This window comes from Sphaerodactylus townsendi, linkage group LG03 (assembly GCF_021028975.2).
Source record: "Sphaerodactylus townsendi isolate TG3544 linkage group LG03, MPM_Stown_v2.3, whole genome shotgun sequence".
NCBI lineage: Eukaryota > Metazoa > Chordata > Lepidosauria > Squamata > Sphaerodactylidae > Sphaerodactylus > Sphaerodactylus townsendi.
In genome coordinates, this window is record NC_059427.1 from 112,643,627 (window position 1) to 112,715,515 (window position 71,889).

The 71,889-nt window shown below is 50.1% G+C and overlaps 1 long non-coding RNA gene across 1 annotated transcript; it reads left to right on the forward strand.

Moving 5' to 3' along the window:
* The first annotated feature begins 17,424 nt into the window (after positions 1 to 17,424).
* On the forward strand, positions 17,425 to 49,231 carry LOC125428471. Its single transcript, XR_007243844.1, has 3 exons — positions 17,425 to 17,740; positions 42,074 to 42,446; positions 45,087 to 49,231. It is a non-coding gene; the product is annotated as an uncharacterized LOC125428471 (long non-coding RNA).
* Positions 49,232 to 71,889: the final 22,658 nt, after the last annotated feature.

Sequence of the window (71,889 nt, forward strand, 5' to 3'; positions counted from 1 at the left end):
CAACAAGAGGATCAGAAGTGGGAGATAGGGAGGAGTCTTTCAAAAAGAATATGCAATATTAACTGGTAACAGTATCTGAAGGAAGCAGGAGTTGTTCCGCCAGAAATTTGGGGATGGAATGAAAACAGCCAGCACTAAGTAGGGGAGGGAGGTGTCTTCAATCTTCAGGGCAACTGACAGATCTTAATATCAATGCATTGGAAACAAAACAACATGTCCCAGAAAACCTGAAAGGAAAGTGATAGCTTATATTTGTCACTACAATCATCATTTTAGCACCCTAGCCAAGTACCTCAAACCATAAACCTGTGGCCAAATATAAATTTTTAAAGTTTGAAAACTGTGACCAAAGATAAATTCAAAAAGTTTCAAGTCATATCTTTACTATGTAATTCCTGGGGTCATGGTGCCATTAAAGGGACAATCTGATTCAACAGAAATTATTTCTAAGCAAATCCCATGGAAGACAATGGGAGTTAAATTAGTTGAACTTGTTTCACAGATTTCAATGGTATGTAGTCACAACTAATCTTAATGGGATTACGGTCTATACCTCCAATATATATCAGCCTTTAAAATGCTCTTAATATATTCCCTAGTTCACAATTTGGGACTAAAAACCTATTGTTGCTGTTCAGAGCAAAAGGAACCCTGTCAACCAGAAAACACAGAAAATTTTGTTGGTGTTGGTGCTGAGTATCTGTTGGATTTATTTAATATTTTTCTACTTTCCTGTTTCTCTCCTTGTTCTTGAAAAGGGGTCAAGATTGTTCCATCTGTTACTATAAGCCATGGTGTCTAAAAGGAACTTCTTCATCCAGAAGCAGTAAACTTTTGAATATCAGTGCCAGGAGGCAACATCAGGGAAATGGTTCAGTCTCTTTCTTGTTGGACCTTCAGGACAACTAGTTGGCCTCTCTTTGAAACAGAATTCTAGATAAGATGGAGCATGGATATGATCCAGTCAGAATCTTCTTATGTTCTTAGAAGGGCACCCTTGAGATTCATCGACCTCACTCATTACACAGTATTAATTCAGAGAGGATTCACCTACCCATTTTGCTCCAAACAACATTGGCCTGAAGAGCATTTGCAAAATGACCTGAACTAATTTTATGCTATGTAAAGTGAACTGGTTTCTTCGTTTTTAACATGCCTATTATCCACATAAAAGGCTCCACAGCCATAGCAAATATGTGTTCTCTGAGCTGCACCTCAGTCATTTTATTCTGTCTGTATTCATTATCTGAGTTTGCAACATGCAGAAGACTTGCAGGATGCGTATCAATACCATAGGCCGTTTCCGCACGGCCCATAAACGATGGCCTGGGGGCAGTAAAAACGCCGCCCCCAGGCCGCCGTTCGCACAGGCGCCGCTGCTGCAACGCAGCAGCGGCGACCTGACTCCGCTTCCCTTCCCCCAGGGCGGCATCAGGCTGCCCTAAACAACAACCCTTTAAAGGGTTGTTGTTGGGGAGGAAGCGTCTTCCCGGCGGCGTGGTGCGAACCGCGCCGCCGGGAAGACGCTGTCTCCCTGGGGGGGGGGTGGGGGGGGGGGGGGGTGGGGGGGGGGGGGGCTGGGGGGGGGGGGGGGTGGGGGGGGGGGGGGGTGGGGGGGGGGGGGGGTGGGGGGGGGGGGGGGTGGGGGGGGGGGGGGGTGGGGGGGGGGGGGGGTGGGGGGGGGGGGGGGTGGGGGGGGGGGGGGGTGGGGGGGGGGGGGGGTGGGGGGGGGGGGGGGTGGGGGGGGGGGGGGGTGGGGGGGGGGGGGGGTGGGGGGGGGGGGGGGTGGGGGGGGGGGGGGGTGGGGGGGGGGGGGGGTGGGGGGGGGGGGGGGTGGGGGGGGGGGGGGGTGGGGGGGGGGGGGGGTGGGGGGGGGGGGGGGTGGGGGGGGGGGGGGGTGGGGGGGGGGGGGGGTGGGGGGGGGGGGGGGTGGGGGGGGGGGGGGGTGGGGGGGGGGGGGGGTGGGGGGGGGGGGGGGTGGGGGGGGGGGGGGGTGGGGGGGGGGGGGGGTGGGGGGGGGGGGGGGTGGGGGGGGGGGGGGGTGGGGGGGGGGGGGGGTGGGGGGGGGGGGGGGTGGGGGGGGGGGGGGGTGGGGGGGGGGGGGGGTGGGGGGGGGGGGGGGTGGGGGGGGGGGGGGGTGGGGGGGGGGGGGGGTGGGGGGGGGGGGGGGTGGGGGGGGGGGGGGGTGGGGGGGGGGGGGGGTGGGGGGGGGGGGGGGTGGGGGGGGGGGGGGGTGGGGGGGGGGGGGGGTGGGGGGGGGGGGGGGTGGGGGGGGGGGGGGGTGGGGGGGGGGGGGGGTGGGGGGGGGGGGGGGTGGGGGGGGGGGGGGGTGGGGGGGGGGGGGGGTGGGGGGGGGGGGGGGTGGGGGGGGGGGGGGGTGGGGGGGGGGGGGGGTGGGGGGGGGGGGGGGTGGGGGGGGGGGGGGGTGGGGGGGGGGGGGGGTGGGGGGGGGGGGGGGTGGGGGGGGGGGGGGGTGGGGGGGGGGGGGGGTGGGGGGGGGGGGGGGTGGGGGGGGGGGGGGGTGGGGGGGGGGGGGGGTGGGGGGGGGGGGGGGTGGGGGGGGGGGGGGGTGGGGGGGGGGGGGGGTGGGGGGGGGGGGGGGTGGGGGGGGGGGGGGGTGGGGGGGGGGGGGGGTGGGGGGGGGGGGGGGTGGGGGGGGGGGGGGGTGGGGGGGGGGGGGGGTGGGGGGGGGGGGGGGTGGGGGGGGGGGGGGGTGGGGGGGGGGGGGGGTGGGGGGGGGGGGGGGTGGGGGGGGGGGGGGGTGGGGGGGGGGGGGGGTGGGGGGGGGGGGGGGTGGGGGGGGGGGGGGGTGGGGGGGGGGGGGGGTGGGGGGGGGGGGGGGTGGGGGGGGGGGGGGGTGGGGGGGGGGGGGGGTGGGGGGGGGGGGGGGTGGGGGGGGGGGGGGGTGGGGGGGGGGGGGGGTGGGGGGGGGGGGGGGTGGGGGGGGGGGGGGGTGGGGGGGGGGGGGGGTGGGGGGGGGGGGGGGTGGGGGGGGGGGGGGGTGGGGGGGGGGGGGGGTGGGGGGGGGGGGGGGTGGGGGGGGGGGGGGGTGGGGGGGGGGGGGGGTGGGGGGGGGGGGGGGTGGGGGGGGGGGGGGGTGGGGGGGGGGGGGGGTGGGGGGGGGGGGGGGTGGGGGGGGGGGGGGGTGGGGGGGGGGGGGGGTGGGGGGGGGGGGGGGTGGGGGGGGGGGGGGGTGGGGGGGGGGGGGGGTGGGGGGGGGGGGGGGTGGGGGGGGGGGGGGGTGGGGGGGGGGGGGGGTGGGGGGGGGGGGGGGTGGGGGGGGGGGGGGGTGGGGGGGGGGGGGGGTGGGGGGGGGGGGGGGTGGGGGGGGGGGGGGGTGGGGGGGGGGGGGGGTGGGGGGGGGGGGGGGTGGGGGGGGGGGGGGGTGGGGGGGGGGGGGGGTGGGGGGGGGGGGGGGTGGGGGGGGGGGGGGGTGGGGGGGGGGGGGGGTGGGGGGGGGGGGGGGTGGGGGGGGGGGGGGGTGGGGGGGGGGGGGGGTGGGGGGGGGGGGGGGTGGGGGGGGGGGGGGGTGGGGGGGGGGGGGGGTGGGGGGGGGGGGGGGTGGGGGGGGGGGGGGGTGGGGGGGGGGGGGGGTGGGGGGGGGGGGGGGTGGGGGGGGGGGGGGGTGGGGGGGGGGGGGGGTGGGGGGGGGGGGGGGTGGGGGGGGGGGGGGGTGGGGGGGGGGGGGGGTGGGGGGGGGGGGGGGTGGGGGGGGGGGGGGGTGGGGGGGGGGGGGGGTGGGGGGGGGGGGGGGTGGGGGGGGGGGGGGGTGGGGGGGGGGGGGGGTGGGGGGGGGGGGGGGTGGGGGGGGGGGGGGGTGGGGGGGGGGGGGGGTGGGGGGGGGGGGGGGTGGGGGGGGGGGGGGGTGGGGGGGGGGGGGGGTGGGGGGGGGGGGGGGTGGGGGGGGGGGGGGGTGGGGGGGGGGGGGGGTGGGGGGGGGGGGGGGTGGGGGGGGGGGGGGGTGGGGGGGGGGGGGGGTGGGGGGGGGGGGGGGTGGGGGGGGGGGGGGGTGGGGGGGGGGGGGGGTGGGGGGGGGGGGGGGTGGGGGGGGGGGGGGGTGGGGGGGGGGGGGGGTGGGGGGGGGGGGGGGTGGGGGGGGGGGGGGGTGGGGGGGGGGGGGGGTGGGGGGGGGGGGGGGTGGGGGGGGGGGGGGGTGGGGGGGGGGGGGGGTGGGGGGGGGGGGGGGTGGGGGGGGGGGGGGGTGGGGGGGGGGGGGGGTGGGGGGGGGGGGGGGTGGGGGGGGGGGGGGGTGGGGGGGGGGGGGGGTGGGGGGGGGGGGGGGTGGGGGGGGGGGGGGGTGGGGGGGGGGGGGGGTGGGGGGGGGGGGGGGTGGGGGGGGGGGGGGGTGGGGGGGGGGGGGGGTGGGGGGGGGGGGGGGTGGGGGGGGGGGGGGGTGGGGGGGGGGGGGGGTGGGGGGGGGGGGGGGTGGGGGGGGGGGGGGGTGGGGGGGGGGGGGGGTGGGGGGGGGGGGGGGTGGGGGGGGGGGGGGGTGGGGGGGGGGGGGGGTGGGGGGGGGGGGGGGTGGGGGGGGGGGGGGGTGGGGGGGGGGGGGGGTGGGGGGGGGGGGGGGTGGGGGGGGGGGGGGGTGGGGGGGGGGGGGGGTGGGGGGGGGGGGGGGTGGGGGGGGGGGGGGGTGGGGGGGGGGGGGGGTGGGGGGGGGGGGGGGTGGGGGGGGGGGGGGGTGGGGGGGGGGGGGGGTGGGGGGGGGGGGGGGTGGGGGGGGGGGGGGGTGGGGGGGGGGGGGGGTGGGGGGGGGGGGGGGTGGGGGGGGGGGGGGGTGGGGGGGGGGGGGGGTGGGGGGGGGGGGGGGTGGGGGGGGGGGGGGGTGGGGGGGGGGGGGGGTGGGGGGGGGGGGGGGTGGGGGGGGGGGGGGGTGGGGGGGGGGGGGGGTGGGGGGGGGGGGGGGTGGGGGGGGGGGGGGGTGGGGGGGGGGGGGGGTGGGGGGGGGGGGGGGTGGGGGGGGGGGGGGGTGGGGGGGGGGGGGGGTGGGGGGGGGGGGGGGTGGGGGGGGGGGGGGGTGGGGGGGGGGGGGGGTGGGGGGGGGGGGGGGTGGGGGGGGGGGGGGGTGGGGGGGGGGGGGGGTGGGGGGGGGGGGGGGTGGGGGGGGGGGGGGGTGGGGGGGGGGGGGGGTGGGGGGGGGGGGGGGTGGGGGGGGGGGGGGGTGGGGGGGGGGGGGGGTGGGGGGGGGGGGGGGTGGGGGGGGGGGGGGGTGGGGGGGGGGGGGGGTGGGGGGGGGGGGGGGTGGGGGGGGGGGGGGGTGGGGGGGGGGGGGGGTGGGGGGGGGGGGGGGTGGGGGGGGGGGGGGGTGGGGGGGGGGGGGGGTGGGGGGGGGGGGGGGTGGGGGGGGGGGGGGGTGGGGGGGGGGGGGGGTGGGGGGGGGGGGGGGTGGGGGGGGGGGGGGGTGGGGGGGGGGGGGGGTGGGGGGGGGGGGGGGTGGGGGGGGGGGGGGGTGGGGGGGGGGGGGGGTGGGGGGGGGGGGGGGTGGGGGGGGGGGGGGGTGGGGGGGGGGGGGGGTGGGGGGGGGGGGGGGTGGGGGGGGGGGGGGGTGGGGGGGGGGGGGGGTGGGGGGGGGGGGGGGTGGGGGGGGGGGGGGGTGGGGGGGGGGGGGGGTGGGGGGGGGGGGGGGTGGGGGGGGGGGGGGGTGGGGGGGGGGGGGGGTGGGGGGGGGGGGGGGTGGGGGGGGGGGGGGGTGGGGGGGGGGGGGGGTGGGGGGGGGGGGGGGTGGGGGGGGGGGGGGGTGGGGGGGGGGGGGGGTGGGGGGGGGGGGGGGTGGGGGGGGGGGGGGGTGGGGGGGGGGGGGGGTGGGGGGGGGGGGGGGTGGGGGGGGGGGGGGGTGGGGGGGGGGGGGGGTGGGGGGGGGGGGGGGTGGGGGGGGGGGGGGGTGGGGGGGGGGGGGGGTGGGGGGGGGGGGGGGTGGGGGGGGGGGGGGGTGGGGGGGGGGGGGGGTGGGGGGGGGGGGGGGTGGGGGGGGGGGGGGGTGGGGGGGGGGGGGGGTGGGGGGGGGGGGGGGTGGGGGGGGGGGGGGGTGGGGGGGGGGGGGGGTGGGGGGGGGGGGGGGTGGGGGGGGGGGGGGGTGGGGGGGGGGGGGGGTGGGGGGGGGGGGGGGTGGGGGGGGGGGGGGGTGGGGGGGGGGGGGGGTGGGGGGGGGGGGGGGTGGGGGGGGGGGGGGGTGGGGGGGGGGGGGGGTGGGGGGGGGGGGGGGTGGGGGGGGGGGGGGGTGGGGGGGGGGGGGGGTGGGGGGGGGGGGGGGTGGGGGGGGGGGGGGGTGGGGGGGGGGGGGGGTGGGGGGGGGGGGGGGTGGGGGGGGGGGGGGGTGGGGGGGGGGGGGGGTGGGGGGGGGGGGGGGTGGGGGGGGGGGGGGGTGGGGGGGGGGGGGGGTGGGGGGGGGGGGGGGTGGGGGGGGGGGGGGGTGGGGGGGGGGGGGGGTGGGGGGGGGGGGGGGTGGGGGGGGGGGGGGGTGGGGGGGGGGGGGGGTGGGGGGGGGGGGGGGTGGGGGGGGGGGGGGGTGGGGGGGGGGGGGGGTGGGGGGGGGGGGGGGTGGGGGGGGGGGGGGGTGGGGGGGGGGGGGGGTGGGGGGGGGGGGGGGTGGGGGGGGGGGGGGGTGGGGGGGGGGGGGGGTGGGGGGGGGGGGGGGTGGGGGGGGGGGGGGGTGGGGGGGGGGGGGGGTGGGGGGGGGGGGGGGTGGGGGGGGGGGGGGGTGGGGGGGGGGGGGGGTGGGGGGGGGGGGGGGTGGGGGGGGGGGGGGGTGGGGGGGGGGGGGGGTGGGGGGGGGGGGGGGTGGGGGGGGGGGGGGGTGGGGGGGGGGGGGGGTGGGGGGGGGGGGGGGTGGGGGGGGGGGGGGGTGGGGGGGGGGGGGGGTGGGGGGGGGGGGGGGTGGGGGGGGGGGGGGGTGGGGGGGGGGGGGGGTGGGGGGGGGGGGGGGTGGGGGGGGGGGGGGGTGGGGGGGGGGGGGGGTGGGGGGGGGGGGGGGTGGGGGGGGGGGGGGGTGGGGGGGGGGGGGGGTGGGGGGGGGGGGGGGTGGGGGGGGGGGGGGGTGGGGGGGGGGGGGGGTGGGGGGGGGGGGGGGTGGGGGGGGGGGGGGGTGGGGGGGGGGGGGGGTGGGGGGGGGGGGGGGTGGGGGGGGGGGGGGGTGGGGGGGGGGGGGGGTGGGGGGGGGGGGGGGTGGGGGGGGGGGGGGGTGGGGGGGGGGGGGGGTGGGGGGGGGGGGGGGTGGGGGGGGGGGGGGGTGGGGGGGGGGGGGGGTGGGGGGGGGGGGGGGTGGGGGGGGGGGGGGGTGGGGGGGGGGGGGGGTGGGGGGGGGGGGGGGTGGGGGGGGGGGGGGGTGGGGGGGGGGGGGGGTGGGGGGGGGGGGGGGTGGGGGGGGGGGGGGGTGGGGGGGGGGGGGGGTGGGGGGGGGGGGGGGTGGGGGGGGGGGGGGGTGGGGGGGGGGGGGGGTGGGGGGGGGGGGGGGTGGGGGGGGGGGGGGGTGGGGGGGGGGGGGGGTGGGGGGGGGGGGGGGTGGGGGGGGGGGGGGGTGGGGGGGGGGGGGGGTGGGGGGGGGGGGGGGTGGGGGGGGGGGGGGGTGGGGGGGGGGGGGGGTGGGGGGGGGGGGGGGTGGGGGGGGGGGGGGGTGGGGGGGGGGGGGGGTGGGGGGGGGGGGGGGTGGGGGGGGGGGGGGGTGGGGGGGGGGGGGGGTGGGGGGGGGGGGGGGTGGGGGGGGGGGGGGGTGGGGGGGGGGGGGGGTGGGGGGGGGGGGGGGTGGGGGGGGGGGGGGGTGGGGGGGGGGGGGGGTGGGGGGGGGGGGGGGTGGGGGGGGGGGGGGGTGGGGGGGGGGGGGGGTGGGGGGGGGGGGGGGTGGGGGGGGGGGGGGGTGGGGGGGGGGGGGGGTGGGGGGGGGGGGGGGTGGGGGGGGGGGGGGGTGGGGGGGGGGGGGGGTGGGGGGGGGGGGGGGTGGGGGGGGGGGGGGGTGGGGGGGGGGGGGGGTGGGGGGGGGGGGGGGTGGGGGGGGGGGGGGGTGGGGGGGGGGGGGGGTGGGGGGGGGGGGGGGTGGGGGGGGGGGGGGGTGGGGGGGGGGGGGGGTGGGGGGGGGGGGGGGTGGGGGGGGGGGGGGGTGGGGGGGGGGGGGGGTGGGGGGGGGGGGGGGTGGGGGGGGGGGGGGGTGGGGGGGGGGGGGGGTGGGGGGGGGGGGGGGTGGGGGGGGGGGGGGGTGGGGGGGGGGGGGGGTGGGGGGGGGGGGGGGTGGGGGGGGGGGGGGGTGGGGGGGGGGGGGGGTGGGGGGGGGGGGGGGTGGGGGGGGGGGGGGGTGGGGGGGGGGGGGGGTGGGGGGGGGGGGGGGTGGGGGGGGGGGGGGGTGGGGGGGGGGGGGGGTGGGGGGGGGGGGGGGTGGGGGGGGGGGGGGGTGGGGGGGGGGGGGGGTGGGGGGGGGGGGGGGTGGGGGGGGGGGGGGGTGGGGGGGGGGGGGGGTGGGGGGGGGGGGGGGTGGGGGGGGGGGGGGGTGGGGGGGGGGGGGGGTGGGGGGGGGGGGGGGTGGGGGGGGGGGGGGGTGGGGGGGGGGGGGGGTGGGGGGGGGGGGGGGTGGGGGGGGGGGGGGGTGGGGGGGGGGGGGGGTGGGGGGGGGGGGGGGTGGGGGGGGGGGGGGGTGGGGGGGGGGGGGGGTGGGGGGGGGGGGGGGTGGGGGGGGGGGGGGGTGGGGGGGGGGGGGGGTGGGGGGGGGGGGGGGTGGGGGGGGGGGGGGGTGGGGGGGGGGGGGGGTGGGGGGGGGGGGGGGTGGGGGGGGGGGGGGGTGGGGGGGGGGGGGGGTGGGGGGGGGGGGGGGTGGGGGGGGGGGGGGGTGGGGGGGGGGGGGGGTGGGGGGGGGGGGGGGTGGGGGGGGGGGGGGGTGGGGGGGGGGGGGGGTGGGGGGGGGGGGGGGTGGGGGGGGGGGGGGGTGGGGGGGGGGGGGGGTGGGGGGGGGGGGGGGTGGGGGGGGGGGGGGGTGGGGGGGGGGGGGGGTGGGGGGGGGGGGGGGTGGGGGGGGGGGGGGGTGGGGGGGGGGGGGGGTGGGGGGGGGGGGGGGTGGGGGGGGGGGGGGGTGGGGGGGGGGGGGGGTGGGGGGGGGGGGGGGTGGGGGGGGGGGGGGGTGGGGGGGGGGGGGGGTGGGGGGGGGGGGGGGTGGGGGGGGGGGGGGGTGGGGGGGGGGGGGGGTGGGGGGGGGGGGGGGTGGGGGGGGGGGGGGGTGGGGGGGGGGGGGGGTGGGGGGGGGGGGGGGTGGGGGGGGGGGGGGGTGGGGGGGGGGGGGGGTGGGGGGGGGGGGGGGTGGGGGGGGGGGGGGGTGGGGGGGGGGGGGGGTGGGGGGGGGGGGGGGTGGGGGGGGGGGGGGGTGGGGGGGGGGGGGGGTGGGGGGGGGGGGGGGTGGGGGGGGGGGGGGGTGGGGGGGGGGGGGGGTGGGGGGGGGGGGGGGTGGGGGGGGGGGGGGGTGGGGGGGGGGGGGGGTGGGGGGGGGGGGGGGTGGGGGGGGGGGGGGGTGGGGGGGGGGGGGGGTGGGGGGGGGGGGGGGTGGGGGGGGGGGGGGGTGGGGGGGGGGGGGGGTGGGGGGGGGGGGGGGTGGGGGGGGGGGGGGGTGGGGGGGGGGGGGGGTGGGGGGGGGGGGGGGTGGGGGGGGGGGGGGGTGGGGGGGGGGGGGGGTGGGGGGGGGGGGGGGTGGGGGGGGGGGGGGGTGGGGGGGGGGGGGGGTGGGGGGGGGGGGGGGTGGGGGGGGGGGGGGGTGGGGGGGGGGGGGGGTGGGGGGGGGGGGGGGTGGGGGGGGGGGGGGGTGGGGGGGGGGGGGGGTGGGGGGGGGGGGGGGTGGGGGGGGGGGGGGGTGGGGGGGGGGGGGGGTGGGGGGGGGGGGGGGTGGGGGGGGGGGGGGGTGGGGGGGGGGGGGGGTGGGGGGGGGGGGGGGTGGGGGGGGGGGGGGGTGGGGGGGGGGGGGGGTGGGGGGGGGGGGGGGTGGGGGGGGGGGGGGGTGGGGGGGGGGGGGGGTGGGGGGGGGGGGGGGTGGGGGGGGGGGGGGGTGGGGGGGGGGGGGGGTGGGGGGGGGGGGGGGTGGGGGGGGGGGGGGGTGGGGGGGGGGGGGGGTGGGGGGGGGGGGGGGTGGGGGGGGGGGGGGGTGGGGGGGGGGGGGGGTGGGGGGGGGGGGGGGTGGGGGGGGGGGGGGGTGGGGGGGGGGGGGGGTGGGGGGGGGGGGGGGTGGGGGGGGGGGGGGGTGGGGGGGGGGGGGGGTGGGGGGGGGGGGGGGTGGGGGGGGGGGGGGGTGGGGGGGGGGGGGGGTGGGGGGGGGGGGGGGTGGGGGGGGGGGGGGGTGGGGGGGGGGGGGGGTGGGGGGGGGGGGGGGTGGGGGGGGGGGGGGGTGGGGGGGGGGGGGGGTGGGGGGGGGGGGGGGTGGGGGGGGGGGGGGGTGGGGGGGGGGGGGGGTGGGGGGGGGGGGGGGTGGGGGGGGGGGGGGGTGGGGGGGGGGGGGGGTGGGGGGGGGGGGGGGTGGGGGGGGGGGGGGGTGGGGGGGGGGGGGGGTGGGGGGGGGGGGGGGTGGGGGGGGGGGGGGGTGGGGGGGGGGGGGGGTGGGGGGGGGGGGGGGTGGGGGGGGGGGGGGGTGGGGGGGGGGGGGGGTGGGGGGGGGGGGGGGTGGGGGGGGGGGGGGGTGGGGGGGGGGGGGGGTGGGGGGGGGGGGGGGTGGGGGGGGGGGGGGGTGGGGGGGGGGGGGGGTGGGGGGGGGGGGGGGTGGGGGGGGGGGGGGGTGGGGGGGGGGGGGGGTGGGGGGGGGGGGGGGTGGGGGGGGGGGGGGGTGGGGGGGGGGGGGGGTGGGGGGGGGGGGGGGTGGGGGGGGGGGGGGGTGGGGGGGGGGGGGGGTGGGGGGGGGGGGGGGTGGGGGGGGGGGGGGGTGGGGGGGGGGGGGGGTGGGGGGGGGGGGGGGTGGGGGGGGGGGGGGGTGGGGGGGGGGGGGGGTGGGGGGGGGGGGGGGTGGGGGGGGGGGGGGGTGGGGGGGGGGGGGGGTGGGGGGGGGGGGGGGTGGGGGGGGGGGGGGGTGGGGGGGGGGGGGGGTGGGGGGGGGGGGGGGTGGGGGGGGGGGGGGGTGGGGGGGGGGGGGGGTGGGGGGGGGGGGGGGTGGGGGGGGGGGGGGGTGGGGGGGGGGGGGGGTGGGGGGGGGGGGGGGTGGGGGGGGGGGGGGGTGGGGGGGGGGGGGGGTGGGGGGGGGGGGGGGTGGGGGGGGGGGGGGGTGGGGGGGGGGGGGGGTGGGGGGGGGGGGGGGTGGGGGGGGGGGGGGGTGGGGGGGGGGGGGGGTGGGGGGGGGGGGGGGTGGGGGGGGGGGGGGGTGGGGGGGGGGGGGGGTGGGGGGGGGGGGGGGTGGGGGGGGGGGGGGGTGGGGGGGGGGGGGGGTGGGGGGGGGGGGGGGTGGGGGGGGGGGGGGGTGGGGGGGGGGGGGGGTGGGGGGGGGGGGGGGTGGGGGGGGGGGGGGGTGGGGGGGGGGGGGGGTGGGGGGGGGGGGGGGTGGGGGGGGGGGGGGGTGGGGGGGGGGGGGGGTGGGGGGGGGGGGGGGTGGGGACTGTCCTCTGACCTCCAGGGGTCGGAGGGCAGCGTGGGCGGGGCTGCGACGCCCCGCAGGCGACGAGGAGGACACCGTGAGTGGGGCGGGGGAGGGCGCAGAGGCAGCTCTGTGCGGAGCCGCCTGCTGTCTGCCGGCCTCCCCTTCGCTTGCTCGCACGCTTGCGTGCGAGCAGGCTCCCGCCCCCACGCCGGCAGAACTCCTGCCGGCGTGGGGGCGCCTCCTGGCCGTGCAGAAACGGCCTGAGAGAGGCCATCAGGTCTTTGCTGTAGGTGAGCTATCATAATGAGCAGAAAATTTTGGCCGTCAGTAAGTGGCTGTCTTCCTTCGCCATTTCTACCTCTAAAACTTCCTTCCTGATCTAAGGTGGCTGCAGTTTTTCTACCAGGGAGCTGAAACACATTAGTCTCCTGCACAAATTAAAGCTGCTGAAATTACACTTGCTGGACTAGCACTGAGCTGCTTTTAGTCATTAGGCTTTGCTAGGGTGATACTTTGCAGTTCTTGATTCCACCTGAAGGAATGGACTTTGAAACTTTTGACAGGGAAAAGAATTCATATGTAAATTTTATTTTATTTATTTATTTTGTTCGATTTTTATACCGCCCCATCCCCTGGGGGCTCTGGGCGGTGATAATCATTAATCATTAGTTTTAGTCATATGTGTAATCCCAAACTCTAACCAATTTATTCTGGGGGGATCAAGAATTTTGAAAAGTAAAAAATTAAAATGTCAATTAACAGTGCTGCTAAGAGCCACTGTGGACTCCCAAACAAAGATCCCATCTTCCCTTCCGAGTGACCCTGATCCAAATCAGGTATCCTAACAAAACCCATCACTTGGCTTCCTGATACTATGGATAGAATAATTCTTCATTAGGTTAAAAAAAAGTAAAGGAGAGAATGGATAGGATTATTCAAGAATAGATTTTACTTAATACTTGCACTCTGCAGATTGCAATAGGATACAATGCAACACACACACACACACCCTGAACCAAAAAAGACTTCCCAGCCAAGGGACGTAGCCCAAATATTAGTGTGCCCTATAAACTAAATACAGATGAGACACAAATCATCAGGAAAACCTTATGACAAACAAATTTCCTGGGAATAAACTTTATTGAATGAAGTCATACATAGTCTTTTTTCAAAGAGTACCCATTTGAAAAAATATGTAAAAATATTTTTACGCACTACAAGCAAAAAAACAAGTTCACCACAACATAAAGGAGCTTACTGGGGAAGGAAAATTGGAGAGATGTGAAAATTATATCCTCCAGGAAGGGAAGGCATGTTAGCCAAGTCTCCAGATGGCAGTGTTATTTTTTTTTATAGTGGCACAAATTTCCTTTTTGGTTTTGCCACAACAGACTTACATGGCTACCCCTGTAGAATCTGTCTCTGCTACTGTAAACCTTTACAACTACTTACTTGGTTTGTATCAATAGTTCACTAGTGCTTAGCCTAAGAGTTTGTTTTCAGCACAATCCATGTTCTTGAAGAAAAAAATTTCTGGCCATATTACATGAAGTTTAACACCTGCGATAGCCAAATTGCATTTGTAAAAGACCAAATATCAGATATCTCACAAATATAATAACAGTAAAAACCCACTGCTTGAACAGTACTTTAAATGTAATTATATCACTTCTAATTATGGGGGAAGTAGTTCTAATTACTAATCTCAGATACAAATATATGCTTTAAGTCTAAAACAAGATCTGTTAACAAACAAAAATACAAAATACAGTCACATAAGTTATCATTTCTTTCTGTGTTTAATCCTAAAAGGCCCTTCCACATTTACAACCATAAATTCAGATGACAGGATATATAAAGGCTGGAGGGAAGGAAAAATCACCCTTTTGCTAGTTTGATAGACTGTTTGTAAATATCAACTTGACTAGTCACAATTTTAATAGAGTTTTGCTGTTCTACTATTAAATGTGTTTTAACTTTCCAGCAAGGATACATTTGTGAAAGAATGAGAACTTGAAAATGCAGATGGAAAGTCTTGCCTTGCTCCAATGCTGGCTTGGTTTGATAGGCTCAACAGCTTCTTGGGATATTTACCACAGATATTTACCACAGGGCCACTGTAGTAAAGTATCTATGCTCTTAGGACTCCACATGGGTCATCTTCCTCAGCTTTAATGCTGCTGGGAAGCAGTTTTCTCCTGCTTCCCCACAGTGCTGTGGGTGCATTTGTGTACCTATCAGGGTTTTGCTGACTTTTCTCTGATCTTTCTCAACCCTGCTTTACTGCAAAGTTTTGGGAAAGATCACATTCAGCCTAGATGGTGCAAAGTTCAGAGCATTTTCCTTGAGATCATTTACTACAGGGGGCTCTGACATTTTTAACTTTGTATGCACGTGTAAAGTACTATCAAGTTACAGCTTAGGGGTTTCAAGGCAAGTGATTAAGCAGATGCAGTCTGCCATTGCTTTCCTCTGCAAGTCTTCCTTGGTGGTCTCCCGTCTGAGTACTGACCCTGCTTAGCTTCTGAGATCTGACAAGATCATGCTATACTATGACATCCCACATCCTCAATTTTTAAAATTGTCATTAGAAAATCATTGTATCAATACATTGTTATCATAAATATGTACCAGGTTCTCTGAACCCCCCCCCCCCACACACACACACAATTTAATTGTTTAAATAATATCTACACCTTTCCATTGTGGAGATATAAGGGGAAAGGCATATCTCCACAATGGAAAATAGTAGACACATTTTAAAAATGAAAGTTAAGAATTCAGAGAACTTGATACACAAGAGGCCCTGGAATTCCTGCCTCTCTTTGACACCCCTGTCTATTAGTTTCAGTCAATCTAGAATGTTAGTCTGTATTGTTTTGGTCTCTTCAAATGTATTCATACAATTTTATTCTTAATAGCAAGACAAAATTCCTTTGGATCCTAAATAAACTACCAAGAAACATATCAAATGCAGCAATGAAAGCAGCTTACAGAAGATCTTAGATCTCATTGCACTGAGTTGGATCATTTCTGAAGCACTTACAAAAAGAATACACTTAATTTCCTGAAGGATTTTGAAGAGCTGACATCATTTAGAGGGAAATCCCCCGCCCTCCTTCTTTAGGAGGACTTGATTAAACACCATAGCAGCATTTAGGTCACTGCTCCCCTTCACCTGTAATAAAAGGAACAGCAGAATAATAAAGTATGTTCTAGTTTAAATGGAAACTATGTGATGTTGATTGTCCTCACAGCTCTTTTATATCACATAAACGCCACACCTAAACCTATGGGCACTGTACACACACAGGTATAGTCCACATTGGATATGGATGGTAGGGCATTTAAAACAACATTAGCTTGTGAGAAATCCCAGGATAGAGTAGAATTACTCTGCTGGGATGAGTTAGGAAGCCACTGCAGCAGTTTAGTGTTTCATACTACAATTGCTATATATGCATTATTAGCTTTATAATGTAATATCATGTTCCAGTCCGGTCAGGTTCTGGCACATTGAAGCAATGGAACTTGCTGACACTCTGAAGATGTGGTGCCTGTTGTGCAAACAGAAGTCTGGAGCTTGGGCACCCCGAAACAGAGGGCATTAATTAACTTTTCAAGCTGCATTTCAGGCTTATATAAGCACAAACATGCACTGAAAATTGTGGGCAATGGAAAAGGTGAGTAAAGGTAGCCAGTAACAGCAAGAAGAAAGGGCAACCCAGGGAAAGACTTGAAGGGAAAAATAAAAGAAGATTGCATTAACAGATAAGGAGAGCATCCTTTCTCTATCCAGAGGGATAGTACTTAAAACAGTCCCATCAAAACACAAGTAAAATTATTTATGGAAAATATGTTGGCATTCACTGCTCATTTATACTACTTTGGGGGGAAAAATAAAGGATGTGCATCTTAGGCTCATTCCACACATGCAGAATAATGCACTTTCAAACTGCTTTCAGTGCTCTTTGAAGCTGTGCGGAATAGCAAAACCCACTTGCAAACAGTTGTGAAAGTGGTTTGAAAACACATTATTTTGTGTGTGCGGAAGGGGCCTTTGTTTTTCCTGTCTTTTAACTCACTAAAAGTATGTAAAAAGAATGTGGCTTCTATGTCTTTGACAGTCATTTTTTTTTTCCATCGGGGAATCATTCGGGGCATTCATGGGGTACTAACATCTGATCTTGAAGACATCATATGTCATTGTATGCTACTCAATATGAGCTTCCATACAAATGATCAAGGTCAGTGCCCAACAGCTGTGATTCCATCCTTTGTTCAGGCCTTAGGGATAGCCTCTATAATGATTGTGAGAATGGGGAATAGGACCCAAGCAGTTTGGAAATGGAGGTTGCATAAGGAAGGTGAAATTGAGGGAAAGGCTGGAAGTCCCTTCCTTCTAAACTGCCAATCAAAGTTGAGGAGCTTTTAGCTTGTATCACAGAGGCCCTTTCCACACAGCAAAAGTTCAGTTGGGATAAAGCAACCCACTTTCCAGTTGGCACATTGGCATGCCTCCATGCAGGCAGCGAATGGAGCCCACAGAAGCAATGTGGGGTATCTTTGCACAGAAGTGCGGGTTTTTTTACCCATCTCCCTCAGCTGCATAGCTACGCGGGCAGGTGGGCAGGCATGGACCCCTGCAGCCATGCTGCCGTCCCTGTGTCCATGCATGGCTATGCATCTGCAAGGTGGGACCTTGGAAAACAAAGGGAAGCGTGGCCGCTTAAAGCGCTTCCTGGCCAGGCAAGCCATGTTAAAACAAAAGAATAGTGGATACCATGATTCTCGGATAGCCCATTTCAAGGGAAATGGCACGGGACAGCCTCGCTTTAGGGGCAGGGGCCATGTGAAGTTGCCCCCCAGAATGTATTTTTTCCCATCCCCAACCGTTGGCCCGTGCAGAAGGGACCTTACAGTTAGTTTTAGAGTCCCATACTTCGTGCACTGGGTCACAATGGAACATATTGATTTTTGAGAAGGTAAATGGACTAGGCATAGATACCATCATGCTTCACTAGAAAACTACTTGGAGCCCTATATAAACTGCTCTACATTTTCTATAGGAATACTGTTGTTGTTGTTATTATTATTAACTGTTGGTGCTTAATAATGGTAGAATAACAAAGTCACATTCATTACATACTATGTTTTCCAAATGGTAAAAGGTAACATCTAGCTCAGTTGTGCTGGTTTAACCAATGAGATGTTGGTGCAGACTCATTCCCTTCTGCCATATCCTGGGGATGCAGTGTCAACAGAGCATGCCTGCGCAAGTTTGCTCAGCCCAGCCCAGCCCAGCCCAATACTGGAGACAGAGGCAAAACGACAGCCTTTGATGCAGTGTTTCAAGTGACATCACATTGCTCTAGCATAGTCAAAGTGAGAAACAATGCTAAAGCTGGCATTGCTGGCGGCATCATATTAGTAACACTAGAATGCAGGATGATGTTCAGAGGGAGTAAAACCATCACATCACAGCAGTAGGGCCCATTAGAAATGAAGCAGTCTCACTGGGGCATTTTATTTGCACACTCCAGTAGAGTGGATGCCAAAGGCTTTCCTAATGCTTCATGGGCTGCTAATTTCCTCTCTGACCCTTTTTGTTGAGGAGTGACCCCAGCCAGAAACCCTCTGCAATGAATGCCAAAGCCTGACACAGGTCTGGGTTAGGGGTGACAAAGAAGCCTCTGTGGGCTTTAATCAGGCTCCATTTTGCAGTTTAAAAACTGGGATGGGGGGCTGTGGCACTCCAAAGATCTGGGTGGCACAATAAGGGAGGCCCCGGGGTCTCCCATGGAGGCAGCCTGTAGCCTGCAGAAGACAGCTTAAAGAATTTGTCAGGCGGGGAGAGGAGAGGGGGAGGAGAGGGGATGGAAAGGGAGAGGAGGATGGCTTCTTTTGTGAAAAAGATTTCTTTAGAAAGGAAGGTTTTTCACTGAATGCCCCCATTAGATGACCCAATCAGGTCCTGGCAGATGGATATCACAGGCACACTGCTTATTCATAGCAAGCGGCAGCTTTTACTACTCTCTTTCCCTCACCCCCATCCCTCCCTGTTCCCTCAAGCCTTTCATTCATTTTAAGACTAATTTGCTTTGTTACTGTTTTCTTCTTTTTCTTCCTCCTCGTCTCCCCCTGAAGACTGTGATTCGTATTGCAAGGCATCCAAAGGAAAGCTGAAGATCAACATGAAGAAATATTGCAAGAAAGACTATGGTGAGCTGCCTTCTCTTTCCTCAAAATGACACTGTATTGTGTTCATTTGGGAAAAGTTATGTTCCATTTGTTTTCTTTATACATGATAATCAAGTGTTAACAGTGGTGGGATTCAAATAATTTAACTACTGGTTGTCAACAAGCACCATTTTAACAACTGGTTCTGCCAAAGTGGTGCGAACCGGCTGAATCCCACCACTGAGGGTTAACCAACCAACCAACCAACCATCAACCTCCGAAAGAAAGGTAGGCTTGTATAGCCTGGACTGCTAGAATGTATCTACCATAGAGGCTGCAGGTGAGTATAGCTAGAGTAAGCAAGAAGAGTTAGACTGTGAGACTCTGTTTCAGTTCTCTATAAAGTGATGAAACTTACTGGATATCTTTTGCTATTCTATCAAGGGTCAGTCTTTCTTGAGTAGACTATGGTGATAGCTGTTTGTGTGTGTTTGGTCTTGAGCAGAAAATGGGATCCTAACTGTGGACACAAAGTTCATATTTGTATTTACATCACATCGCTAATGCAATTTGACAAAGAGGAAAAATTTAAATGCCTTTTGAAACTAGAGAATGTGGGGGAGGAGAAAATAGATGAAAGGAAGGTTGGGTGACTACACGGGAACATGGATAAAGGCCATTGAAATTTCCAAAGGAAGTTGCTTTTGCAGGAGGAAATTGATCAGGGACTACTGCAGTGACAATCATGCTACACTTCTGCTCTGATTTAGCTGGAAAATGTGGGTTTTGTGGGGAGTTATGTGTTTCTGTTCCTTCAGGTAATGGCAGCTGTTCCTGTAGGGTTTGTTTGTTTGTTTTGCGGGAGGGTTGTTCTTCTGCATCATGGATGACATCCCGCCCCTGTTAGGAATAATAACATTTTCAGCAGTAGCATGTGGAATAAATGCAACTGAAAAGACAAGAGAAATGGAGGTGTACAGAATGTTTTCACAAAAACATTTCCAAGACACAAGGTTTGGCCACTGGGGAGTTCTATGGTAAGCTGTAAATGTGGAAAAGGCCTAAATCAGAGTCTCGTTGTGCCATAACTTAGCTATATAACCCTCAAGGTATGTTGGTCTTCTCCGTGAGTTCCCATAGTTTGAGTGTTCACTATTAGTCTCTGATCCTGGTTCTTCTCCATTCAGATAATCTTTTTCATTCTGATGACCTTCCCTCTCAGTAGATTTAAGGTCTGGTGGAATTGCTTTCTCTTCTCTAGCGGTCACTTTTGTTCCCTGAGTAGTTCCTTCATATCATATCAATTAGATTTTAGTCATCTTCTGTTCACTTGCACTCCTTATATAATGATTTCATATCATCTTGGTGCTGCTTATACTTTCACTGTTTCTTTTGCCTTTCCTTTTTGTTCTTTCCTTCTGGTTGGATTCTAACTGGGGTGCCTTCGCAGACCAATTATTTTAAAAAGTCTTGTCTTTGATTGTGGATCATTTCTTCTCTGTGGTGTTATCTGTCTGCCATCTTAAAGTTCTCCTCTGATAGACAGCAGAGTTTTTGCCCTCCATTCCCATTAGAGTTTGTGTTGGATTTATTAGGCAACCTTGCAAAGGATTCTAAGGATGATAGCCAGGGATCAGTCTCTCTTGTAATAGCCTTCAATAGAAACTTTTGGATAGTTTTCACTGCCACTTCCATCTTGCCATTAGTTTGCGGATAACATAGGGCAGGGGCATATTGGTCAAAGATGGCACCCAGGGCAAGAACTGCAGCTCACCCACTCCCAAGATCCATGTGGAGTACAGGAGAGGGATGCCTGTTTGACACCGGATTCTGCCATGTCCAGTTTTAAACTGCTTGCAATTTGAGCTTGCAGCGTTGAGCTTGCAATTTAAAGCTTGATCCAGCCCAGCAGAGCCCAGCCTCCAACTGAGCTCTCGATCTGACTTGCTCCAGCTTTATACTGCTGGCTCTGCCTTCCAAACTCCATCTCCAAAGGGCAAGTGAGTTTGGGGGCGGAGCCAGCAGTAAAAAGCTGCAGCCGGTCAGACCCAACCCTCAGTTTTAGGCTGGGCTCAGCCTGGCTTGGTCAAGCTTAAACTGCAGGCTTAAACTGCAAAACCAGCCAGGCTAAGCTCACCTTTGAACTGAGCACTTAGTCTGACCACCTCTAGCTTTATACTGCTGCCTCCACCCCAAGCTCCACCTGTCTGGAGCCAGTCAGATCATGTGTTCAGTTCAATGCTGGGCTAAGCTTGGCTAGGTCAAACTTTAAAGCCTGCAGTTTAAAGCTGGACCCAGCCAAACCAAGCTCAGAATTGAACAGGCAACCCCCATCCCAAAGTCCACATGGGTTTTTTTGGTGGGGTGGGTGGGTTTGAATGCTGGCCAGATTCAACATTCAACTGCATGCATGCCTCAAAACCTTGAAGGGCAGTGCTTGAGGGATGTCTCCTGCCCCGCCCCACCCTAGATACACCTCTGACTTGGAGATGAAATATGGTGGTCAAACTCCACCGTACTGTTTGTTGCAAACAGTTTAAAGTTTTCTGATGAAAACTGAAATCTGTTATTGGAAAAAGCTATATCTGGAATGCCATACTTTGCAAAATGCACCTTCAGTTCAGCAATAACTGTTTTGCTCTTAGTGTCTGACAAGGCATCAGTTTCTCAAAGGTTTTAGACTAAATACTGCTGCCCCCTAAAAGTAAACAATTTAACCTTTTCCCATAGTTTGGTGGGAACTTTATGAAGTAGGAAATGATCTTTCTGCTGTTGATTGTCACAACATCTACAAATATTACATCCTTTTATCTAGCTTTATAGTTATAAGTTCACCTGTGGCCAATAAATGCATTCCCTTGCTATTGTTATGGCCCTGATCACCCCCATATATTATTGCAATATATTTTTCTTTAAAACCATATTGGCAAAAGCCAGTTTTCACAGCACCTCTCAGTGTAGGTAGCAGCATGTCCAAAGGTCACAAAGGTCTCATCCTGTTTAAGGGCATGCTTGATTACCACACCTTGCAAAGATACTGTTAAGACAAAGAATATGGAAAGCCACCTCAGCATCAGATACTGCATTTCCCTATCTCTTCTGGAAACCAGGTCAGCAACAGATGGTTGCTTCTTTGCATTTCCTCTACCCATTGTTATGACTTTCCTAAACCACTCACCTTATTCTGGTCAAATGTCTCTGCCAAATCTGAATAACCTGGGCAGTGTCTCTACAGAGTTACTCTGCATAAAGCCATTCTGTGCTTCCTGACTTAATCTTAGAGCAATTGACTCCCATTGTCCCGGGGTTTAGAACAATAGAAGAGCTTTAGATAGAGCTCAAGCCAGCAAGTCCAGCATGGGAAATTCCAGAGAATTTAGGGGGGGGGGGACTTAAAACTCTCTTGCTCCCGCCCCTACCTGAGCAAAAGGGTATAAAAATACATTGCACCCAAAGTTCCATGTTCTTAATGCTGGTTCTTTACTCTAGCGCTAGCTGGCTAGTTAGCCAGCTCCTGCTGCTGGTTCAAGTTCTCAATGCTGGCTCTCAATGCTGGCTCAAGCCCTCCAGGCTGGCTTCAGCTGCAGCTGGCTCCAGCTGCTGCTGGCTTCCACTCTCCATGCTGGCATAGGAATCCCTGCCTTCTACAAGAATTTCTTCAGCTGAATTTAGGTAATATATAATCCCTGCTTCCCCAACTCCCTGTGCTATCATCCCACCTATCTTCTCCTCCCTGTTTATATCCTAGGAACTGTGTGTATGTGCCTTGACTTCTTACTGTGTGATTGTTTGCAACCAAAATTTATATAAAAATATTTAAACTGCAATTTGGTCTTTTGTGAATTCTCTACAGATACGTTTCAAGCCATTTCTGGTATACATAGTCTTTAAAAGATCCCTACCCAGTCTGCCTCTCACATTGCTAAGCCAAGTTATTTTCCCCATTGCTACTTAAAATAGTTGTGTGCTGTTACACTCTTAGCAGCTGGTGGAGATTCCTTAAAAATAAGTTCACAACCTGTGAAAGCTGGGTAACACTCTTCTAATGAAACTTTCAATACCCACATGAGAAGCATGAATTTATGCATGACCTCCTTTTAGAACAACTGCTCTTTGCTCTCAAAAAATTATTCCATCATGTACAATCAATTTATCTTTGCATTGGAAGTGTTGTTCCACTCCTGAAGGTACCTGACATTTGTATTAGTACTGTTGTTTTGACAGTTTGCAACTCTACATCTTTATCTGCGACCTCTTTAATTTCCTGGAGTTTCTTTGCTGCAGTAGAGAGATAGTGTAGCATATCAATGGATTCAATGTCCTGGCCCCCTTTTCAGACTCACTGTTATTAGGTTATATGCTCTATTATGGCTGTCAGCTTGTACCATTAGGTGAATGGGACAATATTTGATCATCACATCATAGCGCTTCAGTCATATCAACATTCCCTGTAATGTGTTTTTAGCACTCAGTAAAGGATTCATGACTACTGTCTCAAGAGGATAATGGTCTGAAAACACAGTGACTGCCTGGTAAATTGATGAAATTGTTCCATTCCAAATACCACTGCTAGCAGCTCATTCTCAATTTGGGCATATCTCAGTCTCTGAAAGGGTTCTGCTTGCATATGCAATTGGGCGGACCTGCACCAGGACTGTACTAAGGCCATTTGCAGATACATCACACTGGAGAATTAACTATTGTCCTGGATGATAATATTGTGAGATTGGCAAGTTAGTAATCAATTGTTCCACCAAACAAAAAGCCTGCTGCTGCTAGGTTCCCCATTCAAATGCTATATCCAGCCTAGTAAGTCATCTCAAGGGTTCGGTGTAGGTAAAATAAAAGCTTCACTTTCATGGCATTGTCCTCTGCTTTTATGGTTAGATCTATATAAAGCTGAAATTCTTCCTTCCAGCAACTTCACCTGTTTCCCAAATTGGTGGTCTGCCTTCTAACAGTTAATTTGGGGAATTAGAAGCTAAAAGGCTGCTTAGCGAGAGGTGGGCAACAGCAATATTCTCCACCAGTGTGTACCAGGATCCTTCTTTAAGAGATTACACCTAAAAGTAACTAGGAAAGCTATAACTGAAGAAAAGGGATTTTTATTGACAAGAAGAAAATTTTTCTTTTTTTCCCTTTCCCCCCCATTTCAATTACATTTGTACCCCATCCTATCCCCGAAGGGCTCAGAGCGGCTAACAACATGATAAACAATACATTTCAACAATATAACAGTAATAAACAGTAACAGTAATAAAATACAGAAGACTAAATAGAACCAATTTCAGATGGCGACTTGGAACTTCAGGCTATACAACTTCTAAGAACAAAAACAGCAGCATTAAGAGACAATTCAGGTATCAACTAAATCCGTACAATATCTAATACATTTATAATAAATCAATACATTAGCAACATCAGAGTAGCAGTGCACAACAATCAAGTAGAATTATATTGATACATTTCCAACCAAATGTTTCCAACGCATCAATATATCACAGAGGCTGTTTTTTCACGGTGAAATTGCACCTGGGTGAACCCGGGATCTCACGTACCGGGTCAATTTTGCTATGGTCTGTGATTCTTCACAGATTCACAGATCCCCGCTTCTGCCCCTATACTGCTCCAGCTGTTTCTGCACTGGCACAGGGCTTTTTTCATTTGCCCCACGATCTATTCCGTACAGGCGCGGACAACCACCGTTTCACACGTTCTGATTGGCTGCTGGTTGTGTCACTCAAATGGCACCATTCTTCCCCATTCCCCCATTTCCTTTCATGGAGGGAGAACCTGTGGATTTAGAAAGAGAAAGCAGGGAGGGGAGGGGAGGGGGAACGAAAAGCACTCTACCTTTCCCAGGCAGGATGGGAGGAAAGCATGTGAGCAGCAGCCCTTCTGCAATGGCTGCAGTCAAAGACTCCCTTTAGGAGAGGAGGAGGGATACCTTTGACGCAGATGGCTGGGAAGCCGCGATTCCTTTCACACTCACCTCTTCTCTCTGTGCCCCCCCCCCCCGCCCATCAATCTCCCCCATCTCCTCCAGCAGATGGATTTTTGCCACTGCAGCTCAGCAGAAGGTGTCCCTTTTATCCTCTTTGGGCTGCACACAAGCCTCTGCCACACAGGGGCAGACACACTGCAGTCCCAGGAGCCGTGAGGAATCCTTGAATGCACAGGTATATTCCCCGTGCTCACACTGGTGCAATTTCACCATGAAAAACTGGCCAAAGAACAAGAGTGTTGCTAACATACAAAGCCTAGGAAAATAAAGACTTGAGTGAAGGTTACAGAGAAGGAATGGGTTCAGGTGATATTTTACTTGTCCAGAAGACCAAGGAGCAGAGATCAATGCATGAACAGCGCTTATTGGCTTGGAGAGAAGGACGACGAGTGTATGCCCAGAACCAACACTCACACAGGTAAAGTTTACTTCCTACCTTATAGGGTGAAATGTATCCTGAGGCAATTATGATGAGTGTGCCTCATAGTTTCGGCTTACATAGTTCCTTCATCATGATACAGCAGCAGCATATTTCTGCTGGCGTGGCTGAAGGGAAAACTGACATCTGCTGTTTTCAAAGTATGCATATGTGTGTGTTCACATACACAGACAGCACGTGCATTTACCTCATCTTTCTTGACTCCTTCAGTGACAAAAGTGGTTTGTTTACTCTCATCTGAAACAGAAAGCAAAAAGAGAAAGCTGCATGTGTGGGAAATCCTCTGTATAGTCCTGCTTCTTTCCAAATGAGCACAGGCGCTGCTTCTTGAATACCTAACTGGAGTTCTGGTACTTTCATTTTAATGCTAACAGTCCCATAACTGGAATGGAGAACTGTTGTTATACTGAAAAGGACAAACAGAGCAGAAAAATATCCCACGTTTAAACCAGCTTTAGAAAACTGAATTCCTTGCTATCTTAAAATTCCATTTAATACATTTGAATGACATTATCGTGCTGGTTTCTTCCTAAAAAGTGATCTTTCAGTGTACAGCAAAACCAAGACCAGATAAATTATTCCATCAAAATACTCTGTTCCACTTTGAATGCATAGAACTGACTGTCTCTGTGCGTATACGGTCAATTCCCCACAGGGAAATTCTATCTAGATCAAACCAAGTTTGGAAATAAACTGCACCTTTTAATCGAGGTTTCAGCCTCCCCACTGCAGCTGTTTCCAATTGAAGACATCTAAGCCTATATCGCATTCTGGAAATGTGACACTCCCCACTACCGCACGATCGCAATGGCTGGTCTCTCCTGATTGGCTGGAGGGCCGTTTTGGGGCGGGACCGGTTTTCCTATGAAAGATGTGATAACAGCATGACGTGAGCATGTGCCACTTTCTGGTTGGTTAACGTTTTCTCATGATCTCGTGTTCTCACGAGATTGGTGCCATATGTTTCCATTAGCGGCTAGATTTAAAAAACTTTTATGTAAGGCTAGGGACAGACTCCTTATCTCTGCCTAGGTGCTGTGAAGATTGATCAGAGAGCAGCTCTGGTTCAGTACATGGGTACCACAGGGTTCTACTCTCTGCCTCATAGACTTTGCCTCATTTTCTTCATTGACTTGGCTTTGGGCACATTTGGCATAGAGGGAGAACCTCATTTAATAGTTTAATCATATAATCGTGCCACTCTCCACCAACTGAAATGGTTCACTGGCTCACGTTCCCTCGCACATATGCACACAGACCCCAAAAGCGAAATCAAAACCTAGAGGAGGCTGCGCACGCATCGAGCCAGCCCACCGCATGCCTATTGGCTGGAAGACATTTGTGTCACACTCAATGGCAGGAATTCGGAAACCTGATTAGTCCCCCGATCCTTCCCACCATACAGGTTTGGTGACGTGATTTTTGAAAAGTTCCACTTGCAACCAGGTACTGAAAAGGTGCAGAACAAGGGGGAGAATGAGTGACAGAACCTGGAAGAAGACTTGTTAGTCGCTCAGGCAGTGGGGAGTTCATCCATATTCCATGATATTAATTGACCATGGGGAATTGACCATAGTAATAATGAATACTATGGTATGAATTAACTTGACATTGGTTGCTAGTGACACATCCTTATACTTAGGAATCTTTTCTAGATCCTTCATATCTACCCTTCCTAGTCTCAACCTTCTCCTAATTTCTTGACTGCATTCTCCCTTTTGGGTGATGATGGAGCCAAAGAATGGAAAATCTTCAACAATTTCAATTTCCTCATTGTCCACCTGAAAGCTGAGTAATTATCCAGTAATAATTATTTTTGTTTCCTTGATGTTCAGCTGTGGTCCTCCATTAGCACTTCTTTAATTTTCAGCCGTAGTAATTTCAAGTCTTTACTATTTTCTGCCAGTAATGTAGTTATCAGCAGCATATTTCAAATTGTTAATGCTCCTCCTGCCTACTTTCACTCCACCTTCATCTAAATCTAATCCAGTTTATGACTGAAGAGACAGAGAGATAAAACGCATCTTTGTCATCTTTGCCAACTGGAAACCATTCTGTTTCTCCATATTCTTTCCTAACAGTAGTCTCTTGTCCAGAGTACAGGTTGCACATCAAAGCAATCAGATGCTGTGGCACAGCCATTTCTTTTAAAACCAGCCATAGCTTTTCATAATCCACATAGTCAAAAGCTTTGCTGCAATCTATGAAACACAAGTTGATTTTTCTTCTGAAATTCTCTCATATGCTCCAGAAACCAATGTAGGTTTGCAGTATGATCTCTAGTGCCTCTTCCCTTTGTGAATCCAGCTTGAAAATCAAGTATTTCTCATTCCATATGTTGCAACAATCTTTGTTATGAGATTTTCAACATCACTTTACTCATATGAGAAATTAATACAATGGTCTGATACTTGCTGTCATCTTTGACATCTTTTGGGGGGGGGGAATTGGAATATAAATTGACTGATTCCTGTAGTTTTGTTTTCCATATTTGTTGGCATATTCTTGTCAAGATTTTGATGGACTCCATTTCTGTGGCTTGGAATAGCTCTATTGATTTTCCATCTGTTCCTGGTGATTTGTTTCTCCCAATTTCTCTCAGTGTTGCTTTCACTTTATTATCTAAATCTGTAGGCTCTTCTTCTAAAGATTCTTCCTAGAAGGAAACTGTCGTCCTTTCATCTCTTCTGTATAGTTATTCAACACTTGTTCACACTTTATTTTGTTCTGTTCTGTTCAGTTAATTTATTTCCATGTTCATCTGTTCAGTTAATTTATTTCCATGTTCATTTTTCAACATGCCTAACTGTTCTTTAAATTTGCCTTTGATTTCTTGGATCTTGTGGAACAGATCTCTTATTCTTCCTTTTTTGTTGTTCTATTTCTTTACACTGGTTATTATAATAGTTTTCTTTGTGAGTTAATCACTGGAATGCTGCACTTAGACTTTTTATTCTGTTTCTGCCGCCTTTTACTTTTAGTTCTTATGTACAGCAATTTTAAAAGCTTCCTCATTTATCAATTGAAGCTTTTCATTTCTTTTGGCTACAATAATAGTCTGTGCATTCTTCTCTGATAATATCTCTAGTTTCAACCCACAGTTCTGGATTACAGTCACAAACTAGACAATGCAAATCTGTTCTTTACATGATCTTTAAACTCTTCAGGAAGGTTGCTTAGATTTTATTTTAATATTATGAATGTTCTGGTGTTTTTCTTCAGCTTCAATCTAATTTTCTATATTAACAATTCATGATCTGTACCACAATCAGGGCCTGGTCTTGATTCAGCTGAAAGAATAGAGTTTTTTCCTTCTTCTATTTCCAATTATATAATCTATTTGATTTCTATACTGTCTATCTGGTGATGTCCATGTATACAAATCTATTTGGATGCCTGAAACATGTATTTGCAATGAACAAATTGTTGTCCTCACAAAAACTGGCAACTGATAGATAACTGGAAAATTATCGTTTTGACATGAGATTCAAAATCTAGTTCTGCATACAATTATAAAAATGTAGTAATGGGATCTAGCAGGGTATCCTATAACTGAAGGATTCTAACCAAATGGTGCCCCATGTTTTCTTGAGCATCTCTAAAAATATAAATTGGATAACCTTTCAAGAGTTCTATTGCTGAACTTCTAATTACGATTTCCTCTTTCCATTTGATCTGTTTTGGTATGCAACTGCAGGATTGTGCTTTTGTTTGGGAATTTTGTGTGTGTGTAGATATATAGATATAGCTATATCAAGGAAAATTCACTACTTCTCCAGATAATGTTTTGTTGGTATTCAGCTTGCGATGTAGAATGAGGTTGTGCTACTGTAATGAGTATCTTCTGGATTATTGTGACGACTGATGACTTCTTACTGCCAAAATTACAACATTTTTCGAAACGTGAAAGTTTAAATTTAAGAGATGATAGTGAATGTGTGTATCTCTGTGATGCAATCTCTGTGTTAGACTGCTCACTCATTTTGTTTAAAAGCTCCACAAAGGAGCACTTGCTGTTTTGCCTTTCAGTTACCCCCTTACAATAATCAAATATGGAACTTTTTTCATATTGAACTCTGAGAACAATTTGAATATTTTCCATGCAAATCTCTGTCTAAGTGTAGCATGAACATCACTTCAGTAGATATAATTACGTTGCTCAGAAGCAAGGAATTGAAAAAGGCTGTGGAGCCATATGCTACTGAGAAGCAAGAGTGAGACAAGCATCAGGTCATGGAAGGAGTAGATGAGAAATCCAGTGGACACAGGAATGGTGCATGACTCACTCAACAGATAGATACTGAGGCTAAGTCCAGGCTCATGGGGAAGGAAATCATGAAAACAGGAGATGGTGAGAGGGTTTCATTGGCACTACCAATGTACCCAGGCAAGATGGAGATAGGATGCTGAACTGAAGCTCCAGGATGTAGCTCAAGAAAAGGGTTTAATGGCTGCCCAGGGAGTCAGAATTCCTTAGTCACTTCCTTCCTGCATCCACATCAGAGACTAGGTTACACACTTCATATAACATTCTTTGGAGATAACTGCCTTCCTCTGAAAATAATGGATACATAGTAGCAACTGGTTGTTTTCTCACTGGTTGTAATGGCTCTGATTTAGTAGAGTGTGCCTCTTATGAGTAACCACTATATGTATTTGAGAAGTCTCTCATGGTCTTATCATCATCACTATTTTTCAAGCATCTGCAGCTGCTTGGAGGCATGTGTAAAATACTTGCCCTTAAAACTAGGTTTGCCCACTGATAGTACTTCTGCTAGGACTGAGAATAGCCTGTTCAAGTTTTGTATATATTTCTACCCGCTGTTCCTCTAGCTCAGGGATCTGCAACCTGAGGCTCTCCAGTTGTTCATGGACTACAAATCCCATCAGCCCCTGCCAGCATGGCCAATTGGCACCATTGGCATTCTGACACAATGCTGTGAGCACATAAAATGACAGCTGCAGCTTACCTTCAATTGCACTGTAAAGATCTTTGAACTGTGAGGGCAGCTGCTGCCAAATCAACATTTTTAAAAATATGTACTGCCAATCAGATTTCCAGTGGCCAATAGCCCCATCCCTTTCTAAAAACACTTGGTGGAAATTAGGAAACGGGTAAACAGGTAACATGCTCTGCTGGCAAATGTCCACTGCAGAGACAGAAAATCCAATCTTACCCATGTTATATTCTACTACAATATAGATTTCAAATTGCTAGCATGTCTGTCTACCACATATACAGCAGGCCCAGAAAAGTTAAACTGAAGGGACGGGGGTGGGGAGAGGCTATACCCCAAGACTTCCTTTCTGGCTCAGAGTGTCCAACAGCAGCAGTTCATTCTGAAAACAGGCACATTCTGAAAGTGTTTGTGAATGCTGAACTAATTTCCAGGTAACACCCCCTTTGCAACATCTTCATGCGAGAGAAGTCCTGGCAGCAGCTGAAACCTCTGTTCAATGAGTGTGCTGATTTTGTTTTGTATTTGGACAGCTTATTGAGAATTCATGAGAGCAAGATTGTACAGGAAAATGGGCAAACAACAGAAAGGCCCCCTTCTTGTACCCAAATCTCCTCCCACTCCACCATGCCATGGCCACCTGCCTGCTCCAGCAAAACAAAATTCCAACTGGCATTTGCAGAGATAAACCCTGAATAATTTATCACCCTTTTCCCATGGAAGTAAAGCATGTAGACTGTGTGTGTTTGTGTGTGTGTGTGTGAGAGAGAGAGAGAGAGATTCAGAGAAAAAATACTGTAGTTCGTTTTCTTGCCAGTCCCTCATTGTGAGGATCAGATATAAAAGCTTGCTGTTTAGACTTTTTACAAGAAGGCAAATGTGTTTGAAAGCTCAAGTGAGACTCCCACCCCTTCTTCTACAAACAATATTCATAACTAGGCCTCTGCAGAAGATTTCTCTATGTGGGAGCAGACATGAGTCAGGTTCTGCTAGCAAGCTTCAACAGAATCTTCCCCACAACACCCCCTCCCCTTGGAGTTCAGTTCTTATTTAGACTAAAGCAGTTTATATGCCATTAAAGGTTAAACTGAATTGATTAAAGCAGTCTTGTACTTCTTTTCACCCTCTTCTTCTGCATGAAGTTGGGATATCACTGCCAGCTTCCTGAAGATTTATCTGTTTTTACTACATCATATTGTCCCCACTGAAGCTGAAGTAATGCCAGAAACTGCCCCTTAGACCTGCAGGTGCCTCTTATCTTCTTTGGGCAGTAGGTGAGAGGTTGAAAACGTAGTGTTAGGAAGGTATCTGCTGTCTTGGTGGTCCCAGTGAAGGTTGTCTAGGTAAGCAGCAGTGACCAGGATAGATAAGCGTGCAATGTTCAGCTAAGTCCAGTTACCATTATTCCCCCTTCCCTTCCCAGTAGACCAGCCCAAGATTACAATTAATTATTTAGTGAATGCTGCCCTCAAACATCTTAATCCCTTGTTCATTTAATATATTTTTGTCCTTTAATTTGATATGAATCCTCAAAGAACAAATGGAATAGGGAAGATATTAGAAGCTACAATTTTTGTTTCACCAGTAGCAACATTTAGTTTGTTTTAACTAAACCTGTCTGTCTAAAACACTTGTGTTCTAAACCTGAAAAGGTTTATGTAGAAATAAATATCTTAGGCCCCTTCCACATATGCAGAGTAATGCACTTTCAATCCACTTTCACAATTGTTTACAAGTGGATTTTGCTATTCTGCACAGTAAAATCCAGCTGCAAAGTGCGTTGAAAGTGGATTGAAAGTGCATTATTCTGCATGTGCGGAAGGGGCCTGAGTTTCAGTGGAACAGAGCTGATTCATCTGCTATAGCTACAGGAATTATCACTCTGTGCTGGCTGTCACCTGCTGAGTTGGTTACTAGCTGAACATAGTATGAATTTGGTTTCTTGCATGGCATAAAGTCATTTTAAATACAGGTTAGTGATGGCACCAGAAACTGAATCTGGTCAGGTGGTGCATGCACATAACCACTGCAGCATGGGCTGAAGCAGATGACTGGCACAGGCTGGTGTTCATCTGCTGCAATCGTAGTCTGAAATGGTCATGTGAGCTGACCCGTAGTTTCATGCACCTATGGTCAGGATAACAACTTCAGGAGGCAAGTAGCGGTCCTCTCAACATGTTAAGAGCACTGTGAAAGTAGCAGATACGGTAATTAAGATTAAATATCTACAGCAAAGGATTACGCATTGATGTGTTACATCCCAAAAATTATACAAAGAACAAAAATGGGCAGGCATCAAGAAGGCTAAGGTTTAAAATTGCAGGCATGAGACATGTGAAACAATAGCAAGTTGATTTAAAACCAAGAACATAAAATTGTAGAGGACATGTACATATGTTTCTGAGAAGAACTCCTCAGATAACTGGTAAGATTTGTTGGCTAGTGCCATAGTACTTTCTTGCAACCATGCCTTTAGATGAGGGCAGCACTGTGTTCAAAACAGTCCAGCTGGGAAGTCCAGCTGCAGAATAGGTTACACAGAAGGATAATAAAAACTTTTTATGGACTCCCCAGCAGGAAGCCAATTAGACGACTGTTTCCCTCAACTTTGCAGGATGATAGCAGCTCTGAATATCCTAGAAAGCCCTAATTAGATTGAGCATGGTTACTTCCCCCCTGCGCTAAATTGGGGTACTATCATCTGGACAACCAGTGTAAGAGCTTTTATCATCCTTTTAATTTACTGCTCAAAAGGGGAGGTCTTTAAAAACAAAACAAAAACTCTGCCATGTAGTTTGTTAATACCTTTAAAAAACAGATTCAAAAGCAAATTATATTCTGTTCAAATATTTAGAGTTGAAAAATGCCAGAAGGGATTTAATTTCAACAACCTTTATTTTGGCTCACCCCAAAATTCTTTTTTTTTTAAACTTTTGGCTAGTTTCTAAGTTGAATTAATTAATGGCTTTGCTTAATTCCAGCAGGCCAGCTTGGGGGAAAGTACCTGGTAGATTTGGAGAGTCTGTAAGTTGTTTCATACTCAGAAATATACAAATAAGAGGGGAGGGAGGAACCAGCAAGGAGGGGGTCCCATCTTCCTGTTAGCTCACTCCCCCCTGCATCTTTAGTCTGGTCTCCCATTTTTTCCCTCAGCTACCAATCTTGATCCTCTTTGATCTGAGATTGCAAAGGCCTTAGCAGACCAGGTGCTCGGGAGCAGCAGCAGCAGCAGCAGCAGGCCACTGCTTTCACATCCTGCATGTGAGCTCCCAAAGGCATCTGGTGGACCACTGCGAGTAGCAGAGTGCTGGACTAGATGGACTCTGGTCTGATCCAGCAGGCTCTTTCTTATGTTCTTATGTTCTTACGACTCCAGAGAAATCTGCTACCCTCCTGCTTTTCTGCCCCTCTCCCTGTCATTCTAGCCTCCCTTTCATCCCTCTCCCCATCTGGGTGCCATTCTGCCCACTCCTCTGCAGCAACTGCCCACCTACCACACTCTCCACTGCTCTGGTCTCCAAGTCGTCTTTCTCCCTGACCTTTTGCCCACCTTCCACCTATCCCCTGCTCTGCCCAGCTTCCACCTATCCCCTGCTCTGCCCAGTCAGCTGTGGGGAGTAGCAGAGGCAATGGGTTCCATTCTCTTCCCCCCTCATATACAGATATATAGATCATGCATTTTGTAGTCTTAAAAAGAGAAAGCATTTGCACGGAGCCGCTAGAGAGGCCATCTGAAGGTTCCTGGGTTGTGAAAGTAGAGGTGGCGTCTTCATTCCTTTTTTTGTTCCATCTCTCCCCGTGGAGTTAAACTGAGTCAGTCCAGTTTTATCCCTCTATACTCTACACTAGAGATAGAGGAAAGCTGGCATAGTTTGGAATCTTTTATTGTATTCTTCATATTAGAGTACCTTGTGCAAGGGTCCTGTTGACAGGCAATGTTAATGCTTGGCTGGGTAGCAATGCTGTTACATTAATAACTAAATTTGGGGGAAAATTACGTTTTCTTGACATAGAAGATTCTGGCTCACCACGTCAAACAAGGCTCAGAAAGGACTTTTGCTATTTAAGGCTCCTGGCTTACAGATTTAGCCTTACCGTGGTATTCCATCCGATAGTTGGGTTTCATTTTTCCAGTCCTTATATAATAGCCTGGACCATTCTCATTCTGTTCCCAATCTAGGAAATGTGGCAAAATGCCCCCCTGTCACCCCTGGAGAGGCAAAATCATATATAAACCAGTTAGAAATTGGTAAATCTTCAGGCAGAGACAGAATTTTCCCAGAACTTTTCAAGGCAAATGTTGAGTGGTAGGCTCCATTCCTTGCATCATTACTGGCCAAGTCCCTAAAGGATGTGATTATGACCATTGTAGTCCTGCTTCATTAAAAAGGGAGATATTACAGGCCAATCAGTCTATTAACCATCGTAAGTAAACTGTACTCAAAACATCTTCTGGTGGAATTTGCAGACTGGTTGGATAGAGATGCGATCTTGGCTACTGAACAGGTGGGTTTCAGAGCAGGAAGCTCTACCCTGGATCATTACCTAGTAGTTCAGCTCATAGAGAAATATATATCTGGGAGAGACACAAACTTGTTCGCAGCATTCATAAAGTGGCTCATAGGGGAGATCTCTGAGGAAGACTCTGCAGAGGAAGGCTTTGGCAAACCACCACAGCTAAAGCACATGTCTTGAAAACCCCCCCAAGGGCTGTGAATTGCCTCACTTTACATACACATACAAACAGACATTGTATAGAACAGTCTCATGGTTTAGGTAATTTCTTTTTGCTTGGTTCTTGATCACTTGTATTCATGCTCATCAGTAGCCTGTAAAGGAAAAAAAACACACAAATTGAAAACTGTGGCAACCTTCATGTGCTGACTTTATAAATTCTCCAAGCCAAACTGGAAGACAGTCAGAGCAAAATGGAACGCAGAAAATGTGCTCATACCCAGTTTGCATTTATTTCTCATGTCTGGGTGGACATGCAGGCAAATCTACAGCTGTTTTTTTTAAAAAGTAAAACCACAGCAATACAATTGGATTAAGTGTAGAGGAATGTGGCACTCCCAGGAAGGCTGCTTTCTGGTCCAGTGAGATGTCATGATACATCCAAAGGGAAGAAAGGTCACCTACGTCATAGTGTGCTTGTGTACCACCACACCTGGACTGAGAAAGCCAAGGGAAGGTTTCAATTTCCTGGACTACTAATCTCTTAATTCTTATGGTCATGGGTGTTACTTAACTCCCCTCATTCCCCTTCCACTCCTGCATTCCTCTCCAGGCACAAATGGCACAACAATATGTCAGACAAACAGGCATTTCACTTCCATGCTTCCATGAAAGACTATGGTCTTCTTTCCCCAGGATGCTTGATCAATAGGCATCTTTGATTGAAATTCTGATCCATGAAGGCTGCTAACAGAATTATTCTGGACTAATTTTGACTTTTGAAAAGAGGTGGCCAAATAGGATTTGCCTTTGACTCTCGGAATGCTGGCGTGATCTTGGCAACATAACTGCCTTCTCACCAGTCCCTTCCCATATTTATTAAGAAGCAGTGGGGAGCAAAGTGGGGTTTGAGCCTGGGGGCTCCTAATCTAAAAGGTGAGGCCATCCTGCCTACTACTGTCTTCCTTGGAAAAAAAATCTTCTTTCATGGAGACTATGGTTAGTCATTCTCTTTGTTGAAGGAGACATTGGATGCCTAGAGTGTATTGGGGGGAGGGGGGGATTAAGTTTTTAAAATATTTCTTATAAAAGTATTTTAAAAAGATCTGAAGATAGACAGCTATTCTTCTGGACATATTAATAAGGCAAAATAACATATCTGAGCATTGGGGGAGTTTCCTGGGGATGGTGGTAAATAGTCACATGATCCTGGTGGTAACTGTATCAGTATGTCCTGGGTGGATACCGTATGTGACAAAAGGAAGTTCTGAATAAATGGGCCCTGCCAGGAACTGGCTGGGAGAAAACAAATTAAACCCTGTAAAAAGGAAAGTGACTGGATGGGTCACACCCTTTGCAAAAAGCCAAGATTAAACCTCATAAATCTTCAATATTAAACCAGAACAAAACAGGTGAACCCAATAAGCCCCCCCCCCCCCGCCCATATCAAGACTGAGATTTTAATAATAATGACAAACTTCACTCTGGAGAGGGCCCTGACCTAGGCTTAGTTTGGGCGGGGGGGGGGGGATCTCACTAGAAGTCATATCAAGTATATTTGTTCTGGGCCTGTAAGCATCTGGAAAGGATGAGAAAGGTGGGAACCCCTAGCAACGTTTTTCCAAGGTTTTTGTTTAGCTCGATAACAATCCCCTAGAATATTTCAGGTTTTTGAAGTTACACATTGTGGTGGGGAAAAAAATCAACATCACATAGTTTGCATCCTTCCCTCCCCCCCCCTTATTTATTTGAATTTGTAAAGAATTATGCTAGCATTCTGATCCTCTGAAAATGCCGGCCACAGATGCAGAAAATGCTACTGGAATATGGCCATACAACCCGGAAAACCCACAACACCCCAGTTTTGCTAACTCTTTAAAAATGTACACAGTGGACAAAATTTTCACCAGCATGTTAAATTGGGGTATAATTAAGATATTTGAAAGGATTTATTTAAACTTGCTTAATCTGCTAGTTGTTGAGGAGGTGCCAGAGATTCTAAATCTCCCTTTTACAAATTTTCATCTGCCTAAAGTACCATATTGCCACCTGGTGGCTGGTCATTTTCAGCCCAGGTGTCTGCTTCCATTTTGTTTTCAAAGGACAGGTAGCTAACCTTACTCAACAGTTTCACAGGAAGAACCACAGCAAAGGTAATGACAACCAAACTTTGCAAGGTTTGTTCTGTCAGGTTTTCAACTGACCTAAACCCTTTTGTACAGACCTATCTCCAGCATCATAAACATTCTTGGGTTAAATGGGCTTTATTCTATCTTGGTTTGTTCCTCTGCTAATCAATGAGCCATTTCCTCAAAGCCAGTGGGCCTCAGAAAATTAAGGAGGCTGCAAGAATCAAGTACACACCCATTTCCTAGAAGGATGACTCCTGATTGACTTGGCTTTCTATTCATAACTGAGAGCATAAAAGGGAAGTTTACAAACATTAGGGCTGCTGATCAGTTTAACTGCGCAGTAGGAACAACAATATGATGGCATTGCGGGGGACCCTGCCCTACTTTTGCTCACAGCCTCCAAGCTGTGCATTCTTAAGATATTTTTAGCCAAGAGCTGGACGCACGCCACACTATGTCGGAAACTGGTGTCATCTGGGGCCTAGGCAGTAACATGCATAATGTGAAAGCTGTGACTCATTTCACTTTGTTCTGCCCCTCAGGGGGTACATTGCTAGAACTCAGCAGGCTTGCATTGCTGCTTATGGGGCACCTGCTGCTTACTTCATCCATTTGCCCCTGGTTACCAATCTGAACAATTTTGCCCATCATGTTTTTCCTGGTGCCAGGGCTCATGCTAATCCACTTTGCTTGTGATCAGATGGCTGGGAGGGGGGCTTTGTAGCGCACAGCACAAGCTCAGCGATGAATGGACTAGAGGTGCTGCCTCTGGCGGAATTTCTTCTTCTTCCCTGCTGCGAGAGGTTACCAACCCTGTTAACCAGCTGGCTTGTCAGTTCCCTCCCCTAGCCAAATGCTGATTTGATCGCTTGTTAGTCTGGCAAGCAATGGAAGGATGTGGCAGCAATTGTGGAGCTGTCTTTGTCACTTTCCCAAGCAGAAGAATAGTATGGCAGGAGCAAAAGTGCAGCCTCGCTTAAGAGGTGCCATATTAATCCTTGCAGGAGATAAATCTTACCCCTCACCGTTGTTAAAATTCAGCAGAAAATCAGTGCTTCCCAACATGGCCATACCAACTAACTGTGTCTGCAAAATGTGTGCTGGGTCATTGTTGGTTTGTGTGTCTGGTAGGAGGGCAAGAAGCAGACTCTTAAGCTGCTGAGCAAGTGGTTGTAAGGGCTCCACAAGCTATTTGGGAAGGCTGAATCGTTCTGTGTGCAATGGCATGGATTAGGATTTGAGTTAATATGCTGCTGCTGCAAAACTACACAGCACAGCACATCAACTTTTCTTGAGCCTAGCAGCACACTGAGGTATAGTCTATATAAATATAATTTATTGCTATACATTGTTAAAGCCTGGGACAATTAATTACTGGTGAGAACACAATTCAAACCCAAAGACTTGCCAATTGATCTACCATGTAAGAGTATCTAATGAGACTCTTGCATAGCTCCAGGTTTCTTGAAAAAATGCTTAACTCACTAGTCAGATTCCTTGCTCATATTTGCTGGAGAAGAAACAGGAGCCTGGATGCAGTTTTCTTTCTAATATCCCACTTCTGGCCTAGTCAGCTTTATGGCTAAAGAAAAAGAGGAGCCTTAAGATGGAAAGTCAAATTTATCAAGCACCAAATGCCCAGTGCTGAACCTACAATTTTCCTAACATAAAATGCAACTCCATCTGCATTTTAAAACCATTAGCTGCAGATGGAATGGACCAAGTGGAGGACAATAAAGACCACGCCTCTGAGCATTCTCAAATAGTTTACTTATGCAAAAGAGTCTTCCCTTTTTCTTCCCTCATCAGTAATCATCTAGTTAAATATTTCTGCAGCAAGTCAAAGGCTATCACTGTGTTTGAGCCACAAACGATAGTTGCTTTCTTCCCTAAATGTCAGAATTCCTAACTCAATAGAAGAACACATTGCAGTTTAAGCAATGTTTTCCCTTTAAGGTCCCTTCCGCACATGCAGAATAATGCACTTTCAATCCACTTTCAATTCACTTTGCAGCTGGATTTTACTGTGCGGAATAGCAAAATCCACTTTCAAACAATTGTGAAGGTGGATTGAATGTGCATTATTCTGCATGTGTGGAAGGGGCCTAAGTCCAGGAAAAATTCTGGAGGGGAGAAGCACACACTTTTAAAAGAAAAACGGGCCAAAGAGTAAAACATTTGATGATACAAATGTGTATGAGGGAGTGGATACACCATAATTAAAAGAAGATGAAGAAAAGCCTTAAATAGTTCCAGCCATGGACTCATACTGAGGAATGTGTCATTAATCAACAGGAATGTCACAGTCTTTGTGCAGTAGATGCTTGTGACAGTGTTCATGCATCTTTTGCATTTACTAAGAAGCAGTTTCATTTTTTTCCCAACAAAATGCTTGAAACCAGTACAGAAACCTGAGAAGTTATTTGTATGGAGGACAGAAAAGATGACCGTATGTGCCAATTATGACAATAACAGTTTTCCACACCTCTGAAAAGATATCGTCTATAGACTTTAGGTACTAAAAGTGTTAAGCGTTAAAAAAAACCCTTCCACATTAAATGTGTTTCAGGAAATGTTTAAGTCTTGTAAAAATACTGGTAAAGCGTAACTGGTAAAACTTGTTCCAGGCCACAGAGAAAGAGAAATGGAGGTCTCTTTTCAGACACATATAGGATTGAAAGCCTCATATATGCATTCTTAAGACAGAAAGCATTTGGGAGGGGGTGGGAGGCAGTACCTTACTTATGGCCCTAGTTACATAAGAGCACTACTAGAAAAAGGGTTGGATCCAGTGCACCACTTCTGAAATAATTCCAACTATGGAAACACTGTTCAGAATGAGATCTCAGATGCTTTTAAAATTATTTAAAAGCAGAAATAAAGCCGCCACCCCACCACCCCCAGGACTTTTCGGATAAAAGCCTTTTCGGATAAAAAATGCTACCTCCCTGGGTGCCTATTAGTAAGGGGGGGGGGATTCAAGTAACACATCTTTCTGCCTACTAGTGTTCATGATAAATCTAGTGGTGGACGGTGCAATTTCTACCCGGGAAATCTCATACATGAGGGTGAAAGGTGGGAGTCTTCACCTAAACAGGAGGCCCAAGCAGCTGCTTTTAAATTAAACAAAACATGCTTTTAAACTTCATCACAGACCTCTTGGATCTTGTCTCTTAGCACCCAGCTGTGGGGATTTCAGCCCTACTTCTGATTATAACAGGATGAACACTAAATTATACCATCATGGATACTGGAGGCAGCCATATTGCAGGCAACACTTCTTTGCAGATAACTCCAGGGAACCAAAATTATAATTGTAGGTGGAAGTGTGCATCAAAGCTTTCACTAGCCCTGTTCATACACACAGTGTACCCTTGATTTTTCTGTATACTTACACTAAGTCTCATGAAAAGTTCAATGTGGTGATTTGAACAACATATTTATCCAGGTACAGGTTTCCAGTCTCATTTATAAAGTAACATGCATGGGTTCTTTCTTACAAACAGGTATGTGCACACACACAGCCGAAGTGAGGGGGAACTGCATCCGGGGCACTGTGTGCCATGCACCCCTGGCACACCCCTGCCCTCCCAAGCCCCTGCCCACCCCTGATGTGGCCCACACCGACGTGCGCCTGGTGCAAGATGCCCTTCGCCCCCTGGGCGCTACTCTACTGCACACACATGCAGTGTGTTCACTGTAACTTATGAATAGGGCTAGTCTTCAGTTCATGCATAAAAACAAGATGAGACTCAGGCATTCCTCACAAAATAATATGTATTTTAATATCCTCTGTTCAACTGTCCTCTGATCTTCCCATCATCTCACCTTTATATTCATTGGAGAAATATGTGGGCAGATATCAGCTTTTTAAGCAAACATCTGTTGACCCTGACACACTCATAGTTGAATATTTTCTCATGTTAAAATTATATTTATGGAATGCAATACAATAGGTATCTTTTCTTCACTCACATTCCCATCCTCAGTAAAGTTACATATGTTGCCTCAAATGCAAAAGTTTTGGGCCTGATAATGCTAACTCCTCCTTTGGTTAATAGAGTCCAACGTTTGGTGACCAAAGGGCATTTTGTCTTGGCAACTTGGAATTTTTTACGGGAGAGATAAGTCAGCAAGAAAACTGGAAACATTTAGAAAAGGAATACAATTGGATAAAATCAGAGCTATTGAAAGTTACCCAGATGGTATTTTACCTTCCGTCTTCAGCTTTATACCTTACGGTAAAACAAACTGTCCTTCCTGAAACATCTGACTAGTTACAGCAAAGATTCATTATAAGGAAGGTCATCACTGAAACCTGGGTGGTCAAAGCCGGCCTTCACATAGGAAGTAGAAAACATCCTCCTTGTGACGTCTCTGTGGCACCAGATATAACAGTTAAAATAGTTCACCATGGAGATAGATGCCATGCAATGATAGGCTTCACCTTACTATGAAAAGCTTCCTGGAATACAGATTTGGCATACAGTCTTTCCATGTTATTTGGGCAATCTGTATAATAAACTACTGTGAGCATTGCATATGCGTATTTCGTCCTGGAGATGCTACTTTTGTCAGCATTCCTGGGAAAAGAATAATGATGCACCTTTAGTGCCCATGCCTCGATTTTAGACTGCAGGAGAAATCTTCCGGATGATCAAGTGTGCTTGGAGCTTCTGGAACTTAATTTATGTAAACAAGAATACGAACTCTAAAATGAAAGACTCTCAGAATCCCAAACAATTTATTCATTTGGATTTAATTGTTCCTCTCTATCAATATATCTAATTCTCATCTGTGGATACTTCAATCCAAATGATAGGGCCATGGGCAGACAAGACGGATCTCTCTGCAAACGTAGGCAAAACCCTAAACAAACAATGAAAACAAACTGGGGGGGGGGGGTTAACTCCTCCAAATGATAGAAAGAGCATCTGTAGCTTCAGTAGTTATTGGTAGGCAGCCAAAATAGTATTGCAGCCTTCAGGCCTTGGTTTCTGTCAGTTAAAGACAGTGATAGGGGGCAGGCTGTTTTGGTCTTTGAGGGAGGATTCTTTGGAGCCAGGCCCAGCAACATCTGCCAGACAATTTGCTACAATGAGATTTGCATGACTCACCCAAGACTGGAACTTTTCTAGTCCAGGATCTGGAAGACCCAGGTTCAAGTTCCTATTCTGCCATGGTACTCACCAGGTTACCTTTGGTCAGTCACATGTCCTCATCTTAACCTACATCACAGGGTTGTTGTGAAGATAAAATGGAGGACAGAATGAGCACTAAATTATACTGTCATGTGTACTGGAGACAGCCATATTGGAGGCAACACTTCTTTGCAGAGATAACTCCAAATGCAAACAGTTTTGAGACCCCCATTGTGGAGAAATGAAGTAAATAAATAATAAATATAGCTGAAGATGCAAGGGAAGATAAAAGGGAGGCTGATTGGTGACTGGGAAGGAGAAAAGGAAGCAGGGAAAAGTGACAAGATTATCTTTGCTTGATGATAAGAAACAGGTAATTTTTGTCACAATCTGTGGACCTTTGCCATGAACGGAGAAGCTGGAATCTAAAACCATCACAACACCCACTTCTTAGCTGCCTTCACTTAACTAATGCTATTGATTCCACAAGGGTGCAAATTGTACTATGCCTCCTTGAGGAGAGAAAGGATTAAAACAATTGGTTCTGGTGGGTTTTCCGGGCTGTGTGGCCGTGGTCTGGTGGATTTTGTTCCTAACGTTTCGCCTGCATCTGTGGCTGGCATCTTCAGAGGTGTATCACAGAGGGAAGTCTGTTTCACACTGTGTCTAAATCAGGGGTAGGGAACCTGCGGCTCTCCAGATGTTCAGGAACTACGATTCCCATCAGCCTCTGTCAGCATGGCCAATTGGCCATGCTGGTAGGGGCTGATAGGAATTGTAGTTCCTGAACATCTGGAGAGCCACAGGTTCCCTACCCCTGGTCTAAATGAGAAGGGAAAGTTTAGTGTGGTCCATGTCCCAGGGTGGGGAAGCAATCATTAAGTGTTTGGGTGGAACTTGCTATGCAAAGGTGTGGTTGAGTGCATAGTATTGCGGGTTGGGTTATCAGTCCATTTTTTAAGTACTGGGAGCCACGCTTTGCTTATTTTTAACAACAATTGTTTCAATCTTGGTTTTCTATTCCCAGCTGTCCAGATCCACATCCTGAAAGCTGACAAGGCAGGAGAATGGTGGAAGTTCACCGTCAATATAATCTCTGTGTACAAACAAGGGACAAACCGGATACGGCGTGGGGATCAGATCCTCTGGATACGCTCCAAGGACATTGCCTGCAAATGCCCCAAAATCAAACCCATGAAGAAATACTTGCTGCTGGGCCACGACGAGGACTCTCCTGACCAGAACGGCATCGTAGCAGACAAAAGCAGCCTTGTGATACAGTGGAGGGACACGTGGGCGAGGAGGCTGAGGAAGTTCCAACAACGAGAAAAGAAGGGGAAGTGCAAGAAAGTCTAGAAGGTGTTATAGAAACGTGAAGAGAGACTGCACATGCTGCTTGGGTAGGACTGGAGCAAGTGGGGTGGGATTGGGGACATTGCCAAGGAACTCACTTTGCAGTATAAAAATGACTAGGGTGGGAGGGCGGAGGGATTAATAACTTTTGTGAGACTTGCTAGATTTGCACCTCGTACTGCAGAATATCCCCCCCCCCCCGACCCCCAATACTGGAGAGAGAAAATAAGTTTAGAGAAGGAGGGCTATGTGTCCCATTGTAGCAAGCGTTAGGTCAGTTACTAGTTCCCATCATCCCTTTGATTTTCCTTCTCTCTCCCTTCCCTCCCAATCAGATGAACGACCAACTGCCTTAATTTTGCTAACATCAACTAGTGTCAAAGTCCAGATACAAGAACAACAAAAATTGCAAACAACTATTATGTTGGAAATATTTTTTTTCAAGAGATTAAATCTGAATGATGTTGCTAGGAGGAATAGAGACTAGGGAGGTTGACTTGAAACAGGTTACTGCAGACCAGCTGATCAAGGCAGCCTGAGTTGCTCTTCCATTACCCACCTCACATGTCACATGGACTGGATCCAGTTTTTAAATGATGCCCATGAAAGACTGTTTAGCCATAAGCACTTACATTCCACTTACCCTAAATGCAGGGCAGTCACTGAAAAGCAAGTGAGGAAGGTCCTTTCCTGGAAATACAGTCCTCAGCTGAGGTCTTGAGCAATTCAAGCACAACAGTCTGCTAAAGAAGGACAACTGAGTATAACAGAGAGCTGTGAAAAAGGAGGACATGGAGAAGGTATCTGTGCCACTTATTCGTGCACTTCCAATATCTGGACACACCACTGCCCATCTAGTGGGAGACGTATTAGCACTCCTACATTTGTGAATATGACCTCTCCCCAAGACCATTGCATTTTTTTTAACCCATTCACCAATACATTGGGGAAAAACTGCAGGGTTAATAGCTGCTCTTCAACTAGACTGAACCTTCTACAATAATCTCCACCTATGGAAAACAAAAGTAACATTGGTGAGATCCCATACAAACTTTTCACCCCAAGACACCATGCAAGAACTTTGTCATCAGTACCTTAGAGAAATAAAAATCTAAACAGAACGAGAAAACATCATTACGGCAGAGAGATGGTTTTACTATACACCCTGCATTTTTGTGTCATCATAGCAGTGACTGTTATTACCTCAATGCAATAGCCACATTCTGCTTCCCCTTGCACTGGGAAGATGTCAGGAAGGAGACAAGCTGACATTCTGGTTCTGTCTGGAGTAACTGAACTGTCCACAATGTGTATCTTACCTACTGCAAGGAAGGGGGAAAGTAGAATAAAAATCTACCAGTTCTTACACAAATTCAGTCACATAATCCCTCTAACACCCTGCTGTGGCCTTGGATTTCATATCAATAAAACAATTTTCCCCCCTCGGCAAGGCCAGGTCCAGCATTGGTAGTTTACTTCCAGGGGGGGAAAATTACCTCCTACTTTGTAGCAACTGTCTTAAATGTGTGCCCTTCTTGATGCTGGAGGGTGGAGTGTCACTTTTTTCCAGATTCATGAGAGGTGAAGAGGACTTTTGTTCCTCCTCGCGCAGAAGTCCCATTTGACCAATTGCCTGTAAACTAGCAAACCAGGAAGACTGTCTGGGCAGACTGTTCACACGTGAGTTCAGGAATCCCTGCCCTTCAAAATCCAAACTTCCCAGAAATGTTTCCTGTTTTGAAAACAGCTTTTTAATGACATTTTCCAGTGGTTTTGCCTTGGTTTATAGCAATTGGCAATATTTATATAATGACATATACTATCATAAAACAAACTGCAGCACAAATAGGTGTAAAGTGGATGAATGCTAGGGAAGTGGTGGGTGGATGTGTGGAGTCAGGATCCCTGGCTCTCCTTCATCGGCTCTGCATACTGCAGAGAGCTTCAGCGATTTCACTTCTTTTTACATGGTTAGTTGCTGACAGAAAAAAATATACACAGCTTTATCCTGGCTGAGACACATTTATCAACATAGCCTTATGAGATCTCGCTTGAGACCTAGTGGCAAAGAGTAAATTGGTTGACCTAGTGGAAAGGAACAAAACAAGCTAATATGACCTTCACTCATTGCTCAATTGCACCACAATTGTTTTGTTTTGGAGACCTCCAAATATCAGCTACACAAAGTGCTGATCTACATGTGCTACAGAATGAAGCAGAGTAAATATCTTGTATACTGTTTCAGACTAAATGGGGGGGGGTGTCACATAATTGAATATTGATCTGCATAAAGTATTCCATGTCATTAGAGTAGTACTCCAGGCAACAGTCTATCTGCCCAACATGCTTGGGTGTTTTGTGCTTGTAGGGAACCTGGCCATTTGGCTCCCCAATGACATACTCGACTTGCAATCTCAAGTGGCACAGTCCACCAACTAAGGTATTAACATCTTGTTTTTGCTGCAGGTGTAGTCTGGGCAAGATTCATTAATTTGAGGGTGGTCTCTGTTCATATCAGTGGTTTCTAAACCTGTTCTGTTTGTATCAATTCTATATTGAGTTGTCTGCTAAGGAATCTGGGTAATATTTAGGCATTCTGGAGTGAAGCACAGGATATATACATTTCATATGAAGTTCCAACCAATGGATCTGCTGGAATATAATTCACATTCTTCACTGTACTACAGGGGAAGTCTATCAATCATCACTGGCCGCCTTATTAAGGAGCCCCAGAATTCTACAGAAGAGAAATTGAAAACCATGACTGTATGTGAATGAAAGTTCTTTCTTCGAAGTTCTACAACTTTGTTACTCCAGCAACAGGTGGAGAAGTATTGCATGGAAGGAGCTTGATGTAATTATTTTCAATTTTTGCAAAAACAAAACGAACAAAAATTTCAAAAGGCACTCAATAGGACCAGTTTCTACAGTGCAAATCCAAACCAGAACCAGGATGTGACAGAAAGTATAGCCACTGCAACAGGCAGCAAAATGCCCTAAATTGCCCATATTTTTGCAGCAAACTGAGATTTATGACCAAGACCGGAGACCAGTGGCATGGCTACCATGGGGCAGGGTGGGGACAAATGCCCTGGGCAGCCCCCTGTTCAGTCACTTGGGGGCAGAAAATCACCTCCCACACCCCTTCCCCCTCGGCCAGGCCAGGTCCGGCTCCGTCAGGCCGCTCCTTCAGCAGAGGCTGAAGGATAGGGTGCCCTTTGGCCTGGCCCTGCCAGGCTACCCATGACCGCTGCTGGCTCAGGTGTGGTGCAGGGGGGCGTAGCTACCCGGGGGGGGGCACAGTGGACACCATTTTGCCCTGGGGCACCAATTTCCCCCGCTATGCCTCTGCTGGAGACATCTGAAGTTAGTCCATGAGGTAACATGGTTACCTTGTGATAAAGGGAAAAAGAAGCCAAAATATAGTACTCCAGAAGCAGTACTGAATTCAAAAATTGGTGGTTGTATCTTGGTAGGATTTTGGGCCAGTTAAAAACTGCCCCCCACCCCCGCCTGTGTTTTGTGACATTTCAAATGTTGTCTGCCAACATAACCCTCCTACACCCGCCCCCCCAATGGCTATCAAAAGGCACTATCAGCCTTTCAGATAGTTGTTTCCCAAGTGAGAGATTCACTTTAGTATCTAACACTTCCACCTCGGGGGCATTGCCCAGAGAAAATTAGGCAAGAAATTAACCCTGTAACCTTTGAGCACCTTAAAGGGGGGGGGGGGGAATCTAGTAGAGTTTATTAGTTTGTTCCTAAACTGCCCACACCAACAATTGTGCCAGGGAGCTAAACCAGTAAGAACCAATATGGAGGCAGAAGATCTTTGCTGTTTCAACACAGCACTGATTTCTACCCTCTTGATAAGAAGAGAAACAAATGAAGAGAGTGGATGACCTGAAGAATTAGTTTTGTTGAAACTTAAGACATCTGCTTCATTATAATCCCCATTGTGCCAATCAGAATCTGTGGAGGAATTTTCAGTGTCCTAGAAGAATCACTCAGTAAGATCTTGACGTAAGAGTTGTAAAAATCTTCAGCAAAAAAGGATACTTATTCAGGGTTAACATATATAATATTTCTATGGAATCAAGCATCCACACTGATTCTGAATTAAGAGTGATGACTGGCATAACCAACTGTGGTGAGGCAGCTACACCTCTTTGGAACATTGTAGTCACTAAAGCACTTGGCTCTAGAGTTGAGCCAAAACCATGAGCTCAGTTTCATTTTCACTGTTTTTACTATTTTTGGGCTGTCAAGTATCCTTTCAAAATTTCATCTATTTTTTGTCAAAATCTTGAATACTAATGTTAGTAGAGCAGCACAATTAATGGCTAATTTCTAAGGCTTAGCAGCCTTTGAGGAAATCTAAAAGGCACAACTGTTACCAGTCAAATGTGCTACAAAAAGAGCATAAAAGAAGAATCTCTGCTTAACCTGTTTGTAAGTTGCTAACACAAGATCAAGAACTGCACAGCTGGCTTACTCTTAGGGTTTGGGAGATTCCCTAAACAGTTATTTTCAAGTCCAGCAGCACTTTAGAGACCAAGGCCCCTTCTGCACACGCAAAATAATGCGTTTTCAAACCACTTTCACAACTGTTTGCAAGTGGATTTTGCCATTCCGCACAGCTTCAAAGAGCACTGAAAGCAGTTTGAAAGTGCATTATTCTGCATGTGTGGAATGAGCCCAAGATTTTCAAGGAATGGGGTTTTTGAGAGTCAGAGCTCCCTCCATCAGATACAAGTTGAAATGGAGATCTCAGAATCCTTATATCCCAGTCAGAAGGGAAGGGAGGTGCTGTGAAGGAGGAACTCAGAATGCACAGGTACAGTGCACATTGTAATCAGTCTGACTAGAGCAGAGGGGAGATTCTGGGAGGGAACAAAATTAACACCGTGGTCTAGGCCCAGAGGTCATGCCATTTCTGGGGTTTTGAAATTCATTCTTTGGAAGATTTTGTAGAATTGATGCCTCGAGCCTTAGGCATCAAACAGAGAAACGCTTCAAGCTTTTGTATAATTTGCTGAACTAAAAGCTTTCTAATCCTTTAAAATTTAATTCAAAAATTAAAACATGTGGATTTCAGTTCTATTTGGTTCTCCCTGACATAAACTTCTATTTGGGTTTCCCGGGAAATGAGATGCTTTGGCTCCCAAAATCCTGTTCTCAATCCAAATCCTGTGCCGCATTGCTTTCCCTTGCTTTCCCTTCCCTTTGCTCTCAAATACAGCTTCCTTACTGCGAGCACCAGACACAGTTTCAGATCTGTGTGAGCATTCAGGAAGCATTTTCCATTTTTAGTTTTTGGAGTTGGTATCAATAACTACTATCTAACCACTAAAACAGAGTTTACAGAACAAGTACTTTCATGGTGCCCAATTCCTTTTATCAGAGCTGGAATATGGCCAGTCCTTCATAATGGTCTGGACTAATTTTTTTAATACCTGTGAATGGGAGCAGGACACCATACAAGAAATGGAAAATAATTACACAGAAAATGAAGAATATGGGAGAGTTAATACAGAATGTAAGATAGGTGAGAGTTCAAAAACTGTATATTAACCAGAAATATAATATAGATTATTTTTAAACAACCCTTCTCCCACTAGAATAGTGAAAACAAACATACCTTTTATTTGTATTTTATCCACCTTAACAGGCTCAAGGGCTTATTTGGCGCATCCAACATCTAATAACTATATTTCCTTAGGTACATTGCAATGGGTACACATAAACAGACGATTTCAGCTGTTATCAGCAAAGCAGAATTACACAAAATTACATCATTCTAGGGCTATCTTATTTCTGACAACTCTTCTTTCTTTCTCAATAAGGGAAATGTCCTAAGATGTCACTTACTTACTTTGGGACACTCCTTAGAAAAGCCTCATTCAGTGCACTAGGAAATATATTTGGGATTGGGTGAATGACCATGTCATACATTTAGAGTCAGATGTTTTTACATCTGAAGACTTGTAGTAGTAAGTCAACTTGGCCAAGAGGAAAGGCCAATCAAGCCTTTCATGTTGATCTCATCCCAAAGTATGGGACTACAATTGGGCAAGATCAGTCTAGCAAAGAAGATGGGTGAGGAAGTAGGGTGACTGGTTGTTTTCCAGGCTTTCACTAATAAAACCCCCATACCCTTAGATCTATCTAAAGCATCTGTTTTTTCTAGTTGAGAAAGCACAGAGACCAAAAGACTGTATTTGTCAGTGTCACATCAGATCTGTTCCTTGGAACTGTTTTACAAGTGTCACATAACAATGGATAGTCAACAGTAGAAGGCAAAAAGCTGAAACTGTCTTCAAAAACACAAATAGAACTTGTAACAAGGTAAAAGCACTAAACAAAAATTCTGGAAAACACCTGAAAAGCCCAAACAATTACAGTTCATGAACAGCTCTGAACAAGAACTCTTCCACCTTCCTCATTTGTTTTGGCTGCTTTATTTTATGTTCATTCCTCTAATCACTTTTGCCTTTTCCTGTTACATAAACCTGTTGGAGAAACCTGGATTTTGATTATTCCTGTTAATATCATGAATTGTAAATGTTGTTTAGTTATGACCATAGCATATAGTTTCGGGGCAATGTTTCTTTTCAATGCATACTAATATATTATGGTTATACATATGAATATATTTAATGACATGTGAAAAAAGTTGTGGATTTTCTTATTCCCCTCCCCCCCTCCCATTTCTTTTTATTTGTTAGATGGACTGATAATTGAACCAAGAGTATGTAACTGTGCAGAATCTGATTGATAGGACTAAATCCAACCATCTGTTGAATAAACTCTTATAGACATCTTCTCATTACAAGACAGCATTTTCTGTTACATTAGGATGAAAGAACAGGTATTTTGAACTTGGGGAATATATACTGATTCGCAAAAAGCATTTAACACCAGAGGCTGTTTTGCAACTCTGGTTGGAAAACAAAAGGTATTTGAGAAATAGGAAATCAATTAAGTATAACATCAACCAAAATTGCATTTCATTTGTACTGATCTTGTTCCTAGATAACTCCAGCATTAATGTAGTTCTGTAGCATTTAGATGCATAGTTTCACTGGGATTCAACAGTTCTCAATTTCTCCCCAATTGATAATAAATACCAGTCCTGTAAATATGACATGTCTGTATTAAGGGTAATCTCCACACTCCCTTCTGCATGTGCCTGCTGCAGCTGATCACAGTGCCTGCACAAGTCTAAATCCTACAGTCTAAACTATTTGGGCTTACACACAAGTCTGGCTGAATGTATTTCCCTCCCTTAGAAAACCTGACAAGCACAACTTTTCTTTGCCTTTCATCCTACCCCTTCTCTGTCCTCGTTCCCCCGCCCCCATCAATTTAGGAAGATAAAAATTCCATACATGACATCAAAGCCCTCTGATGTCCACATCTCTTATAATTCACCAACATTTGTCATTTTGTGTTACTTGAGAACAATAATAGGATAATAGCCCAGAGTACAAGCTAGGAACAAGGAACTCTCCATTTCAATTAATGCCTCAGCTGAATCTTGACAATCTTAGGCAAGTCATTAATCTTTCAAATTGAGACTTGCAATTTGGATCTAGAACCACTGACCAAACATACAGAATTGTACGGCTTCCTGAGATCATCAAAGTCAGATTTGAATTGCGCTGTATCAAGTCATCCAGTTGCAAAACACTTCAGCAGTAAAGTTCACGAATCCTTTTCAATGTAGCACAGAAACACAGCAATGAGGGGTGGCTTCGAAAACATCTTCAGTAAGCAGGTCTGCATTTCTCAGGCGAGGGTGGGAATTATTTTAACTGAAGTATATGGGGAATTCAAACAAAACATCTGCTTATTTAATACTAAATTTAGAAGCTACTGAGTATTTCAGATTCATGCTTCACTGGTGAAAATTTGGGATAATATTAGCAAGTCCAATGATTACCCCAGCTGCCTCCTGAATACCCAGCAATCAGGATACATAAGGTCTTCATCATGAACACATTTTTACCAGCAATTATACTCTGTCTCGCCAAAAGAAAAAATCAGAATTGCAACTTCTTTTGTCACATGCTGGACCGTCTTTGTTTTAGAATGAACTAGGACCCAAACTGAGCATTCTAAAACAAGAACAATCTAGCATATGGTGATAGGACATTACAATTTTGGTTTTTTTCTTTTGGTGAGACAGAGTATAGTGCATACTATGGAGATTCTCTTTCCTCAACTGTTCCTGAAATGAAAAGGCTAATGATCCACAGATCTTGATGTTTCAGCCTGTCTTCCAGCAACAAGGTGCAACCTGTGAAGGGAGAGTCATAATATTCAAAGGAACTTTCCAGTGGAAAAGGAACTACCAATCACCTTAGCTGGCTATTAGACAACTGCAGCAGATAGCTCTCGCACCCCAATACTGCCATTTTAGAATATACCTAGTGAGTTTGTGCAACTGATCATGTGATGTGACAACTATGTGGCTATCTGAATAATCAAAACAAAGACAGGAACTTTGGAACTATGGAAAAGTTTTTAGATCAGCAACTCTTAATCTTGCTCCCAGGTTTTTCCAGGAGATAGTATTATGAAGAACAGATTACAGAGCTGAATAAGATGATGCTTCATTACCTTCCAATGGGTCATGCACTGAGTTGCCTCGGCTTTACCTAGATCCACACTGTAGCATTATGCCACCTGTCCTCAAACACAGTTTCACTTTTACTAAACCAAAAGATTTGGAGATTGAAGTATCAATGCAAAAGGTTTTGGAGATGGACCCATTGATCACTATGCAATTTCTCTCATAATCATAGTTTCCGAAGTTGAATAGTCAGCAAATGGTAACACAAATTGGACTTTTAAAAAACCTATTATTTGCAGGAATTCAAGTAACCTGAAGGAATCCTCTGAAGATGCCAGGAAAAACGTCAAGAGAAAATGCTACTGGAACACTGCCATACAGCCCGGAAACCCCACAACACCCCACCAACCTGAAGGAAGTTTTCAAGTTCTTTTAAAGTTTCCCAAGGCTTACATTTCCCCGTATAACAGCAAAGGAAAATCAAGATAGAGTTGTAAAGTTTGATGTATCAATGAAACAGCTTTTATTGAGTCTTGTTATTGTGATATTAATCAAGTTGGCACATATATATCAAGAAGAAATATTTCTAGAGATGGATGAACATTAGATGTTGGGGTTTTTTTGCATATTACGAATGTTTTTCATCTATTTTTAGAACTCATAGAAAAGACAGATTTTGGAGCTTGAGGTTACTATACTAATTATGTCACTTCAGCTGCAATTATTGTATTAGGAGAAGACCAGAGCGTGTAACATAATATAAATCACTCTGTTTTTGGACAGGAATGTTATCTTCCTTTCCCAGTAATATCATCTGCTACTGTCTGTGTAAATCAGCAGCAATAATTACTCCTAGTTTCCTGCCAAAGATGATTTCTGAGCATTTGAATGGAGCCTGCAAATTCTCCTGCCCTTAGTTCACAGAGCTGCTACTTGCACTCAATCACTCCCGGTCTACTGGCATCAAACTCAGAATCAACATATTTAACTCTTAGCTCCAAGAAACCGTGTAATAAAGAAAAAAAATGAACCAGGCTCTCTAGAGAACAGTAACAGGGTCCTGCTTGTGCTCCAATAATTGAGCTTGCTGGACAAACAGTACTTCTTTGGAATTAATTGTATCTACACTCTGATGTTCATAAGAACAATTTCTATCCAGTCACTTTTGTGAAAATACAAAGTCCAATTAGACAGACTTGCAATAAAAGGAAACCCTCCACATGGCATGCGTATCCGTCAGTGAACCCACAACGAATCGGATGCGGTCAAGTCCACAGATGGAGCCGTCCTTGGCTCAGAGTGCTGTTAATAAGCTGCTGCCGAGGGATATCACCATAGGCTACTTGGTAGGCCACACAGCAACAACGACAATTGCAATCAGCAGCAACACGATCACCACCATCATCCCTGAAAGAAAACCAAAACAAAACCTAATTATCTTCTGCAGTTTGTTTGCAGGCATCTCCATTACAGAAGAATGATTTCATTTCTAAATGGGGCTCTCTATTTCATGGCAACTCAGTTCTGCCCTTCTGCGTAGCAACTGCAGGCGTATTTCAACAAGCATAGTTGTTTTAAGGGGTGAGAGAGGAGAGATGAATGAACGATATCAAAGACACCCTTGATTTCTTCCTTGACTCAGGTTAAATGCAAATGAGGAGGTATGAAGATTATGGCTTCCTTCAAACACTCCATGCCACTGTTAGGACTAAATGGATCAAGTGTATGGCTTTCGTCTTATGTTGCACTAGTGATGCGGGAGCTGCTGGAGCAAGGCTCCTTCCCATGCTCCTGCAGTAATGTAAGACGGGGACCTATGTGCATTCAACTGTTTTCAGCCAAGAGTCTTGGCCAAGCAACACTCAGAAGCCGTATTTCCCCATCCATGAAATGGAAACAGTGATTCACCTGAAGCAAGGATGCTGTAAATTGAAATCAAGCAAGAGTTTATCACCGATTTTGCACCTCAAAAATGCATTTTTGCTGCAATGAAAAAAAATGAAGAACTTAGCCGTGGATGTTTTGGGCACTGAGGGAGCCTTGGCAGGCGGTTTGGCAGGTAGAGGTTTGGCAGGGCAGACCGCGGCGAGATGACCAGGCTCTCCACAAAACAAACACAACCCCAATCAACGTCTGTGAGTGTACAGGGTTTTGCCAGAAGCCGGAGGCACCGGGTCGGAATTTTGCGGGGGGCAGGCGGAGGTTGGGCGGGGCGACGTGGGCCCGAGGCCCGGGGGTCAAAAGCTTTCAGGCGTCCAAGCCTAGCATCAGCATCCCCCACCAAAGCAATCCAGTCAGCCAAACAGGTGGGTTCACCTCCCATAACGACCCATTTGCGTAACTCTGGGTTCAAGGCTTCCATGAAGGCGAGAACCAATATTTGATCAGGCTAATTGGCCACCTTGCTAGCCAATGCCCGAAATTGGCTGGAGAACTCTACAAATGACTTGGTGCCCTGCCGCAGACAAAACAGATTTGCTTGGCCTGTTCACCCATGTGTGGGTTTTCAAATCGCTGGCAGAGCGCCGTGAGAAAACTGGGTAGGGTGTTAACTTGACTCTATTCTAAAATAGTCCAAGTTCCTGTCCAAGTTTAGAGCAGGGAGTTATGTGCTATTGGTGGGAAGGAGCACAGAAAGGGGTCACAGGAAACAGTGGAATTTGTCACATACTGTCAAGTTCCACAAATGGATTTTGTCCAACAAAGTAGAAGGACTCTACAAAGATCCCCCCCCCCAAAAAAAATAAGGATAAAGGTTTGACTTTGGCTGAATTAATCTGTGCAGCAACTCAAACTTTATAAAATCAAATCTTTTTACATCATGATACAATACTGTGTGTGTTTCTCTGACAAAGAAATCTCATAGGTTAGTGAAGATTCAAGCTTAGGAACTTTCTGTGTTGGGGTTTTTTTTAAATGAAGGGTATGGAGAGGATGCAATATGTGCAGTAATTAAACAACTGAGATAGGATCCTTGGAGAAAAACTTCTGCAGAACATAATTAAAATTTTCAATGCCTTAATTTTACTCTAAAAACTCTCAGGCCAGACCAAAGCAAACCTCTATCCCGGAGACAAAATTGATAAAATGCAACAGGAACATGAGCAGGAAAGAGAGCTAAGAGTGAAATCCAGAAGGAAAGCGCACCAGCGTAGATGAATGGAAAAGATTGAAGCTATGCATTTTTTAAAAGGCAGTTACCAAAGCTAGGTCTGCAAGGAATATGTGCAAAATTGTGCATGGCTGAAATAAACCTAAATGTACCCCTGAGAAGAGTCAGTCTTCCAAGCCTGTCTCAGTCAGTCATACATCACAGAAGGCAGAAGGACAGCACAAGGATGGGCACTGATTCCCACACATCATCAGGTTTCCGGGTCCCACAGAGCTCTCTTGGCGCTTGCAAGTCATTCCCTTGGTGCTTTTTCAGCATTTGACAGATATTCCCTAACAAGCCATACTCATAAAGCAAAGGATGAAGAATACACAGCATTAAGCAGCACAGACTACAACTGCAATATTCTGTATGCAAGAGTCTACACCGATTCGTAGCGCTCACCAAGCTGCTACACAATGCCCTTTGCTAAGAAATATACATAGGCAACGAAAATGGTTTAGAACCTGAACCAAAAAATCTTTAACAGATTTAATGTAAATGAGAAAAGTTGACCATTTGGTTCATTTCATAAATTTACTCCCGGATAAGTTAAGTTTTCATCACCATGTGTGTAGATACAATGGCAATTTCAAAACTTCCACAAGTGCAAGAAAAACCATTCACTCTTCTTTATATCCATTGAGACTGAGTAGTAAGGCATGTAGAATAAGGAAACATAAAAAACAGAACAATCCACAAAAATTCGTGTATGTTAAATTGTCAGAAAGAAGTCTGCAGAGCATTTTGGTCCAAAATGTTTATTGTCTCTATGATGAAATAATCCCTAGAGTTTACATTCCCAAACCACAGACACAATCTGACTGCATGAGAGGAAATGAGATAAGTCTTCATCTATCATTGTTAGGCCTCAATTTCGGGTTCTTTATTTTCTTTTTAGAAAATCTGTTGCTACTTTCCTATAAGAGAAATCAATGCCAGGTAATTTACTTGGGTATTTTCAAGCTGAGTTTCAAAGAGTTTTCACACTTTTTCCAGAAAGCAAAGTTGTTAACAGCATAGTCCACTTCTGAGTGAGCCTTGCCAGTCAAAAAATTGCTTGCTTTGAGCACATTTTGAAATACTTCCAACCTGCTCTGAGCCATTAAAAGACATTCCTTGTGCATTCTGTCTCTCTTTTTAAAACAGAAACTTTTCAATCTCATTTTTATTTTTGCAAATATTCTAGTGCAATCTTTTATTAGTACAGTGCAGGTGTGCATGGGGTTACCATACAACAGCCCCCTGCAACTTTTGACAACAGAGACAAAAATTTCGCCAACACAGATATGACAAGAAGGCTAAACATATTATTACCTCATCAATATCCAGCATACAAACTAGCAAGTAAGATATCCCTACAAAGAGAAAAGGATATACAGTTATCCCTTCCACATCACAATTTTCCCGATTGCGGTTTTGGTATTTACAGGTCAGCATGAGAACGTACTGTAAATGGGAATTTTAATGACATAACTGTTTAATAAAATAAATGAACAGCTAAACAATTTTTTCTCTAAAATTACATTTGTAGTAGAAGGACTGTAGTTCAGAGCGTGTTTACAGCAATCTCTCACGTGACATTTCATGATCTCACAGTGATCTTCGCGTCTTGACTTTTACAAAGTTTTCTAGATCATGGGGGTGCTGCGCCCCTAACCCCTGCAATGTGGAAGGGACAACTTGTGCCCTGACATCACGTCATTGCAAGAAAGAGCGCCCCTGAATCAGCGGGGCCCACCACCACTGCCCAGGATGGGAACTGCAAATGAGGCCCCGCCATGCCTCCCCTTAGCAGGGTGGATGGCAGGCGGTGGCCACGTCCACTGTGGGCGTCAGCATCATTATGCCAGCAGGAGGGGCGACTGGGAGGCTTCTACCCGGCCCTTGGTCCTACCCTGGAGCAGAGCGGCACCAAGTTTATGAAAACTACACAAAACAATTGGCTGAATTAAACAATACACACACAGCTAAATAGGTTGCATCGCAGAAGAAGAGTGGAAAAGGTGGAAAAGGGAAAGGCTGTCTCGAGATCCAGATGGGCCTTGTGGTCCCTGGAACACTTTTGTATTTTTGATGAGGATAAGACAAGGAAAGCAATTTCTCTTCAATGCTCTGCGTATTATTGCAATACTAAAAATATCCCCCAAGCCTTGAGCTGTTCAGCTCTCTGTTGCCAAGACACATCTTCAAGCTAACACACTGCATTTCAAAGAAAGCAATAAACATTTCTGCATGGGCTGCCCGATCCCCTGACTCATATTATTTATTTCCATTGTAGCCCTGTTATCATACACAACACTGTTAGCCCCACTGCCATCACAAATCACCTTTCAAGATGCCAAGCATGAAGAAATACATGTTGGATTCCTTTTTGAATGAGAAGCTAGAAATCAGAAGATAAGGCAATTAAGCATGTCTGCAATCCTGTGCAAAGGACGTTTCAGGACGTTGGCTCTGGTAAGAGAATCTGCTTGGCATACAGAAGGTCCTAGGTTCAATCCTTGCTTTCTCCAATTAAAGGAATCAAATGGTAGGTTGTGTGAAATACATCAACCAAAAATCTTGGTGGACCTTGAAAGTCTCAGTAGACACTACTGACTTTGATGGGCCTGATCCCGTTTAAGGCAGATTCATGAGCCTCTCACAGTGTTCCCATGTCCTTAATGTTCAGAAACAAAAATGTTTACAAGAACCAGCCTTTGCCCAAAACATTTAAGAAATCTACAAATCTCATGTTTCTGAGTCCTGACAGAGACAATAGAGGCTTGCTAATCCCACCAGGCTGGAAAAACTAAAGGAAGGCTTTTCAGAATTCAAAATATTGTGTGTGCTATACGGTGTTTCTGAGATATGAACTATGAACCTGCCTCTGAAATTGGTTCTGGAGAGATCGCATGCAAATCCTCTAAATAAAATAACCACCTTATGTAAGGGGGGACTGGCACATTTAACATTCATACAAAAGCCTAATTCTTTTTTGTAGTCGACCCACGTGGTCAGCGCAAGAACGAGACGAGACGCGGAGATAACATCTGGTGGAGATCGCCAGCAGCGGGAGACCGGAGGTCCGTGTTCCTAGCGAGTCTCCCGCGTGCTGGTTCCTGGCACCTTTTATTGTTATTCCATCGGGGGCGTGTAGGAGGGAGGACCGGGGGGAGTTCCGGGAGAGCGGGAGGCGGGAGGTCGGGAGATCATCATGTGATGCATGATCTCACCTGGCTACGTCAAGGAAAGGAAGCTGTAAGCTGCCTGAGCTCAATTCCTCCTCACCTAGGGGCAAGACCATTGTCCTTGCGCCCGGTGAATTGAGCCAGAACAGTTCATGACCCGCGCACTTGACCTCATGGGGGATGAGGAAGTAGGGATACTTGGTGCGACCGGGCAAGGTCAGTAAGGTCCGTTGGCGCCCCAACGCTTCCTACCACCCGGTGCTACTGGGTGGCAGTGCATTACTACATCTCCTCGCTTTTTTTACATTTTTTTGAAAAAAGGGGACCGAAATGCTAAGAGGCGATTTAAAGGGACGCTTTGTCTCCGCCCGTCTCATCGGTCAAGCTGACCAAGCTGCTTTGTGTAACATTATTAGAACTTGGTTTAGCGGGGTAAGGGGAAATTCAGGGAGCTTCTTTACACACGTGCTAAGCAGGCACACATATTGAATACGCATTGAAGCGAAACAAGATCCGGGATAGCGAGGGTAATCTGAATTAAACCAATGCAGAGCTGTACAATAAAGCACTCTCAACCATCCTCCCCGGACAGCCAGCTCCAGAGGGCTGGACCCACCAATGGGGCAAAACATCATACTTCAGATTAGATACAACTTCTTCTTGCAGCTCACGCATTACTTTCATGGTAGAATCCTCAACTGGGAATTATCATTGTGAAAGATTAAAACAACACATATTATGTACATTCTCCACAACCTTGGTGATGTAACAACAACAAGTAATCAATGGCCGTTTAACGCATTGTCTAGGGTCCGGCAGCCGAAGTTCCTGCTGCTCCTCGGAGGCCAGGGCATCCAGCAGAGCAATGGAGGTAGGATTGATGGACTCTCAAGCGAAGGGCACTTTGAGCCAACCGGCCAATAGTCTTAGCTAGCATTGTAAGAAGCGAGGTCGGGGACTCCCACTAGGGAAGTTAGAGGCGAACTCCGCTTGGAGGGCTGCACGCTGCCGCTCCTGACAGGGAGGGCCTGAAAGGCAGATGCGGGCTGTGTGGCTGGCGTCCGGCGCTCCGCCTCGAGGTGGAGGCCTGGGGAATTGCGGTGGTGAGGCGGCCCCAGAGGCAACAAAAAAGAAGTTCTCGGCCAGGGAGTCGAGGCTGGAATGTAATTAACGCGTTCTCTCCCCGCATGGGTCCAGAACCAGCCCACTGGGGAGCAGGATGTTTTCGAACATGGGGGGAACTGTCTTCCCGTGGTGTGTGCAGTACTCCAACTGGCCGAAAGCCGCATGAATGGGCCGGGTCGGTTCCTCGCTTGGCTGCGCCTCGGGTGATGCGGGCGCAGGTGTTAGACTTCGTGGGTTAGCTGGCTACAGTGCCTTTTGGTGTGACAAGGAGAGAGCGTAGCCGGGAGGGTCTGGGCGGCGGGTCCCCAGTCGGGCGCTCATAAGAGTACCTGATGGATAGAGGCGTGTTCATGAAGGGGCTTCTAGCCCAGACTGGGCTTAGGGAAGTCTCCTGGCGCTTGCAGACGGGGAGCAGGCAGGAGCCCAGGCAGGCTCCCAACTCCCTAGGTACTGGCCCAGTGCAGAAAGATGGGGAGACGTTGGCAGCGGCAGCAAACTGCTCCCAGATGTTGGTCTGGTGAAAGCTACGTCAGGGGGTGGCCCGATCGCCATAGGCAGGAGGCAGTAGAGCAGGCAAAGGACGGTGGCCCGCCCGAGTTGGCAGGTGATGATTGCAAAGAGAGCGGCACAGAGGGTTCACCGGTGTCTCGGGTGGTGCTTACATGGCGCCCAGCGACTCCTGGGAGGCAGCTGGTGGCCGCCTTAGCGACGCCTCTCCCCCAGGTCATTGTCTGGTCTTTGCCCCAGGCATTAGCGACGGGCGCTCCTGCTTGGAGATCGGGCTGAGGCCGGGATCCCTCTAGAGAGATGTGTCTCCATCTCCTCGGGATGGGAGTTGGTTTCCTTCTGGCGCCATTCGCATGGGCTGGCCCTGTCATGGCGGGCTAATCGGAGTCCACAGGGACCTGTAGTGGGAAGAGGGACTGGAAACACACCCCTTTCTCCCAGGTTATGGGGGAGCCGGGTCCCCTTCAGGCTCAGTTCACAAGAGCCGGATGGCGGGATATCGGGATGGAGTTTAGAAGTTTAGAATTTAATATAAGAAGGTTTGTTTTGCAGCCTGTGAAGGTTGCACAATGCACATCCTCTGGGGGGCCGCCCTACTCTCCCTCTTTCTTTAGTTGTTTTTGACAGGAGAGGGCAGGAGGTAGGCACCCAATTCTGGTGGGAGTTGGCTTCAGAGCCGCCATCAGCAGGGTGCGTCCAGAAGCCGAGGGAGTCCAGGCCTCGAGGGGAGGAAAGCCAGGCGGGTCCCTAGGGGATTGTGGAGTTATGCATGCTTAATCAGCAACACAAAAAAGGGGCTTTTAGAAGCGCTTTTGGGGGGATGGGTGCATCAGAGAATGAAGTAATCAGGGCAATTGGAGGCAAATTCCTCGCACACACAAAGGGAAAAAAAAGGGGGGGGTTCTTTGCAAGGGAGTTGCACTTTACATCAGGGACCTTGTTGGCTAATGCAGGGTAAAGCTTGGATGGTGCTAAAGCAGTACCCTTTTTGATCCAATTATCTTTGGGAGATGCCGCCCGCCTTGAAAACCACTTCGGCCAAGCATCTTAGAAGTGATGATAGTGCTATAATGCCATCACCACTTCCCCTTATAAGCGTGAGGCCTGTCCTGGCAGTGCCTGCGGTACCGTTCGCTTGGCCGGGCCCAGATTTTAATCCAGGGAGGGCCAGTCAGCCAATTGGCCCCTCCCGCCTACTGGTCCGAAAAACAGAAAGAGAAAAGGAGGGGAGAGGGAAACAGTTTTCTTACGGAAATTAGAAAGTGAAGATGTCTTTGGAGGGCACGATTGGGATAGTGATCTGTGGCGGCTTTACCCATCCCAGACCAGAGTCGCTTTTAACCTGGACTCTGGCGAGGTCCCCTTCCCCAGAGATTGACATGGATGTCTAAAGCGATGGGGCCCGGACTGTCGAAACTGCCTTTCGAGCCTAAGGCTGTTGGACCGTGGCCGGGCGAGATGCTCTGGCTCATCGGTTTGTCTCCCCCCCCCCCCCCCCCCATCCCCAGATGATGCTGGCAAGTTCCTCGGTCGACCCACTGGTCGGGCCACTTTCGGCTGCTCTGATGACGGTAACATCAGCCGGTGTCCACCAGGCCCTATGAACTTACACTCCTTCTCATGGCGAAGCTCCAGGTACAGGCGGGGAGCTCCCCGAGAAGGCGTCTCCACCATGCCAAGCGACGGTGGTGTAGGGCTGTCGCCATGTTGGCTGCTGGGGCTCGTATTAGCCTTTATTGGGTCGGCAGCGGGCGGCGCGATGGGGCAAGAAAGAATCAGCTGAGCTGTAGCGCTGGCTCCGCAGGCAACGCTCCTGTGGGATGTTTGTCCAGACTTGGAAATGGATGGGTCCCGCGCCCAGTGCGTGGAGTCGATCACTTCGAGGGGACGCATGAACAGTCCCCTGTTCAGCCGGGCAGAGGGCCTTTGGCAGCACCAGCCCAATGGTCCCCGGTAGGGATGGGTTAGCCATACTGGGTTGGGCTGACACAAGAACCTGGAGTGGGGAGGAACTTAAAGGAGATGGGCTGGGTGCATGCGGTTTGGAGATGCCAATGCAGAAGGGGGTGGTTTAGGCAGGGCCTTGGGCGTTTGGGTCTGCTCTCTAGTACTCCTCCTCCTTGGTCCTTGGCTGGGGAGACGCCTCGGTGAGGAGTTCTCGGCGACGGGCAGCTCGCTTTCTCCAGTGGAAGCCTTCTGGCAACGCGTGGGCATCCCGGGTCTTGTGGTGGCCTTCTCCTCCTGGGGAGGACCCTCCTCCCATGTCGGGGTGTGCTTAGGCCTCCACGGGCTGCCTACACTCCCTTGAGGAAGTGTCGAGGTCTACCCGCGGGTGCTAAAGCAGAAGCTTCATCCTGAGGGGCTGCCTCCCGCTGGTGGAAGAGTGGTGCACAAGCTAGGGAGGCTAGCAGGCTTGGGCTGGAGGGACCCGGTGATGTCCTGGCAAGCCTTGGCCATGTCGCCAGCCAGTTCCAGGATTTTTTTTTTTTGCCCAGGCCCGTGATCGCCCTGCGGCACTCCGCGGGAGACGCTGCTCTCATGCAGTGGTGGCGCATGAGGGAGCTCTCGCTTTGGGCCCCACTCCCTCGCCATCTACCCGCCTCTTTGAGCTTCCTGGAGCCTGCTTCTTACAAACTGACGCATTGTGGCTCCTTTTGCCAGGGTTTTACCCGGATGGAGGAGAAACTTCTGGGTTGGCTGGTCAGGCGCTGGGGACCTTGACAAATGCCTTATAGAAGCGACTCCAGAGGCTGCTTAATCCGTAGAGGGTGGGCCTCTGTGGCAGAACGGAACTGTCCTGATCGCTGGGGTTGGCGAAAGCGTGAAACCCATTAAAGAAGCTTCTTGCTTGGCGGTGGTGACCTCGCCACCAGGTGGCGGCTACTCTGTTGAAGCACTGCTGGCCGAACTTCGGGCTTTCCCCAGACTACAAATTGTGCAGGGCTCAGGTGGAGCATGCGAAAGGTGGTCTTCCAGTCGCCTGGAACCATTAGGTGGGTTTCCTTCTGCGTATGGCATTCTCCAAACATGCCTCTCCGCGTAAGGGGCTAGTGACTCCTATCGCCCCGCATCGCTTCATGCGAGACTCAGTAGGGTCTTCTAGCTTAAAAGTGGAATTTTCTGACAATTCTCTCGCTTGAATGACGCCCACCCTCCCCCTCAGTATCTGTGAAGTTTGGGACGGGGCACAATGCAGGAGAATCTTCGGCATCGCCTTCCGGTCAGGGTTTCCTTTCTTCTGCAGATCGTGGCTAATCATGCTCTAAGTAGAGTTTTGAAACCCGCCTAATGTTGTGGCTAGCTAGACGGAGGTGCAGTGGCTTCGAGGAGAAAATAAAAGGCGAGAACAGAGGGGAGGCTGAGCCGAACTATGAGAGTTTGGAGATTGGGTGAAGGAGCGCCAGTGGGGGCAGAAGGAGGACAAATTCCAATTTAGTGTGGATAGAGAAAAGGCTAGGGGTTGAAATTGAAGGTGAAAGATCGAAGGAGGGCTGCCTACAGCAAGGGGAGCTATAGGTCTGCAGACTGATGGCTGACAAAAACATTGTCTCTCCCATCGTCAGTAGCAGCGACATCGGGCGCGACAGGCTCTGTCGCGTAAGAGTCTTGATCGTTTTCCCAGTCCCTTAAGATTCCAATGTCCCCCCCCTCTGGGTACCATGGACACTGAGCTTCAATCCTCAGCCATTTCGCAGCTCCCTTCTCTTCACCGGGGACCTCTGCCGCATTGTTGCTTCAACGCCAGGATTCGTCCAACGCGTTAACTTGTCACCAAGCCCTGCTTTTGCAAGCTCCCATACCTCACCCGGTGTTCCGTGGTGAGAGAGAGTGTCCTAGGACGCCGTGAAGTTCTCTGGATCGCGTTTCACGATCAGAGGGACGGCGTGCATATCGGAACGGTGGTCCCTGGATCGCCGATCCAGCGGACCGGTACCTTGTGTGAAGCCCTTCCCAAGGCTAATGCCGGTGAGCAGGGTGGAGGTTCGAGGATTCCCGAGGTTTGACACCAGCTTGTGAGTGGAAGCCCGGTCACGTTAGAAACGTAGGCGAGAGGCTGGAGATAACATCTAGTGGAGATCATGTGTAGCTGGAAGTGCGGGGAGATTCCGATGTTCCTAACTTGAGTCTCCATGATGCGGTTTGCAAAATCCTTTATTGTTATTCCATCGGAGCGTGTGGGAGGGAGGGACCGGGGAGTTCAAAGGGAGAAGCCCGAGGCGGAGGTGGAGATCATCATGTGATGCATGATCTCACCTAGCCTCACGTCTTGAGGAAAGGGGAGCGTAAGCTGTCTGAGCGCCTAATCACACCTGGGGCAGACTGTTGGTCTTACTAGCCGGTGGTCAAACCAGACAGTTCGCGACCCATGACTTCCATGGGGAGGGATAGGGAGTAGAGGGATGCACAGTGAGCCAGCGGTAGCGTGGTCGTTAAAAGCGTCCGCTAAGGCCCCAACGTTCTACCATCGGGTACTTTCCGCTGGGTCGGCAGTGCATTACTACACTTTTTCCCCAAACAGATATAATTTTAATATGCATATATGTCAGTACATATGTTGTGAAATGATGGGCTTACTGGGCAGCAGTATGCATTGTGCATGTGTGCAGGATAGATTATGTTGCAAAAAAAGACTTTTGCAAAATGGATGTGCAAATCCACTTAACGGAAAAAACGAATGTTACTGAACAACACATTAAGAGTTGTTTCATCTATCAGTCAAAATGTGTGACCTGACAATCAGCACTCAGCCGTTCTACAGGAGAAAAACCGGGTGCACTGTATGTGCATTCTGTTGCTTGGTATTGTCAATATGTATAATTCTCAGTATGGCCCCATCTTTGGGTTGGGGCTATGTAGAGAGAAAAGAGATCTTTCTACAAACTTCAGAGCCACCCTCTCCCCAAGTTTTGCTTGGAGGAAGAACAGGATAAAATGAACTAGACAGTCAAATATCCCAAACCAGAGTGAGTCCATCATCACTCACACAAGGATGATTCAAGAGGGAGAGGGTAATCTGCATTCCTGGTTAACAAATATTAATTTCTCTTGCCATGAAAGCTGTACAATCTTGGGATGCAATTTTTTCCAGCACACACAAGTGAGGTTTTGCGAAGGTAGCCAAGTCTTTTTTTTCTTCAGGCAACATCCTGTCACTTCTCATTTCATCACATCTCAAAGAATGCACAAATCAAGCCAACTTGGCTTTGTGAGCCATGAAACCGAATATAGCCAATACGAACTCACACCTTATCTTTATTGAGTTTTAATTGCCCCTGGAGTCATTGCTGTTTCATTTTGGTACCATAAAACCAACACAGATAAAAAGCCGACATTTTCTTCCTTTATGTACAATCTCCCCCTACTTGCAACTCATTACACTAATGCAACCTACACTAATACACTAATATCAGACATACAGAAACAAATTAGTAACTAAATGTCATCAAAGCAGGGCCAACTTGCCAAAGTGAAATTCTGTAAGCTGCTTCCGCTGCACTGTCTTCAGTAATCGCTAGAAATCTAGCAAGCCACTCACAAACCTCTTAACATTTAGTCACTGATCCACTGTTGAGGAATCACACAAATTATGTAACCAATGCAATTAGGAGAAAATTGGAACTCCAAAAGCACATATTTTTATTAGGATATATGTGCTACAAATGATACACCAAGTCTGATTTGTTCACATTACTCATTTAAGCTGATAAATGTTATTTCAATTGCCTAACAGCCTGTAACAGCTGTTGCAAGTCTACTGACAGTATCACTTCAATTAGGGTTTTGCAGCTGAACGTCTTAAAATAATTTCCCTTAAATTGGCTTTCATACCGTATCTAAAATAATCCAAGCCAATTCTAGTCATGAACACTATCCAAAATAGACCAGGGTGTGCACAGTGTTTCTGGAAAAGCAGGGATGCTTTCAACCCCATGTGTTACCTGTAATTTAGAGTTGTCAAGCAACTGTAGCTACATTATTCTGTGCCATCCCACAGAAGCACTGAAGACCTTAACACTACTTCAGCCATTATGCCATTGCCATCCAGATATTGGGAGAAAACATACAAAGCTTTTCGTGATAGTTCTAAACTCAAATGAACTGCTCACATAAAGCACAGTAGACTACCACAGCCATCGCTGTCACTCTGATTCTGATTATCTGATCCTGCTGTTATCCAGTTTTCTCCTCTGCATGCCCTCCTTAAAACCTCTCCATATTAAAATAATTTCTCTTGATTATCCATGTTGAGAGTGTACTAAGTAGGTTGAAACGTATCTGAACAATGTTCCCAAAATGAGGAAATTCAGTCCTGAAAACTGCCGAATAGTTAGCCAAGTTTCTCTTTCAGAAAGGGAAAACCTATATCAGTGCCCATTCGCTCACCCCTAACCCCACCTCCCATACATATCCTGATCCCTGACTCTTAAATGTCAGCACACAACAGTCATTTATTTTGGTTTTAGAAAACTACTCTGTTCCTTGTGCTGGGTGACTAATTGTCTTTTAGGACGGGGGCCTTAAATATTCTCCCAGTGTAAAATTTATGAAACTGCTGCACAAGAGGGCCTGTCTCATTCGGGAAAAATGAAGTGCAGAATAATGTCAGAGAGGCATTTCAGCACCATACTTTGTGAAGTTTATGTGCTCATGGCACCCTCCCTCCCTCCTTGCCTTTGTATATGGCATTCAGCAGCTGGCCCAGCAGCACTACGCAAGAGTGTCTTTAAAGGAAATAAAGGAATAATTACATTAACAACAAAGAGCTGAATGAAAAAGAAAAACTTGTTGGGTGAAATCAGTGACATAATGCTGAACTCTGATGTCCTTAAATAAACTTAATGAACCATTCATGTCTGATTGATGGAGGTCAACCTTGCATGGCTGAAACAAAGGAGACCTTTGCTCAGGACCAAATAAGTATTAAAATTAAAATTAAAAAGAAACAAAACAAAACTATACAAAAAACACATGGGGAACCTTTTCCTGGTCACCCAGCTGGAAACTGTTTTCATGATACCAAAGGTGTGTAACAAGAGCCAGAGAGATGAAAGGAACTTGTCCTGACTATAACATCTAGGTAGCAAGGAACTTCTAGTTCTAAACTCAAATGAACAGCACACATTAAGCACTGTGTGACAGTATAATAGTCTACAACAGCCATCACTGCCACCCAGACTCTGATTATCTTAGTCAAGAAAGAGAAATGTATTGAATGCACATATACTGGGGTAAAATAAACTTGCCTCATTGCTATATTGACTGTTCCAGGCATGAAATTCAGCATAATATTTTCCAGCTTACTTTCGTCCTACTCTGTGTGCCAGTGTGGTGTAGGTTCGGGAATTCAGGTTGGATCTGGAAGATCCAGGTTCAAGTCACCATTCTGCTATGGATCTTACCTGGCAACCTTTGACAAGCCACACACACTCAGCCTAACTTATCTTATAGGGTTCCTGTGAGGATAAAATAAGAAAGACATAAAATACGTATGCTGCTTCAAGAATTTGGGGGGAGTAAAATGTACTTGTCAGAAAGAATACTGAGAGAACATCTGCTAGATTTTGAGTGCTTCATCTGATCTATGATTGCCTCAGGTTATCTGCACTTCTCCAGTTTAGACAGTACTGCTAGAAGTCTCTTTAGATATATAGTATAAATTCTGGTTTCAAAAATATTTTCAACTTACTTCATCTACAAAAATTGTATAACTGAAGGCTAAAGAACGCAACCAGAGAAAGATCAAATATCTCCCATTTAAATCTAAATGGAAGAAGGATGAAGAAACATTTGAATAGTGTGCTTAAGACTAAACTTCCAATCCAGGAGATTCTGGCTGCTGAAGATCGTCCAACATTCCCGCTTCTAATGACAAAAGTTCAGAGGTGTGCAGGAACACAGAAAGCCTATAGAGGTTTCCAGGTTATTTTACAACTGTGAATCACCTGCTTTCTTGGACTTCAAATCTCTTATCAAACTTGGTGCATCAAAAAAGAGAGGGCTGCACAGGCTAATGGGGCATTGATAAAAAAACAAAACAGGGGCCAGGGCCCCATGTCTGTTGAACAAGCTGAAAGATAGCTTCAACTCAATCAATATGAAACTGATGGTATGATTTCAACCTTCATAATCAGTTCATCACTAGGGATCACTGGAAGAGTCTCCTATAGGCAAGGACTAATTTAAGCCAGGTGCCACAATTCTTCTGAAATGGCAGTTCTGGTGTCATTTGGAGAAACGTAGCTCACAGCAACAAGATGAGAAAAGACTTGTTCAAGGAAAACAGTACATTAAATAGTAGTTTGACTAAGAATTAACTTCATACTATGTTAGGATGAAGTGAATGACCCGATGTTGACACAGGGGACTTACCTTTACCCTTTCTATGTAAATTGAAGGGGGGGCAACAATTTATAGTGTGCGTGATGAGTTTTTCTCTCTGACACTCAAAGAGACAGCCACTAATACTGACTTAGTGGTGGTCCTGACTATAACACAACTAGGTAGGCACTAGGATCCAGTCTGACTGAACTGGCAGGTGAGCTTTGTAAGTAGTAACTCATATAAGCAGAGCAACTGAAAAACAGATAGCATGCCCAAGTGACTCGCAACTGGAAACCGATCTGTCACTGAAGTCCTGGTGGCTCATTCTTTACTTCAGTTATGGGATCATTCTATGTGGAGGATGAGAGAGAGTATATGATGCTCCCTCAGTTTCTTTTCTAACGATATTTCCCTGCTTCTACCCTTCCCTTGTTTTTCTCATTTCATTCATGCATAGTAGCTCATGTGTTATTGTCCTCTTATGAATGTCATTCTACCATTTCCTCTATTAAAGCTGATCAGCCTTGTGGACCTTTCTTTCGCCCTTCGGACAGATCACAAAGCTCTGAGCAGGTGCCTGTGTTCTGCACAGCTTGCATCACGGTTTGAAAGTTCAGCAGAGGAGCTTAAGCCGGCTAGTCTGCCCAGGGGGCATATTTTTAGATGAAAAGTACTAAAAAAAGATGACCCACTGCCAAACCACGGTGCTCCATTAGATACAACGTTTATCATGCTTACATGTGACAGAATACTGGCAGTGTGTTTAGAAACTTAAATAAGTAAAAACTTGCATTTCCTTGACTGTTATATTGATATCAGAAAGAATTTTGGTATAAAAATATTTCCCAGTGAATTACTTCTACTCACAAATCAAGATAAAACTCTACCCTACTGTTCCTGCATATTCACTGGGCTTGGAACCTGGAGGACATTTTGGCTCTCACTGTGCCAACCGCTGTACTTAAACGAAGCGTGCTTTTCAAGCTCTCTTCCTCACATACCTTACCAGTGAATATGGGAAACCAGGAGTTCAAACTGCTACAATTAACTCTCATCTTGCCCTTCAAAGGCTTATAGATTCTGGAGCTATTTATCATGCAAAAAGCCCAGGAGTCTCAGCCTCCTTGCAAGGCAAAAGAAGGGCAAAACTACTGAGTTAAGTAGATTATTGGGGAAAAAGTCACACTCAGCTGCCCTTGGAGATGATTAGACCCTGGGAAATGCACACTCCAAATCCCTGGCTCTTGATGGTTAACATTCATCAGCTGCATTTGGATAATCTGTAATCAAGAACCTTTACAGCAGCTTCCAATATCCTCTTCCAATGAAACGGAGGGCAGAAAGGAACATCCGCTCAATTTTGCAATAAGAACACTTTGCCAACAGGAAATTGCAACTATAACTTTTTTCTTCATACTGGTCGAAATGAAAATACATGAAACCCTACAGTACAATGAAAGATTTTCAGCATCAGAACGGTTTTTTACACCCGAGGGTGCACCTACAAACAAAATAGAGTTAATGTTTGGGACAGTCTCACAAACCCTAGGGGCTTATCAGGCATACACAGTAGGGGTTGCTCTGGGATGCCCTATCTTTCTCACAAACCCTTCCCCACATTTATTAGCTGAGACCAACAAATGAGTGCAGCTTTGGGTTCCATTGCTGTCATAAGACAGGCCACTCCTAAAAATCAATTTTTTAAGGAGTATTCTTTGGTAGAACTAAAGGAGGATTAGAAGGAGTTTTTAGGGACCAGTTAATGTTTTTTTCTTCTGCCATTTTGAGTGTAAGGAATCAATTAAACTTATTTTACTAGTATATTTGCAGAATTCCTTTCATTTTACTTTCTCTTGCTTTTTTTTAGACAAGTTTTGTTTTTTATTCCATTCTTGTTTGTAATTTTGAAGGCCACTAAATGCTCCAAAAGTGAGACCCAAGATTTAAAAAGGTAAACAAATATAACTGAATATACTTGAGCAGCTCCATTTACATTCCTCCAGCAAACTACTGAAAGAAGTCACAAGTTTAAAGAGCAGGCTGCAGCTCAGTGGGTGCCTAGCTGAAGAGGAAATGACCAAATCTATGCAAGGACACTCAGGTCCATTAAAACAAACTAATTTGCAGCAATGCTTCTTTTGCAACCATGCTCCAGCTCAAGACAATCAGACTTTTCCGATGGCTCTGACTGATTTTCCCCAATTATTTCCCATTATACTTCCTAACATGTTCTACTACAAATTGTAACTGAAATACTCCTCCCTCTCCCTTCTGTACATTTCTATGAGTTCCAGGAAAAAATACTGGCGTGGCAGCTTCTGTCATTGAAGTCTGTAACACAGCATATGGGAAAACAGATTATTCTTTTCCAGCCTAGACAAATTTCTTCTCTAGAGTGTTTAGGTGTGTTGGACTTATCTATTGCTGACGAACTGATGAGCTTCCCTATAAGACGACACAAACAAGGAGGCTAACTGAGGCTCTGTATGGCACAAGAGGAATGTGAAAACAGAGTCTGTCACTTGAGTGTTATTCACCAGATACTGTTTACAGGAAAAAGAGTTCAGTGTCTTTGAAAAGTTTATCCATGAGAAAGAAGATATGAGTGAGCAGTGTTCAGATAAGGATACTGAGAGGAAACCTAAACTAACCAATCATAAACAATTTCTTCACCCCCTTGTACAAATAATTATATCTAAAACAGAGATACCATCAACTTCTCACTGTTGAGTTCCTCTGGACAAAAGTTCTGATATGAATCCGAAAAGTATGAGTTCTCTTAAGAAAATTGCAAAGTCTAAAGAAGTAGATCAGAGTTCCATGAAAACAGTCTCAAAAACAGAAACCAGGGATTCCCAACCTTGTTAAGCCTGTAGGAACTTCTGGAATTGAGAGACAAGGTGGTGGGGACTATCACAGAGTTCCTGTCATGTGGGTAGGGCCAAGCAGGGGCCAGTCATTCTCAGTGTAAGGCAAGTCAAGGCTACCATAGCAAATTAGAGTTCCAGCTTTCACCTGCAATCATTCCTAAAGGTCTTGCAGTCAGTTTTTTGGAAGACGGGGGGGAGGGAGGAGGGAGGAGATTATATGGCAAGTTCAATTAGAGATGTCCCTTTCTGGAATCCAAACCACCACCCCTAATAAGTGTCCCTGATTAATGCAGTTTTCTGTCAATACTGCAAATGACATAAGAACATAAGAACATAAGAACAAGCCAGCTGGATCAGACCAGAGTCCATCTAGTCCAGCTCTCTGCTACTCGCAGTGGCCCACCAGGTGCCTTTGGGAGTTCACATGTAGGATGTGAAAGCAATGGCCTTCTGTGGCTGTTGCTCCCGAGCACCTGGACTGTTAAGGCATTTGCAATCTCAGATCAAAGAGGATCAAGATTGGTAGCCATAAATTGACTTCTCATCCATAAATCTGTCCAAGCCCCTTTTAAAGCTATCCAGGTTAGTGGCCATCACCACCTCCTGTGGCAGCATATTCCAAACACCAATCACACGTTGCGTGAAGAAATGTTTCCTTTTATTAGTTCTAATTCTTCCCCCCAGCATTTTCAATGAATGCCCCCTGGTTCTAGTATTGTGAGAAAGAGAGAAAAATTTCTCTCTGTCAACATTTTCTACCCCATGCATAATTTTATAGACTTCAATCATATCCCCCCCTCAGACGTCTCCTCTCCAAACTAAAGAGTCCCAAACGCTGCAGCCTTTCCTCATAAGGAAGGTGCTCCAGTCCCTCAATCATCCTCGTTGCCCTTCTCTGCACTTTTTCTATCTCTTCAATATCCTTTTTGAGATGTGGTGACCAGAACTGAACACAGTACTCCAAGTGTGGTCGCACCACGGCTTTATATAAGGGCATGACAATCTTTGCAGTTTTATTATCAATTCCTTTCCTGATTATCCCCAGCATAGAGTTTGCCTTTTTCACAGCTGCCATACATTGAGTTGACATTCCCATGGAACTATCAATTAAGACGCCCAAATCCCTTTCCTGGTCTGTGACTGATAGCACTGACCCCTGTAGCGATGTTATGTGAAGTTTGGATTTTTTGCCCCTATGTGCATCACTTTGCATTTTGCTACATTGAACTGCATTTTGCCATTTCTTTAGCCCACTCACCTAATTTATCAAGGTCGGCTTGGACCTCCTCGGCATAATCACTTTGTGGTTCTCACCACCACCTACATAATTTGGGTATCATCTGCAAACTTGGCCACCTACGCTTACTCCACCCCTACTTCCAGGTCATTTTATGAATAGGTTAAAGAGCACACTGAGATGTCCCCAATACTGTGGATCCTTGGGGGACACCTTACTCCCCACATCTCTCCATTGTGAGAACTTCCCCACTTTACACCCACTCCTTTGCTTCCCTGTTTCTCCAACCAGTTTTTTAATCCATATGGGGAGGACTTCCCTCTTATTCCCTTCATTGCTGAGTTTTTTTTCAATAGTCTCCTGGTGAGGAACTCTTGTCAAAAAGCAACTTTTGGAAATCCAAGTAGACAGTAATGTCCACTGGTTCCCCCTTATCCACATGCCTATTTACATCCCTCAAAGAACTCTGAAGTAAGTTTGTAAGACAGGAGTTTTGCCTCTGCAAAAGCTTTTCATGCTGACTCTTT